The sequence below is a fragment of the Muntiacus reevesi genome, chromosome 6 (assembly GCF_963930625.1).
Source record: "Muntiacus reevesi chromosome 6, mMunRee1.1, whole genome shotgun sequence".
Lineage (NCBI taxonomy): Eukaryota > Metazoa > Chordata > Mammalia > Artiodactyla > Cervidae > Muntiacus > Muntiacus reevesi.
Window position 1 is genome coordinate 13,672,522 of NC_089254.1, and position 71,060 is coordinate 13,743,581.

The 71,060-nt window shown below is 46.4% G+C and overlaps 2 protein-coding genes across 2 annotated transcripts; one reads left to right on the forward strand and one right to left on the reverse strand.

Annotated features, from left to right (window-relative positions):
• The first annotated feature begins 26,854 nt into the window (after positions 1-26,854).
• DLX6 (distal-less homeobox 6) lies at positions 26,855-31,475 on the forward strand. The gene is made up of 3 exons (XM_065939268.1): positions 26,855-27,353; positions 28,604-28,797; positions 30,589-31,475. Exons 1-3 carry the CDS (start codon positions 26,936-26,938, stop codon positions 30,838-30,840), a joined length of 864 nt encoding a protein of 287 aa, XP_065795340.1. The 5' UTR covers positions 26,855-26,935; the 3' UTR covers positions 30,841-31,475.
• A 9,718-nt stretch (positions 31,476-41,193) lies between these two features.
• DLX5 (distal-less homeobox 5) lies at positions 41,194-45,521 on the reverse strand. Its single transcript, XM_065939239.1, has 3 exons — positions 45,019-45,521; positions 42,902-43,086; positions 41,194-41,905 (listed from the first exon to the last, which is right to left on the reverse strand). Exons 1-3 carry the CDS (start codon positions 45,371-45,373, stop codon positions 41,576-41,578), a joined length of 870 nt encoding a protein of 289 aa, XP_065795311.1. The 5' UTR covers positions 45,374-45,521; the 3' UTR covers positions 41,194-41,575.
• Positions 45,522-71,060: the final 25,539 nt, after the last annotated feature.

Here is a 71,060-nt window from a genome sequence, read left to right on the forward strand (position 1 = left end):
TTTTTTAATTAGAATATTCTAAAAAAAAAAAAAAGAATATTCTGAGAGTTTAGTCTCAGGAAAAAAGTGCAAGTAGATTCCTAAACCGATTACCAAAAAAATAAGAAAGTTGAAATAAGTCAACAGACAAATAACTTTCTCCTTCACTCTTCTCCACCACAGTTTAGTTTGGCTTGAGAAACATTGGTGCATGCCCGGCAATGTAACGGCACATGAGACACAGACAAATGTGGCCATCCCTGACTTTCTGCTAGAGGAACAACACACCTGGGATTCTTTCTAAGTCGTGTCTTTCACCACTGCAGTAGTATTTAGAAAGCTTATTGCATGCGTGCGTGCTCAATTGCTTCAGTTGTGTCTGACACTTCATGACCCTATGGACTATAGCCCACCAGGCTCCTCTGTCCATTGGGTTCTCCAGGCAACAATACTGGGGTGGGTTGCCATGTCCTCATCCAGGGGATCTTCCCGACCCAGGGATTGAACCTGCATTTCCATGTCTCCCGCATTGGCAGGCAGATTCTTTACTACCAACGCCACCTGGGAAGCCCAGAAAACTTATTACATAAAGCTTATAGATAATATAATTCCATAAAAAGAAAATATTTCCTATTCTTAATAGTTTTTTTCCAGCTTTATTGAGGTGTAACTTACCAATAAAATTATAAGATATTTGTATATTGTGATGATTTGATATATGTATAGGTGGCTCAGCTGGTAAAGAATCTGCCTGCAATACAGGGGATCTGGGTTCAATCCCTGGGTCAGGAAGATCCCCTGGAGAAGGCTATCCACTCTAGTATTCTTACCTGGAAAATTCCATGGGCAGAGGAGCCTGGCAGGCTACAGTCCTTGTGGTCACAAAGAGTCAGACATGAATGAGCGACTAACATTTTCACACATATCTTATGCAAGCATTCCTCCATCTAGCTAATTAACACATTCTATCACCTCATATATACATCTTTTTTTTCTTTTGGTGAGAACATTGAAGTTCTTTAAATATCTCTGCTGCTGCTGCTGCTAAGTCGCTTCAGTCGTGTCTGACTCTGTGCGACCCCATAGACGGCAGCCCACCAGGCTTCCCCATCCCTGGGAGTCTCCAAGCAAGAACACTGGAGTGGGTTGCCATTTCCTTCTCCAAGGCATGAAAGTGAAAAATGAAAGTGAAGTCGCTCAGTCATGTCCAACTCCCAGCAACCCCATGGACTGCAGCCTACCAGGCTCCTCTGTCCATGGGATTTTCCAGGCAAGGGTACTGAAGTGAGTTGCCATTACCTTCTCCTTTAAATATCTCTAAGAGGTAGCAAATTTTAACTATACAACACAATGTTATCAATTATAGTCAGTATGTTACACATTAGATCCCCAGACCTTTTTACCAACCCCTCCCTATTTCCACCACCCTCATCATAACTTAATTAACTTTTTCCTATTTGAGGGTGTCTCCTCCTTAATTTACAGCTTCCATAAGTAGAGGAAATATCTTTTTATTTTGCTCCAACTACCAGAATTGGTGGATGTTTCAAATATGCTCAAAATAAATGTGAACTAAATGTATACGTAATTTAAAAAAAAGTTTATTACAGCAAGACTATAGTTATAATGCTTAGCTTATATATAAAAGGCAATACAGCTATCACCAAAAAAAAAAAAAATCACCAATATCAGGAGATAATTCTAATCCTTTTGATCTACCTGGATGGATCATCTGCAGACATATGGCCAGATTTCCTCAATACTGTAATTGTTCAATATAATCACTTTTTCGCACTCTCAAATTTTCCTTTCCTTTCATCCAATTTCAGCAAATTCCTTTCTGAACTTTAAGTAAGACAAGAGGCCTTGCCTGCTCTGTGTTAACTCTGGGCCATTTCTGGTAAACTTGGGATTGCGGGGTTGCACAACTCCTCCTCCTCCTCCTGTCCATCTTCCATACCTTACTAGCCTTGTTGCCCTCTGTCTTACTTTCCTCTGAAGTTTTTTCCCACTTTTTGAGTATGAATTTAAAAGTCCCCCTTTTCCATGCTCTAAGAAGAGCACAAAAGAATGAAAGATAGGGCTAGAAGGATGAACAAAGAGGGAAATACAAGAATGATGAGGCTCCTCAGGCTTTATTTAACCTCAGTTTCTTTTTTTGTGGATGGCCAGAAATGGATGGACATTTTAGAAAGACTAACAGGAAAAAATTGCTAGGAGGAGACAGAATGTTGGAGAGATGCTAGGAGAAGAGATGTTGTTAAGGAAGTAACCTATCTTGACTTCTCCTCTTCCTCTCATCTCTTTCCACAAGTCACTTGCTAGTGGGACTCCTGGTGGGATTGAACCCTTTGAAAGCTCTGGGCAGACAGAAAGGATGAATGGCATGAAGTAAAAAATTCCACTCTTAAAAAAAAAAATCCAATGTCCCTAGGGCCTCTAGATTCATTGCTCAAGTGTTTTCCAGTGCACCCCACCCACTCTCCCAGGCCAACACACACCACCAGGCCATCCCACACCTGAACTTCTGGTTGAGCCAGAAGAGCACTGGACATTTAGAAGCAGGGCCAGAAGCTCAGCACAGCGCTGGGCTCAGCCACCACCTCTACAGTGCTGGGAATCCACCATCCCCAAAACAACGTCCAGAAAGCTCCAGGGGAGGAGCAGCCAGGAATGTCAGAAGCAATTTGGGTTGGCACCAGGGAAGCCTCACCCACTTTCCCACAGGGCTCCTGTCTTGGCTACGTCAGAGAGCGCAAAAGTGTCCTGACCCTCCTCCCAACTTCCAGTTAAACCAGAAACTGGACATTCAGGGGAAGGGCCAGGAATGTGAACAACCAACTACAGGGCCATCACTGCCACAGTTTCCATCATGGCTCACAGGCACAGCCCAGGCCATACACGCGTGTCTGCTGAACAGAAACATTCAGAGAGTCTGCTTAAAAAGGAAATATTCTGTTACAGACTTCGAGCAATAATGGCTGTCCTTTGTTGAGCCCTTACGGGGTGTGAACTAGACTCTCCGTGCTGTAGGTCATTTAATCCTAACAAGCACTGAAAGTCTCTCCATTTTACATACAAGGAAACTGGGGTTGAAGAGAGTAAAGCAACTTGATTCAAGCTGCTGAAGAGACAGATCCCACAATTCCACCCCACATAGACCTGACTCCAAAGCCCATGTTTTTGATCACTGTGTATAGAAAACCAAAATTCTACACCTCTGAGAGTACTCTTCCTGGATAGGCCTTTAAGGCATTTTGACCTTGTTTTGTTAGAGGAATAGAATTCAGTAGCCAGACAGCACATAGCTGCCTCTATCTGTCAGTGCCTAAGGCCAGAAAAAGATTCTAGTAAGTCAGATAAACAAGCATCAGAGATAACCCACTCACAAAACAACACTTGAGGGACTGTGTGGGAGCGAGTGTGAGTTCTGGGTTCAGTCTGGCTCATAGTTAATTTATCTCAAAGTTAGAGTCATTCCCTTGTCTTTCAAGGGCAGCCAATACATGAAAATAGAGCTACCATGAACTTCAGTCACAGCTCTAAATAAACAGGGAGCATGTTAATATATGACACGAACTCTTCACTTTCCAAGTCATGTTTATGAAAGATACTGACGAACTGACACCAAGGAGAAGTATAGCAGTGCACTTAGGAAAGTTCTGGAAACTTCCTGAAGAAAACAGTAGATGCAAACACGAAGACAAAGTGAACACTGCCTTTACGTCCGAGGGCCCCTAGCTCCTAAAGTAAGAGCACCCTTATGATTTTACAGCAGTTTCAAGAATAAATGTAATTGGTAACTTAACAAAATTACAAAATAAACATGTTGAGACAGCTTTTTCCCCGTCCACAGAGACCTTGAGAATTTTCAAGATGATGACTTTGCAGATACTAGGACTATTTATGAAAGATTCTAGTCAGCCCATACTGCTATTATTATTCCTGACTCCAAGTACCCACAGATTCCCAGGAGGTTCCTGTTTATATATGTGGTTATCAGGGGAGCACCCCCTTCTAGTGAAGAAAGGATGAAAGCAGGAAGAAATCAGTTAACATCCTGACTCTGTCAAGACCTCCCGACCCATTGTCACAACTGCTTTTCCTTCCGTGAACTAAGAGCTAATAGTAGGTATGCACTTTCTCACCCCTTTCTATCCCACAGGCTCCTTCTAGGAAAAAGGATGCCCTTCTAGAACAATGGTCATATGAAACAGGCAGAATGAAGAAAATCAACACCATGCCTACTCCAATCTCTCTCAAAAACACAGATACCTAAGATAGGGCCATACCACATAGGGCCAGGCCTACAAGGCAAGCCAGCTCCCCATGTGATATCATTTAGAGAGAATCAAAAAGTTCCAGGGTATATATAACAAACTATTTTCATTTATTCATTCGATCAGCCAATACTGATCAAGCACCTGTGTGGACAGTGTCTGGAAGGTAGAGACACAACAGTCATAGGGATGCCAGATTTAGTGAACAAAAATCCCATATTTTACCTGGCAACTTCAAATGGTCAGCGAGAGATAATGCCTGACCACAACGCATTTACAATCTAGGGTCCTCTGTGGCATGTGTGATGTGAAAGTTGCTCAGTTGTGTACAACTCTTTGCAACTCCATGGACTACACAATCCACGGAATTCTCTAGGCCAGAATACTGCAGTGGGTAGCCTTTCCCTTCTCCAGGGGATCTTCCCAACTCAGGGATTGAACCCAGGTTTCTCGCATTGCAGGCGGATTCTTCACCAGCTGAGCCACAAGGGAAGCCCTATGTATTCCCTAAAAAATTTCAAACCCATTAACTCTTTAATGCACAAGCTGATTTTTCTGATTAGCTTCAACGTACATAAATGGATGGAATAATATACAGAAGAGGTTTGTTTTTAAGGGAAAAGAAGAGTTAGAAAGGTTCAAGGCAAGGCACACATTAGTAGAATGTCACAGAGGAAGTAACAATGATTGACCAGAGATACTGCAATGAGTCTGTGTCTCCAGTTGGGTGGCAGGGGGTCATGTGAAAGGATCCTAGTGAAGAAATTATTGCTGAGAACTCAGCTTGTTTCACCTGCATTCCAAGTTAGTGACAAGTTAGCTGAAAACGTTGTCAAGGTTGGTAAACATTTCAATTAGACCTGAGCAGAGAGCATCGAGTGGGATCCCATGCCAACTTATGGTTTGGGGTGGAAACCATACAAAATGTGGTGGTTTTATAGGGTTTGAACCTGAAAGCAAGCAAAATGTGGTGGTTTGAGCAGTGTTTTTCTTGGAGTTTTTTTAGGTACTCAGGCATAAAAATTCACAGTTGAGCTTGGGAGGTCCAATCTGAAACAATAAAAAGTTTTCACACTATCCTTTCAGCAACCACAAGAAATAGCCTTCCAAGAGAAGTTGTTGACTCTTATTTTAATATCTTTTAAATATGGTTGGTAGATGAACCAGCTAGGCCATATTTATGTAGCAAAAACTGACTTTGATATTTGAAGGAAGGAAAGAGGTTGTCTTTTTCATATTATCTACATAGGAACTAGAAAGTAGGGGGTTTTATGCATGCCATTGTGTTAATCATAAAGTCAGTGAATGATTAGTTTTCTTGGCAAAAGTTTCTTGGTCAGCCTGCTGTGAGCAACTCCATCGCTTGAATCTGGAGTGAAACCGGGAGGAGTAAAATATTTGTTTGTTTTATATGTCAGTTATTAAAGTCACTGCAAATTCTTCACGGAAGTATGTGAAGCATAAATAAGTAGGAAGTGGCACAGAAGAAGGGGCAGAAATGGAAGGATCCACATGCATGGCAAACCTTACCATTTCCCTTACTTGTTATTTAAAACTCCACGGCATCTTTAAAACTCAATGTCATTTTATGTCTCATGCAAAAAACAAATTTCTGTCTCTCCATTTTCCCTCCTTTCCCTGATCTCCTTTGTCTGAGCAGGTAACTGAAATGCCTCGTGGGAATGTGTGAGTGTGGGGTTAGGGCTGCCCTGGCCTTTGAGGAGGGCGGATGGCATAGGAGTACCTTGCCAGAGTGCCGGAAAACAAGCTGCATGACCTTTCCCAAGCTTTTCTGGCAGCATCTGTGAGGCTCATTCTCTGGACCTGCAACCAAATAAAAACATTCACTCTGTTCTTCAGTTTGGAGAGCCTAATATCCCTTCATCATCATCTCTTGTTTTCACATTGGTGTGGAATTTCTCTTTTTATTTTTAAATTGTGTACTCCTTTATTTTATTTTTGAAGGAGCTAGAAGAAAGATTATAAACAACAGTTGAGGTTTACCTGAGCGGAACAGCAGGAATCATCATTATTATCATTTAACCCATATATTCATTGTTATTCCAGGAAAATCTAGTTAATTTGGACCTTGTGTCTTTAAAACATCTGATAATTCCAAGATGGCGAATCAGCTTAACTGTTCCTTTGGTGGAAGAGAGTTTACAAATCTAATTAAATAAGCTTTGCAGGGGGTGATTAATCTTAAGAAAACAAACTGCTTTCAAACACTCCAGTAATAACTGTTTCTGACAATTAATGAAATGATTACAAAGAATTCTGACCTACTCATTGAAGCAGACCCAGTTATGAGTGCTCAGCTGCAGAGTATTAGTCCCTGGACTGTGTAAATATTTTCTATATTGTAGATGACAATATTCTGTGTTCTCATATATCATAGTTTATACTGCTCTTCCATCAGATTAGCTTTCCATAGTGAGGGTTTCCCTGGATTTATTTTCAAGAGTTATTGCAAAGATATCAATAAAATAAGCCTGGATGGTCTTTTAAAGATGTTTATGATCCCTCCAATCTCTATTAATGACTTTTTCTTATATATATGTCCTCTAAACTAAGGAAATAATTGGATTCATTGGGAGCCCACTTGGCCAGGGCATCATGATTGTTAAAACCTCATTGTTAACACTCATACAGATAAATCATATCACTATTCAAGGAACATGTCATATGGTCAAATGCGTAAGGATTCAACAGGTAACCCAACTTGTCCAGGAGTTCTTCAGTTAAAATGGGAAACTTATGAAGATATTTTGTCCTGAAAATGCTGACAACTCACTACAGAGTCTCAGGTAAATTCTTCATAAAGTTACTTCTGGGAATAAAAGATATGTTCCTTTGAGCACTGTCCTTGAGGGAGACTAAGTAAAAAACTAAATATAGAAGAATTCACCCAATTATAACTCATTTACAAATAAGAAAAACAGGAAGAAAAGGTTGAATATTTATTCATTAAGCATATATATATATGGCATATTTACTGCCCATCAGGCTCAGTTGTGAGCTCTAAGAAAGAAAGATAAATATTATATTGTACTTGCACAGCATATAATCTAATTAGGGAGACAGATAAAGCAATGACAATAAAATCTACAAAACAGAGGCATAAAGACAGACACCTAATTTCAAACATTGGAAAAGACTCCTGGTATTATTGGTCCCCAGATTGTGTAAATATTTTCTATACCATAGGTTACAATATTACAGTATTACAAATAATTTGATAATATACAGTATTACAAATAATACCTATGGTGGAGAGGTGAGAAGTTAGCCAGGGTGAGCTTTCCCGAATAAGGGGGTGCCATATGCAGAAACAGAAACCAAAAAGCCTTGAGAAGCTTTATATTACTGTCAATGTTAAGCATTAACTAGTATTCTTCAAATACTTTTCACAAAGCACCTTGTTAAGCATTTTATAGGCATTTCACCTTATTCTGTCATTACCGGATAAGTCGGTTCTATTGCTTTTCTAATTACATAGAAAGGAAGCTGAGGCTGAAGATTATCCAGCAGTGGGACCCCAGAGCCCTCCGTGGTCACCCTAGGCTCTAAAGCCTCCTCAGATACGGCAGGCTACAAGGTCTCTCCTCTACAGGCAGTGGAGAGCCACCAGAAATTTTAGGTGGATCTCCTGAAAGTAAGTCTAACCTTTTTTTTTATAAGAAAAAGATCCCCATTCTTTGCCAAGTGTTGTGGGTTTTTTAAATCTGTTGAATCAATACCTTGATTACATCTAGCTGAATTTGATTTCTACCTTGTTTAGAAAAAGATCAGTGACTTTGAAAGGTCCTTTTGTGCAAGTGAATCATAACCCCAGAATCAGGAAGGAAGTAGCAGTGATGCTGCCTCCAACAAGCAGGAATGGCTACTGCCACGTGTTACTCTGACATGCCACACGGAAACCCGTGTGAGTTGTCTCACAGCGTATACGGTAGGCGCCATCATTTGTACCTATTCTTGTGGGGGTAGGGTCAGATTTCTAAATCCAAACACTTTAAATCTGAATACTTCTTCTTTGCTTTTAATTGATGGTTTTAAAGGGCAAGATTTGCTTAGAACCATGTTAAAGATAGAAGAGTAGAGCCATAGTGACCTAAAATGATCTAATTTTCTAGAAAATTACTGCTTTCTACAAGCTGCATAAACTTTAATTTAAAAGACAAGGAGGTCTATTCTCTCCTTTTACACCCATGTGACATGCTGGGCTCTTAGGATTTGGGAAAAAGGAAAAGAGCAGATTGAAGCGATTAGAATTTTTAGCAAAATAAATATAATTAAGAAATAATGCGTATTTCCATCTTAAGGACTGACAAGTAACCAAGATTTGTTGACTTTCCAGAAAGAAAGTATTTTCAACTTCAAAATACGTGTAAACTAAGCTTACAAAGTGAACCAGAGGCAGGTTAAGTCACAAGTAAAATGCACAAATCAGCTCATATGAACATGACAATATGTTTTTCAGCTAAAATCACCAAAACAGCATTCCTGGGATGCTTGATGCAAGCATCTTTATGTACCTGCATCCAATAAAATATCTCTAAATCTTGTCAAGAAATAGTATGGTAGCTTCCACAACAAATTTTCTAGTACCTGATTTTAGTGGTTGCGGAATGGATTTAAAGGAATGGATCAGGGAAAAGGGAGGCCACCAAGGTGAGAACAGACAATGAGTCTGAAAATAACCTCAACAATTCACAGGACACAATCCATGGCCACTAAAGAGCTCTCTGCCTAAACAGTCACTCCTGGGGCTCTTTTTCCTTCATCCACTTTCTCTCCTTGCCCTCTTCCTTCCTGAGCTCTCCCTTCCCATTTCAGTCCTCCTTTCAAGCTGTGCTCCCAAGCCAGTTGTCTAAAATCACTTTCAAAGGACACATTTGAGGCAAAGCAGTCTAAAGTACTCTGTCCTACTTATAAAAGCATTTGGGTAGCCTCAGTGTCAGTGGGATTTGGGCCATCATGGAGGCTGACCCATTGAGGTTAAATGAAAATCAACTACAAGAGGAATGATTGGAAGGAGAAAGGGCTTGTTTTTGTTTAAAACAAACAAACAAACAAATTCAGATATCTGCATGTGTTCCTCCCATTCAACAAGTTCTAAAGACAACTGGGTGGCAGCTATAACTTCATAAGCAACCTCCTGCAAGATAATGTTGAAGATATGACAGAAAATTGAGAAATAAGAAGGATATGTATATGGCACAAACATTCATGATTATGTACACATCACTTGTGTTGAGTGTGTAGCTCAACTCTACTAAGTAACTGATTAACTCTATTTATATATATGAGAAGTGGTTTGAAAAGCACTGTAAAATTTATCTGAGTGTATATATGCAAGCAGAGTGAAGTACTGTATTGTGTGTATAAATATCAGGTAACATAAAATAAAATATCCCTGTAGATGTTTGTTTAGGGACGCATTTGGATTGAGCGAGCATTATAACAAGAATTTCTTTAAAAGCCACAAAAACATCACACCTTTTAGTTTTAATAAAGTCTAGTTTTTGGCAGTTCTTTTATCACATCTGTCATCTCCTAAGCTTTGCTTAGCCAAAGCACTCAGACTTGAATTTTGAAATTGTCAGTATAGGCCTTCTAATCTTTAAATCTTGAATTATCTAAGCAGATTAACTGCCATTATTCTATGCCTACAGGACTCAAGGGTAAAGAAAGCAAAGGAAATACAACTTTTTTTTTTTTTTTTCCAGGCAATTAAGCTCCTGTGGAGGTGGCGTTGGGAGCATGTATCTGAAACATGGTCTTAGGTATTTTTGTAAATAACCAGGTAGACAAGATGAGCACATTAACTCCAGTATCAGGATCTAGAAGACAAAAAATGACTCCATCTAAGAAGTTTAATAATCCAGCTTTTAAATAAAAGTTATTCATAGTTCATAGTTACATTTCCCAGTTTGCCAAAATGCTTGACCTGAAGCAGAGAGATATCTTGAAACAATTGGGGGGGGGGGGGATGGGAACTAAGGGAGGGGAGCTCCTTTTCACAGCAGCATCTATCTGTGTGGTGACCTGATTTCTGCTGTGATCTCCCTTCAGAGATCAAAGCAGGATTAATGTGATTCTTTAGTGTTTGCATTTCACATCTCAAAGCTCTGGAGACGTAAGCAATAAGAACAAATGCAGCCTGAGAACACGAGAGAAACCGAGTTTGAATGGGGACGGTTAACAGCGGCAGAGGCTAGCTATGAAAAGTTACTTGGGGTTTGAAAGGCAATACAGACTTTAGAGTATTTTGTATTTTTAAGCACATTTGCTTTCTTTCTTCTCTTTTTCTGGGGCAAGGCTTTTGGCTAGTGGACGAGGCCAGCACTGGATCCCATGTTAGTAAATCTCCACAATGACCTTCTAGCTCATTTGGAATGTTTTGCAGCTGTTAGTCACATGAAACAGAAAGGGGACCCTGCCGCGTGTTTTCACACGAAAACACTTTCACCTTACAACCGGCATTTCCGCAGAGGATTTAAAAGAGAGGAAGATCTTTTAAATTTTCAAAATGTTGAGCTCTTGTGTTTCCACCGTCCGTGTGGCATTTCTGGATGGTGGAACTTCTCAAGAGCGTTTCCACCGTTTCGGGATGCTTGTGTTTTTTGTTGAGAAAAAAGGCAAGTCCCCTCTTCCCGGAGTCTCAGAAGATGAAGGGAAAAAATCGCTTTCGCTTTGTAATGTACACATCACTTGGAGGGGGAGAAAAAGCTCCCCTCCTCCAAACTTGACTGTGATTCTTAGCCGCATTACCTATAAGAGGGCGCGCCAGGGAGGAGTCCCTCTGCAATTTCACAGGGACTCGGGGTGAACCGGCTTGCGGAGGTGAGGGCGGGGGTTGAAGCAGAGGCTCTGTCAGCCAGGGATGTGACCCCCACGGTCTCCACTCCTGGTTCACACACTTCCACCCCAAACTCAACTTTTCCGCAACTCTGCGCGCCCTGACGCACAGACAAAGACACGCAACGAGAAGTTCCCCACACCGACAGCCCATTCGCCCAGCTGAGCCCTGCTTTTTCCTTCGGGCTCCGTCGCGTTCAGTCTTCCCAGAACCTCTAGGTCAGCACTCGGTGACCATTTCAGCCCTTGCACCACCCCCTCCCCCTTTGCCCTCCCGCCCCCGGCTGGAGGTCACTCTCCAAACCGGCCCACGCTTCGTGGCCAAAGCCCCGGACGTGGCTCCAGGCAAAGACGCCGCAGGATGGACCGCGAGAGGGGTCTCGACATCACCCGACACTGGGGAACTGGAGGTCCTTCCCGCGCGCACCCCGCCCTGGCACCCACAGAGGTTCCACCTCCTTCTGCGTAACGTCCTGGCGGAGCCGCAGGGACTGTGGAGCTCTGCCCTTTCCCTGGCAAGGGGTGCGGGGTGGGGAACTGGGGGGTAGGGGGTGGGGGTCCCCTCGGCCGGAGCCCAGCCGCCCCGCCCCAGCGCCCACGCCGTCGCCCGCGCGTCCTGGCGGCGCCGGACTCCCGCTGCCCGCCCCGAGCTGGTACCTGGAGGGGAATTCACCGAGGAACCTTGGGAATTGTCTCCACTGGAAAAGCAGCCGGCCAGTGGAGCTTTCTGTCTGGAACACAATTCCCAGGGCCAAGGATGAGGGAAAAGGAATGTCTTTCAGTGCCTAAACACTCCACATTCACCTCGTTGTTTTAACCACACCAGGAGCCAAGTGGACTTTCTTAGGCCGTTTCTTTGCTTTCTGTAGCGTCATCTGACGGTGTTGTTAATTGTTTTCTCATCATCGTGCTAATTTGTTAATGAGGACATTTTCAGCTGGAACAAGGTTTGTTCCGGAATCCGTAACTACGAATCAAGAATGCCTGTGGGGAGTAACTCGAAAATTCAACCGGAAAAGTTCGGAACATCAGTATCAACTCACTCTCTACCCGTCTCTTTTTCTGATTTTACACTATGATTCTCTCTGCACTCCTGGCTTGGCCAACGGTTACCTATCACTCCGAAACAATCTTGTAGCTAAAAGCAGAGTAGTTGGAGACCCACAACTCAGTTAAAAAGTGTTAAGTTTTAAAATATTGCCTGGTAGGGTTTTTTTTTTTTTTTTCCAAGTTTAAAGTAAAAACTCTTATATACAATTCATTGCTGTATTTGAAAAGCCTTTATATTACGGAGAATTTTTTAACTGCAGGTATCTGACTTTGGGGGAAAAATGAGAGTTAGAATTCAATAAAAAGTTATTCAATTGTTAAAACATAGTGGGAGCTCTACAAGCTTTATAGTTTCTGTCAGGGCATTGCTAATGTTTTTATATATATTCTAGTGGTTTGGACTTAAGTTTTCAGTTTTTAAATGTTATGTTTTGGGAGTGATCCCTCAAGCTCATATTAATATATGATCTTTTTAATCTAGTGAAGAACCTAAATTTTAAGGAAGGGAAGCACAGGCTTCAGTCTATCTCTGTTTCATATTCTTTAAAGAATATGTATGCACTAATTCTTTAGACTTGTATTTGTCAACTTAAAAACAAAATGTTTAAGATAGATTTGGAAAATTAACTTGAAAGAAAGAGGGTGACTTTTATCTATTGGGCAGGAGGGAGGGTGTTTAAATTAGGGTAATTAAATTACAGTGTCCTAAAGTATATAACACAGGGAGAGGGCTTTTAAAAATGACTCCATCTAACAACACATATATACAAACTAATAAGAAGTCCATAACCCCTATTGCCAGCCAGCATTGCCTGTAAATTATCTTCAGTTGGAACTCTGCTAAGAGTTTATCCTCCATTGTAGTTTGGAATTGTGTGAAGGTATATATGTACAGGATCTATGTATATATAATTCTTATACTTTATATATATTTAGACATACATTCTTTTTAAATGTTTATGTGGTTAGTCACTTTAAGAGCATCAAAATAAATGGTACGTTGGCTTACACTATCTCCCAGGTATTCCCAAACACTGATGAACAAAAATCTGTATATCGGAAATGAAGAGCTACCCATTTAAAGAAAAGAATGGAAAGGGGAACTCGATTTATTCTCATTTGTTTATCGCTAGACGTTCCCCCCTCTCTGCAAATTCATTTGAATAGCTTTCAAGCCGGAAAATGGAAATGTGGCTCCTGCCCTCTATTTCAGCGGCGGCAGCAGCGTCCTGGCAACAGCGCAATTTTCTATCATCAAGGATAAATGGCATCGAACAGAACATTCTGATAAAAAAAAAAAAAAAGAAAGAAAGAAAGAAAAGGAAAGAAGAAAAAAAAAGCCTCAGCCCAAGGAGCCCATGATTGCTGGCCTTCCTGTCTGTCATCCCTTCACAAAATCCTCTCCGCAAACCTGAGCGGCATGCTGTCAGAGCTAATAACGTCTTCTGAAGGGGTTTGGGGGGTGGGTGGGGGGAGGACATAGTCTTCTCTGCACAATGTTCCCATTTATTAAATCGAGTGCTTATTTTTAAATTGCAAATATCTTTGTTTGGTTCACTGCAAATTAAAGCCAAGATGTAGGAAGTTACATGATGCAACAATTATTCGTGTCATATCAGAGAATCAAACCCCTATCTCCCCTTCTCCTGGTTAAGGTCGGATGAGGGGGAAGGGGGAACCTGGGGGAATCCAGGGCAGGAGGTTTTTTGGTGGAAAAATACAAATCCGTTCGCCCTGCAGGTAAGCTGAGAGTAATTGAAAGCCAGAGGAGCGATACCTGTTTTTACCAGGGAGAGTGAGCTGACGGCGACACAGAGAGCGCGTGTGGGCGCGGTCCTTGCCGCGACGCCGCACGCGGGTCAGCCCGAGCTCCCAGCAGAGCCACGAAACTGTCCCGCGGGAGGCTTTGAACTTAATGGTGGTTATTTCTCTCCTACTGCGATGTCTTTCCAGAAAAGTCATTCTGCTCTAAGGAGATAGATCTCTGGGGTCCCTGTCCTGGAGAGGTCTAGAGGACACCCTGGAGGAGTTCCCCGAGTCGTGCACTTCGCCAGCAAAGTGGAGGCTTAGAGCCGAAGAGGGGCACCCCACACATCCAGGCGCGCTTGCAGATGCTGGCCTTGGTTCTTCTTAGCGGCCTGACGCCTGGGAGTGGACGGTCGGGCTTGACTGGTGACCGGCTCTAGCGCCTGCCCAGTTCCAGGGCCATCCACACTTCTGCGCTTTGGACTGAAACCCCCACGGCTCAGGAGCGGGAGAGTTGGGGGGAGGGGGTCAAAGGAATGGGGAGTAGCGGTGTTGACCCTCTCTACCTCTTAGAGCGATTGCTAGAGAAATTTTTTTTAAAACTCTCATTGGGAGGTAGAAGTGAGGGAACGGATCTAAGATGAAGAGAGAATCCATTTAATATGCTTTAGAGCAAGGCAAAAGAAAAAAAGAATGGAGAGATACGTAAAGGTGTTGGAGGAGCCTAAAATGCGGAGATCGAAGAAGTAGTCCGAAGTTAGGATTAGCAGGGACGAGATGGGTGCTGGGGGAGACGAGGTGGGGGGTGGGGGAGCGACAAGTAATCAGCTTGGTTTGTAAAGAACTCTGCGGCTGAGAACGGTGGGAGGAGGGGAATGATGGGGAAACCTTTGTTTAATGAGGAAACCTAATTATTGCGCATCTGGAAGTCTTGGTCCCAACTACAAGCTGTAGGCGGGTACCCCCCCAGGGGAAGCAGTGCGCATGCGCCAGTCGTTGGCTTTGCATGATAAGGTGCACACGTGAGCCGGCCGTGGCGGAGCCCCCGCCAGCGGCCAATGGGATCCTGCTCTTCCTGCGGGTCCGGGTCACACCGACACCGCGGTCCCCCCACAATAGGCCTTTAAAGCCCACTTTAAAAATAAAAGGAGTGTTTTAGTATTGATTCTCGCCGTGGCACACTAGATTTCTGTGGAAAATAGACATTTTTATGACTCCACATACATTTACTACAAGCAAGGGTTAAAGTATTCAGAATTTAAGGGAAAAAAAAGAAGAGAAGAGTCTGTTCAAAGAGCACTAGCGGGAAGTCAAGGAATCCTGGGGACTGCTGCCTTCAGAGCCCTGAGATCTGTGTCAGTGTTTTATCCGTCCAGCCTGATCTGTCGCTTTAAAATCACTCCTAGCTCATTGATCAAACGGGCCTCAGAAGCAGAAATATTACACGTACAAGCCTAGTTTGAGAAAACCACCCCACACTGGCCTCTTTCTCCACTCCCATCCTTAGACCCCATTGTTGCTAGACCTCTAGAACACCTGTGGCTCCAAACCTCCCCCTTTCTCAGGCTTTTCTCAGAAGTGGTCTGTGTGGTGAGATCCGTGGGTAAGCCCGTCCACATCTGTGAAATGGGGCTAATTAGGGCAGAAGGAACTAGAAAGGTAGAAACAGGACACGAATCTCCAGCCTGTCTGGGCCTCTCCCACCTCCACCCAAGCTCTGAGGCTGGAAAGGATGAGGTTGATTCTCTGGGCTGCAGAAGGGGTGGGCCAGCTGGGAAACATTACCTAGCGTGCCCCGTCTGTGCACCCAGCACCGCTGCCTGCCCTCACTGCAGCACTGTCCTGACAGTTCCCAACCACCCTGGCCTCTTCCCGCCTTACAGCCTTGCCAGAATTACTGCCCACAAATGGGCCTTCAACATCCCAAGAGTGCTTCTGTCCATGACAGGAAAACTGCTTGTTCATATCACTGAAATAAAACAGGTGGGGATTATTATTTGCAGTTCCTCTCCCCTTTTGTGTAATTCTCAAGTCTCCAGTGTAGGATTAAGCTTCAAATGCATTTGGTCAGGTGCATACTTTTTAGTCCCTGTTTCAAACAATCACATGCTTAAAACCATCCCAGCAGTGCCTCTGTTTGTCTCTTCTTCCGCCTTTCTCACCCTCTAGGCCCTTCCACTATAACACAGGCTCTTTTTTGTTCTGGAGGGTGTGAACCAGAATTCCATCCCAGCCCTCCAAGAGGTGCAGACCACTAAAGAGTGACTAAAAGGTCTTATCTGCTCATCTAAGATCAGTAGTATCTAATCAATAAGCATTAAGTTGACATACTGTTAAGCATTTAGCTGCCAACACCCATGTCTATTTGGGAAGGAGACACCCACTGAACCTTCAGAAGTGCTGGTTGATACCCTCTGAATAGAGAAAAAAAAAAAAAAAAGCTATCACAATTGTGCTTTGCAGAAATTAAGCTTTCTCCTAAACTGGCCCAATAAAAAGAGGCTTCAAAATGAGATAGCCATGTTGTGTAAAATACTCAAAACACTAGTTTTGAGGGTTTCTCTTAAGCTGACTTAACTTTGTGCTTTAGGAAAATAATGGTGTATTTGAAAGAAAGCATAAACCTGGAGGGGAAACGTCCATTATCCATTCAATAATTTTCACTGCCCACAGTTGAAGCAAAATCCCTATCTTGGGAGTGGCTGTGAAAAGTGAAGGAGGTTTTGGGTAAAACTGAACCAACATACTTCTCAAATTCATGTCCCAGAACTTTGATGAGAACTCACTGTCATCTTTGAGAGAAGACCAGCAGACTGGGAGTCAGATGGGAAACACTGAGTGCAGACAGGACAGGGACCTGAACCCAGACTCGGCCTCAGCCTCAGCCTCTGGAGCTGCTGTTTTCTGGGATCCCATCAGATTTAACCCAGACTGTCCCACGGTGTCTCCCCTGTGTGCTGACCTTAGGGTACTTTCTGGCTCCTGCCCATCCCAGCAGGTGTCAGCAGGCTTGTTGGTAGAGCAGCTGAGTTGGGAGCGTGTCCTTTCCCATGTGGGGCTGTTCCCCTGTTAAGTGGGGACTTGTCAAGTTATAGGGAAATAGCAAAGGCAAAGGCAGGTACAAGGGAAGATACTGAGGACAACTACAAAAATGCAATTGATAGCGCGAAGGCTTCTGCAAACCAATGCTACCTCCTCCTCTCGGAGGAGAGCTATGCCCCCAAGTGAGCTGGGGCAGAGAAACCTTCTCCTTCCTGTTTTGGGTCTCGTGGTGGTTAGAGGGATGGGGGAGATTCCTTTTTGTCTAGTGTAGGTCAGCCAGGAAGCAGGGCAGGGACTCCCAGTCCTGCTGCAAGTTTTCCAGGAACCCTGTCTCAACATCTGTCTCTACCTGCTCTCCCGATTTAACTCTGCTGCCTGGGACCCTCTGACCACGCCTTAGGTGTTACTCTAAGGACATTAAAGATGCTGCAGGAAGCTTCCCTCTGTCTTCCCAAGACTAGGCAGCTAACCCAAGCCAGTCTACAGGAGAACAGGGCAAGCATGCCTATCCAGGGCTGGCATTTTCAAGCAACCTGGATCACAGGCTGCGTCTTGAATATGAATTAGCCTTCTGCGCTGGTGTGACTCCGTTTTGAAACGCAACTTGTCAAAGTGTGGTTTTAATTAAACGTCTTCCGGTCCTGAACGATTACATGTTTTGTAAAATATATCCTAGCATGAAATTTACTTCCACCATCTGAAATTAGGTACCTTGTAAATGTTTTCATAAAAAAGAAATAGGAAGGGTGTGTGTGAGAGAATGGAGCAGTTCATACTCCGCTGCGTGTCTTTAAAGCGGCCTGCCAGCCGGCCCGGGCGCCGGACAGGTCCCAGGCCGCCCCGCCAGTGGGCCGGCACAGAGGAGGGACCGCGCGCCCAGGACACGCGAGTAACCCGAGCCCGCCCCGGCAGGCGCGGCCCAGCGGCTTTGGCAGTTGGAGACAATTCAGCAGTCAGACAAGTTAATCCCGCACTGATTTGTTTCGGATCCATCTGCAGGACGCCGGATGCCGCCTTCAGCTGCTGCTGCAGGCACCTGCCTCCCTCTCCACCCGCGGCCGCTGCGCCCGTCCGGTGATGAAGAGACGGGAGGGTGCAGAAGGGCCCCACAGCACCGCTGCAGACAGCGCTTCATCTCGAACGTGCAAGTCCTCCTTTAAGAAGTCCTGGCTAATATTTAGAACCAGCAGTGTTGATCGATAGCCGTCCTAAAGAACTGTCCATAACTGCTCCAAACCAATCTCAAAGCCTCCTTGGACGGAGAACGACCCCCCTCCCCCAAGGCTGTCTATCACCTACCTGGCGGCGTTTAACATCCAGGTAGCCCTCAGAGGAGAAGGACCCTGTTTTCCCGCCTAGGGACGGGGAAGGAGCTTGCGCACGTTGCGTCTTTCTATTCCGCACAGAATTAAGAGCTGGGCCCTTGAGGGATTCCCCTTTCTTAACTACTCTCTGCGGATCCGGCCAATTCTGGCGGGATTTGCTGGGCTCGAGTAGAACTTGGCGCCCACGGGGTGGGGTGTGATGGGAGGAAAAGGCGGTGGTGGTGGGTGGAGGGGGACGCATCTCCTTTCTTTCATATAATTGGGGCCGGCGAAACCAGAGGTGGGTAGCGCGGTAGGGAGTGTTATTTACCGCCCTCCACCTGAAATAAGCAAGACCAATAAGGCGCCACGCTTTTCGCCCTGTTTACTCCATCCAATTCAGTGATTGGCAACACAGGCCCCGAAGGCAAAGGCAATAATTGCTCCCCGCTCTCCTTACTAGGGAAAAGTGTGTAGGCATTTGAAGTGTACTAAAAATAAACGAAGGAGCGAGAAAATGAAAAGGGGACAGAGTGACAATTGGCGGCAATTAAAGCGTCTGCGCATGTTGCTGGAGGAGCTGGGACCCACAGCGGTTTTTGTTTTCCCAGGCCTGATGATGTGACTAACTCAGGGAATTTTTGTCCCTGGCTGTGTGTGTGGGTTTGTGTACGCGCGCGCGTGCGCGTGTGCGTTTTCAGCAGCCAAGGAGGCCACTGCAAGGGCCGGGTGCGTGGGTAGCGGGCGGGCAGCCTGGGACCGTTTCTGGGCCCTGAAAACCCGTTTGGCCTTGGGAAAGAACCAGGTCCAGCTCCCGCTGCCTTGCAGCCGGTCTCAAGCCACAGCCTCTGTCTAGCATTCGGCCGCCACCTCTTCCAGGAACTTTGGGACAAGCTTTCAACTCTAAGGTGTCTAACCTTAAACGGTAAAAACATAATAATACTAACGCGTATTTCACCACCACCAGAGATGCAAAGGATAGGAGGTGAGGAGGGAGGGTAAGGGGGGCGGTTAGCCAAATCAAAGCTTGGGAGACATTTTGACAGCGCGCTTGAAACATTACTCTTAATTTTTGGAAGGCTTTCAAAAAGAGAAAGAGGGTGGGGTGGAGAGAACCACAGCTTTCTCCTGTCTGTCACTGGAGCGTCCAAACAGAGAGGGCTCCAACCTCCCCAGACGCGAGAACACACAGTGGGAAATTGCTTCAAGATACATACAGTTAGGGCTTTCTTTCCCCAAATTCTATCTGAGCCGTGAACTTTGGGAGGGAAGGGGGAGTCCTGGGTGTCAAAAAGCTTCATTGCCTCGAACCAGGAGATCAGAAGGGTAATCGTCGCAGGCCCTGCACTCTGTCTGGGCCTGGCTCTGGCCGCCCAGCCTCGCGCCCAAAAGGGGGCCCCCGGTGGATCCGCGCCCTGATCCCTACCTCCGCCTCCTCCCCCCACCCTTGTCTAGGGCCCCGGAAGGGGGTGGGGGCGACACTGTGCAGCCACCGTCAAGTTCAACTCGGGCTGGCTTCAATGAAAGCTGGCAAATCCGGCGAGTCTCGCAGAAATTTTCTTCGACCCTAATTCAATTTTAAAGCGGATTTTTACTATTAAAAACGCTGCCGAGCAACACATTGAATTAATCTGACTGTACGGTTTTAATTACAGTGAGGCTTTCTCTACAAATCTGTACAAGACAGTGGCTGGCTTGGGGAGGATCTCTGCCTCCTGAATTCCATTATCCGGCCCCACGCCCCACGTTCCCCGCAGACTGCGGCGCGTGGGAGCCAGCTGCGGGCGCGAGCCGTCCTGTCGACCTCTGCTTCTGGGCGCCCTCCGGCTCCTGTCCTTCCCCGGCCCTTCTCTCACCCGGGCCTGAAGGACAGCCCTGGATGCCCGCCTGTTTGTTGGCTGCACTGATATCCTGAAAGGCTAGACAGGCTTTTAAACTCTTGGGCCCAAGACCTTTGAGCCGCCAGAGCCTCCTTCTTAAAATGACTCGTTGTTCCAGGGAAGGTGACTGCTTCTGTAACTTTTTAAAGTGTCCTCCAGCTTCAGCTTGGCAACGTGATGCCCTAGATGTTTGAAGGAAAAGCAGGCTAAGGGGCAAGAGGCAGAGGGGAGAAAGGGGTAGAGATAAGGAGTGGCTGGGCCACTAGCTTTGCTGTTCTGCCATCCCCTAACCCTCCCCAAACAGGGCTGTTTTGATCAGCCTTAGTTTTATTTGCTGAACGACTAACATTGTAGGACAGTGGTCCCTAATGAACAGGATGGGGAAGAAAGCCTGATGAGAGGTACTCTCAAAATGAAGCAGATTCACACCCGTTCTCTCTCCTGGTCCTGCGCTTGTTTTCCTTCTCTAACTCCCTTTCTTTCTATAGCTTCTGCTTTTCCACTCTTTCTGCTTCCCCCTTCACAAAGCCTGTGGGAAGAAAGATGATGAACCCAAATATGAACCCAAACGTGTGTCCAAATGGACACAACTCAGCATGTAAAGAAGCAAAGGCATGGAGCTCTGAGGGAAGGGGCTCACTTGATGCAGAGGGAGGGAGTATTTTTGCTCTCTGTACAAAATCAGTGAAAACTACTGATTTCACTGTACTATTTCACTCCCCTGGGTGAGATGAGGAGGTAGGCTTTCTTTCTCTGAGATTTATGTAAAAAGGATTTTAAACAAAAGAGAAAAGGCAGAGTTAGGGGAGTGAATTTGTTTTAATAACCCTCACTTCTAAGGGCTCTCTAACTAGTTGTCCTCTAAGGAAAGTTTTGCTAAAAATCTAATAAGTTACCTTTCCTTTTATTGGATGTTAGAAAATAAAGGGAGTAAGAGGTATAGGCATGAGCATGAAACTCACTAGAGCATTGACAACTCAAGGGTAGTCAGGTACAGAACAACTCTCTAATAAAAATGGTTTTTCTTTCTTTTTCTGTTGTAACTAGTGAATCATCCAAGAACTCACATGATAGCAAGAAGTTCCCATCCCAGGTTTTCTGAGAAGTTGTCCCAAGCCTGCTTCTCCCTTAATGTTGAGGCGTCTACTGTGACTTTGTTATTGTTACTGCTGATGAAGGGAGCAGGAATTAAAACAGGGTGCTTCGAGGCATTTAGGAAGACGCTTGGTCAGCTGTATTAACTCCTTATTATGCCTAAAAATAGTCTGCCATTTCCTGTTGATGCTTGTTCCCTGCCACTCAGGGCGGCATTTATCCTCCAATGGTCAGGGGTCCTGGTTTCCAAAGACTGCCTTGATTGAAGCTGGCTTCTAACATCTCTGTTTTCCCACTTCCCCAGCTGCAATTCTCGGCAAGGCAAATATGAGGGGCTCTGCTTTGGTTTATCAACAGATTACAAACAGCAGCTAACAGCACAAACAGCATCTAGTTCTAATCTATCAGTAAGTGCTTAAACATTGTTGAGTTCTTTTCTTCTTGGACTTAAAGAAGAGTATTTGTTATGAGAGATGTGGGGTCCTAGGCTTGATAAAAGAGAGGAAGAAAGGGGGGGAGGAGGGAGAAAGACCGCATACAATCTTCAAATTGAGGAAGACAGAAGTAAGTATTGTTTTCCCCCCTGGATCCATACTAGGCCCAGCCTATTGACTCTCTGTTAAGAAAACTTTGAGTGATCACATAGCCTGGAAATGTGGTCAGGGAGAGGCAGAAGGTGTTGAATTTGAAAACCTGGAGTCGGATTTGAAACCTGGAATTGAATTTGAAAACCAGATTCAAAAAGATCTGGAAGAGAAACCTCCAAGTTGAGACATCCTTAGTTGATAGTCTCCAAACTGGACAGTCTAGAAAAGTCTGTGAAGCCCCCGGTAGGTGTCACCGGTCCTTGCCATCCGTGCTGTGGTCTTCTAGCTAACTCTTCTCAGGCCCGGGACTGGATAGATGAGAGAGATGTTGTCCCCAGACTTCAGTGAGCCTCTTTTTGCGGAAGGGGTAAATAGGAACCACTTTTTAGTTTCTTTTGGGGGAGGCCTGGGAGGTGAGGGTGCTAAGATGACATTATAGTTTTATCCCTAGAGAAAACAATGCCACAATAATCAGTGCTTTCTTGACTAGTCTGATACTTTTGACTCCTCCTGAAGATACCATCACTGGCCTGGGCCAAGAAGTTTGGAAAAGGGCAGCTCTCATGTTCCCCCCTCAAACTTTCCCAGCTGTATGTGTTGGGAGAGGGGGGAAGGTGCCTGGGTTTCCAGGATATGAAGCACTCTTTTCCTACACATGTACACAAACAGAATTTTACATTGAATGGGGAAAAGACTAGCAAGAATTTTTTTTTTTTTCATACCAATGTCTCCCCTTGAGAAGGGGGTTCTTTCCATGGCCATGTAAATCAATACCGAGTTATTTCTTTGAATTCAAAGGCTATTTATCCAGGTCTAATTTCTTTAGAATTAACGTGATAACTGAGCCCAACTTAGCAACCAAAACCAGTCAGGCCCTGCCTGGCTTGAATGTACTTCTACAGCCTGAGGAGGCTGCAAACCCTCCACTGGTACCCAATCTACTCCCAGACCAATGTACTGCTGCAAACACTGGTCCATAGATAGAACAGCAGGGGGCTTTCCCACCCAAAGAGCACCCTCCTCCCCCAGTGGCCTTGGGCACGCTGACCCCCACACAGGGTCCTGCACTGGCAATCAGCTAGTATTCCTCTCTAAATAACACTGACAGCCGGAATATAAGCCTCAACACCTCGATGTCTTAAAAAGCAAAAGGCAAGAACTTTTCAGTGAATGTGACCCTCACCTCCTATAGGCCCTAGAAGAGCCTGAGGTCTCCAGATCACCAGTTTTACTTCTATTTTGAATGATAAAGACTTCTTAGGCCTCACCTGCACTCCTCCTCCCACCACTCCCCCAGGGTTGGCTCGGGTTCCCCAGCCGGCAAGACAAAGACGTCTGAGCCAGGACCCGGTTGGCGGCCAGCAGGGCGCAGGAGCCTGGAGCCCCTGAAGTGGGCGCCTTCGCTTGGAAGCCTGAGGAATCTGGGAGTTCTTGACTCTCCAGGATGGGCTGGAGGTGCCGGCTGGTCGGGAACAAACCAGGGGTGACAAGCCTTAGCTCACTACTGCCGCTCAAGACCCTGGGCGAAGGATTTAGCCTGGTTTATTTGGAGAGAAGAGACAGTGGGCAGCCACTGAGCCCCGAACTCCCCGCACGGAGACGGATGGCAGAGACCACACGTGGCAGCCCCTCCGCGCGGGCCACCTTGGCACGCTGTGTGGGGCCACAGGAGCACTTCCCAGGACCAGCTGGAAAGCCCAGTGCTCAAGTCTGCAGTTCGGATTCTACCCCGCAAGCGCGCATAGAGACCCCTATCAACCATGCCGGGTTGGTCCCCTCATCGCTGGTTCCGCTCCCCAGCCCGGGGCTGTCTGAGCCCACTCTGGGCCGCTCAGCAGGTCTTTACGCAAAAACTGCCGCCTCGGGGCAGTTGCACACTTGCTCCTCTGGGACACAGGGTTGAGATTTTATCCTCTAATGGGGGAGGGATAAGAGCCCTGTAGCTACTACTCAGACGTTTCCAGCCCTCCCAGTGCTTTCTCGGGTATTAAGCAAACAGGAAAAAAAGAAAAAGAAGAAATCCTTTGCCAATAGAGGCTACTATGCTCCGGATCTGGTGCCCAGTGAGGGGACCTTGACGGGCCGGCCACAACCCAGGCGGCCCCGGGTGCCGCCCGAGTCGCGGGAAGCCGGCGAGGAAGGCAGAGCACCTGCGACCAGAAAGAAACGCACATGCACGGGGGCGGGGCCGGCAGGGGGGCCTTCACCGCGTTAACAGCAAGCTGCAGGGTATAGAGCAGTAAAACCGCCGCGTCTACCTGCTGGCTTCGAGGACCTTACAAACAAGCTCGGCGCGCAGCCCGGGTGCGCCGTGCACACCCCAGGGGAGGGACGAGAAGACCTTCTCTTTCTCGGACTTTCCCTTCTCCACCGCAATCCCCCACAGATGCACACGCTACACACATCTCCCCCTCACCCAGCCCACCTTTCATTTTTCCTTGAAGCTTTTTTGTTGTTGTTTTAATTCATTGCCGATTTGTAAACGCGTGGATCGGGTTACGGGTTCGCGTGTTAAAGCGAACCTCTTGTTAAAACGAGGGGAACCAGGCAGGCCACTTAAAAATGAATTCAGAGTTACTGAACCGGCTCCCAGGACTCCAAAAGTTAAACGCGGCAGGCTAGGACAGGGAGGGGGAGAGGCGACTAAACGCTGCTGCCCGGAGAACCTCGGAAAACTCTCGGGCAGCCAGTTTCAGGTCATCTGATAAGATGGAGGAAGGAAGGAAGGAAGGAAAGAAAGAAAAAGAAAAAGACAAACTAGCCTAGCCCTGCCTTGAGACCCGGGGCTGGGAGCTGGGAAAATCAATTAGCATAAGCCGCGAGCGGTCTGCGCAGTGAGTTGGAGCTGCGGGTCTGCAGTCACCTTTTCTGAAGTTACCGAATGAACGGCACCACTAAATTCTCCATTTCTCAGGTCCCTTGAGTCATCCATCCTATGGAGTTCAAGCGAGTAGGGTGCAAAGAAGGCTCGCGCAGTTTTCCCAAAGGCAGACCTACAATGTCCCCACCACCTCTAGACACGTTGGCCCGGAGTTGTTAGATTGTATGTTTCTTGGTGTGGCCAAAGGCTTGGGGCTTGGATCTATTCTCAGACTAAAAGTTGGCGCCGAGCCCATAGGGGTCTGCATGCCTTGCCCACCCAGCCCCGGTCCACTGGCAGTGCCGACTCCCGGAGTCTCCCCGAGGTCCCAGGACCCTGACCCAGGCACGACCCAGCCTGCCCTCCTCGGCGCCGGATCCCCAGTCCAGCTCTCCTACCTGGTGGCCGGGCCTGAGCGGCACGCTGGGGCTCCTCTGACTGCTCAGTCTGGAGACTAGAGGGAGAGAGCTAGATCCGCAGCCCTGGGCTGCTGCGAACTTAATGTCTTTCCCCAGTCCATCTTTGAAAGAGAAGTGGTTCTACCACCTGGATGTGCGGATATAAATCCCCTTGCAAATAATAAATGGATTAATAATAACAAGGTATGAAGTTCTTTTTATAGAAAAAAAGGAGAGAATTGAAACTAAATGCGGCAGTTAGACAACCATTTTGATAAGAGGATAATTGAGGCGACACTGGTGTATAATTAGAGGATAATTTATGCTATATCCACTTTTATTCCACCTCCCAAAATAAACCCAGTCCATAATCATTACAGGCAAATTGTTCTGAATTTTATAGCAGCAATTTGAACAAAGTACTGCAGTTAATCATGGGAGATTTTTGTGTATTCCTGATTAGAACTCTAATTGCCTCCTTCCAGAAAGTAAAAATAACTGTAAAACGACTCTATTTTTATCATTAACAATGTTGACAATAAAATAAAATCAATTGGAATTGTAATCGAGAGACAAATTTAGGACGAAGGCACTTTTACTTGGGTAGTTTATATTGTAATCAAGATTTGCCAAACCACTAACCGCATGTATCATTTGCATATATTTGAAAGCATTACAGTAGCTTCTGTTTTCAATAGGAAAAAATGCATTACTGTCAGTCCTCCAACGATGTGCTTTCAGAAGAAGCTGCTGCGTTCTGGGGGCGGGGGGAGAAGATTTCTCCCCCTTTTTTGTTCACTATATAGGAAATACAGCCTGAAACAGCAAGAACCTCGCCAGAACAGGGTTTAATTTTTCTTCTTCTTTACCCCCTCATCCCACCCCACCCATGGGGTCGGTACCAGGTGTGGGGGTTTTCTTCCCTTTGTGGTTTCAATAAAGTACGTCTAGAAAAATCCACGGTGACAGGGCGCTCCCGCGGGACTGCAGTGGGACTGGGGGCGGGGGGGGTGGGGAGGTCAAGGGAGGGACCCCTGCTTTAAATGCAGAGGGCACTGCTTCGGAGCACAGGCAGCCTGCTAGGGTGCGGAGGGACTGCGAGACAGCAGCCCTCTGCCAGGCAGTTCCAAGGCTGCGGTATTGGGAACGGAGGCTCCGGGTTTGGGGGTGCGAGCTGCGGCGGGAGGCGTCGGCGGCCGGCCGGGCAGAGGCAACTCCCTCCTCGGAGGCAACTCCCTCCTCGGAGGCCCCGTGCTCGGAGCCGCGCGGCCCCCGGCTGCAGCTCGGGGCAGGGATTGGAGTTGCCGAAGGTAGGCGAAGAACTCGGCGAGCGGCGCGCACACCAGTGGAAGCCGTGCGCCTGTGACGTCAGGGGGCGACTGACCAATGGGGAGGCGCTGCCCTTTGGAGACAAACCATTCGACTCGTGGCGTCTGCATCAAGTCTGAAAGCAGACGCGCAACTTTCGCAGAATCCACCTTAAAATCTCTGCCTTAAACTGCACCAGCCCCCAAAAAGCCAAGGGGGGAAACGAAGGGGGGGAGAGCAGAGTCCCCCCTCCCCCCTCTCCTCTCCCATCCCTCCCCCTTCCTCCTCCCTTTGAGTTAACAAGGCCCCGCTCACTATATCTCTTTATATTAAAAATATATATATTAGAGAAGAGCGAGGGAGAGGGAGAACCACCTCCACCCCCTCTCTTTTAAAAAAAAATTTTTTTTTAATTTTTTTTTTTTTTTTTTTTTTTGCAAGGATCCCAAGAGCTAAGGTGGCTGCAGAGGGGAGAGCGGCGCGAGCCAAGTGGGGGAGGGTGGAGGAAACCCGGGAGAAGGCTTTCTCCAGCCCCCAAAGTTTTGATGATGACCATGACTACGATGGCTGACGGCTTGGAAGGCCAGGACTCGTCCAAATCCGCCTTCATGGAGTTCGGGCAGCAGCAGCAGCAGCAGCAGCAGCAGCAGCCGCCGCCGCCGCAGCAGCCGCCGCCGCCGCCGCCGCCGCCGCACTCCCAGCAGAGCTCCCCGGCCATGGCAGGCGCGCACTACCCTCTGCACTGCCTGCACTCGGCGGCGGCGGCGGCGGCGGCGGCCGGCTCGCACCACCACCACCACCAGCACCACCACCACGGCTCGCCCTACGCGTCGGGCGGCGGCGGCTCCTACAACCACCGCTCGCTCGCCGCCTACCCCTACGTGAGCCATCCGCAGCACAGCCCTTACCTCCAGTCCTACCACAGCGGCAGCGCGGCCGCCCAGACGCGAGGGGACGACACAGGTGAGAGGCCGCTGGGGCAGCTCGCTTCTCCCGCCTCCCGGCTGCCCCCCACCCCGCCCGCCCCGCTCACTTCCTCCATGCCCGGGCCTCCGCCGGCCCCCTCCCCCAGGCGGCCCGGCGCGCCCCCGGCCGGGCCTGGTGCGCGCCCGCTTGCCTGGCGCCTGCCTGCCGGCCTCGCCCGGCCGGGCCCCTCCGCGCCGCCCCGGACCCTAGGCTTCCCTGCGGCTCGACCCGCCTTGCTCGCTCGTCTCCGGCGCGTCGCTCGGGCCGCGCCTCCGAGTCGGCGCAGGCTTCGCCGGACCAGTTGGCCCGCACTGCGCTCGGCAGCCCGCAGGGGCTGTGCGCCCTTTTGCCTCTCTCGTCCCCTCCGGGTTTTGACCCACGATTGGCAGGACCGGGGACATTTCTGGGCTAGAACTGGGGAGCGTGTTTGGCTCCACCACCTAATCGGGGCAGCCGGTGGCCTACTTTGCGTGGGGCGCCGGGTGCGCTTCGGTGACCCGGGGGGAAGCTGGCACGGCCTCCGGCTCTGGTTAAGCTGCTGAGAATTGGGCTCTCTCCCGCGGACTTTGAGGTGTCTCCCACCCCCACCCCTTCCGGGGCCCCCTCCCTCGGGTTTTTGATAGCTGCTGGCTACTCCTTTGTTCGTGGAAGTGAAGCCCGGGGCTCAGCACTCATGGGAGACAAAGTTGCCGCGTGAGGCTCAACCCGCTGCGGTGCTGATCTGAGCCTCGGGTGGTGTTTTGTTTGGGTTTTGGTCCCTCTCCGCAGACTCATTTTCGAACACACCGAGGTATCTTGATGCACCGGGCTTCGAGCTAGTGACATCAAGCCAACTGGCCGCAAAATCACCAGGGCGGCTCAAGTACACCTGAAGGCACTGTAAAGCCAGACCGAGGGGGCCCTGCTCCTCGGCGGCGAGAGCAGCCGCCCCGCGGCGCCGCGCACCCCGGGGAGCGGCCGGCGCCGCCTCCGCTGCGGCGGAGCTAGGCTGTTTGCCTCTCGGCCCAGGGCGCTCCCTGCACCCAACCACCGCACACGATTAGAGCCAGAGTCAGGGTCTGAAAGTAGCTTTTGCAGCCGCCGGGAGTACCCGGGCCCTGGGAACCCAGAGAGGTCAGGGTGGCTTGGGGACGCTTCAAGAAAACTGTTCATGGATTTGAAGAGTCTGGGCACAGGCCAGGCCAAGCTCGGGGAGACTGCAGCAGTAGCCTCACGGGTGATCATTCCTCTGTATCCTTTGCTTGCAGATCAACAAAAAACCACAGTGATTGAAAACGGGGAAATCAGGTTCAATGGAAAAGGGAAAAAGATTCGGAAGCCTCGGACCATTTATTCCAGCCTGCAGCTCCAGGCTTTAAACCATCGCTTTCAGCAGACTCAGTACCTGGCCCTTCCCGAGAGAGCTGAACTGGCAGCTTCCTTAGGACTGACACAAACACAGGTAATTCCAGAGAAGCCCTGAAATGCTGACCCTCACTTGCAGATCGGGCAGGGAGCTCATCAGGAGGAATTCTTGGCCTAGTCAACCAAAGATGGAAGGAGCTTAATGACAAATGCCTTTGCTCCAGTTATGCGCTTTTCTGGGACAACACAGTTTGGAATAAATGACCTGGTATTGAATACTGGATTGGATTTGCACATCCTCCCCCCGACCCTCAGCGACCCCACCCCAGTCTAGTGTCCTTCGGTGATCAAACTCATTATTTAATCGAGTCCTATTCCAGTAGAACAACACAAAAGAGAGCAAACAAGTAGCAGAAAGAGAAAAAGATGTTCAGACCAGGAGGGCTGTATAAGACCCGTGTTTCTTTAGGATCCTTTTGTGGGCTCTGGTACTTAATGAGGATTTCAACTCATTCACATTGAAAGAGTTATGAAGTGAAAAGGATGGGTTAGCCAGACATGCACAGGTTCCAATAGGATTTGGTAAAGTGACCAAGGTGAAAACTGTTCATCCTAGGATGGATGAGGTGAGTCTGTCTGAAAATTGTCCTCAGTTCAGTTGGTTAAATCATCCTGGTTGACTGGCTGGTGCAGGCTAAGGTACCTCCCTGGATCACAGAATTTGGGCATAATGGCAGAGCCGGAGATGAAGAGGAACGAAGCCTTGGTTAAGTACAGTTGCTGAAGTTCTCCGGTCTTACTAATTTGAAAGACGTGTGGGGCATTTTAGACTTCACAGGAAGAGGTTTTAGGTAGGTATATTAGGATCCTTGTCATAGAGCCAGGCTGCAGACACCTGAGGTTTTTGTCCCTGTTGATTAACTTGGCTGCATGGGGTGGTAGGCCTCATCTGAAATGGATGCTCTTCAGCAAGGGGACATCAGGTTTCTGAGACTGTGTGCTGAGACCGAGACTGAACGTCTCAGCACAGATGCTCCTTAAGCTCTTTCTTTTCAATTCAGCCTGCTTTCTCTCGCCATGTTGCCACTGGAAATATTTGGGATTTGAGATGAAGGGATTCCTGCTATTCAGTAACTTGTACTCCTTTTGGAAAAGCAGACTCCTAAGGCTAAGTAATTTTAAAGGTAAACGAAGCTGTACCATAGAAGGTCCTTCTTCACATAACGTAGGTCTGGGATGTTAGCTTGCATATGCTCCCGTCCTAGACTCCTGGTTCACATTTAATACTCAGGAGCCCTTTGACTTTTAGTGCCTGCCCTAACAATCATGACCGCAATTTGAACAACATACCAAGTAGGGAATGAATGGGGCACAGTCCCTCATCGCTGCAGGATTATGTCAGAAGAAAGGTGCTCCATGTACAGTGGGTGGCATATGCAATGTACGCCTATGTATGTATAGTCAATGCATTTGGGTTTTAATCTGTTCTTAGTCATTTGCTCAGGGCACATCCAGACTATTAGAGGAAGTGCATCCAGTTAGCATTAATCTGAAAAATTCACTGTGTAAAAATCCTCCTTTAGAGTTTGAACCTGGCTGTCTCCTTGGCCTTTATTCTAGTTTTATTCTTACTTATGCTGTTGTTTCAAACCTAGGCTTCCATCTAACTGAGGAGTTACAATGACTTTAGGTATCCGGACGAGATACCAAGTAATCGGCGGGGGTAGGGTGGGGTGGGGTGGAGTGGCGGGGAGAGGGGAGCGGCTAGAAAGAGGTGGAGGAAGGCGGGGTCTTGAGCGCTTGGCGTTTGCGGGATGTCTTTTTTTTCACTCTAGGCACCGGTTCGGTGTTTTTCGGGCCTAACGATCGCTGCTACGTTTCTTTCTAGGTGAAGATATGGTTTCAGAACAAACGCTCCAAGTTTAAGAAGCTGCTGAAGCAGGGCAGTAACCCGCACGAGAGCGACCCTCTCCCGGGCTCCGCGGCGCTGTCGCCGCGCTCGCCGGCGCTGCCTCCGGTGTGGGACGTTTCCGCCTCGGCCAAGGGCGTCACCATGCCGCCCAACAGCTACATGCCAGGCTACTCGCACTGGTACTCCTCGCCACACCAGGACACGATGCAGAGACCGCAGATGATGTGAGTTATCCGAGGGCAAAAGATACCCTAGGGAGACGTCTGAACAAGGCAAGGAGGATCCGGGACCTGCTTGCATCTGCCAAACCGAGCCGAAGGAGCAGGCTCGGGAGAACTCTTTATGTGTGGCCAGACTGTCTGGGCGCTTGTTCCCTTCTCTCTTCTCTCCCATCCCCTCGGTCTCTCTCTCACACTCCTCCTTTTTTTTTTTTTTTGCCTCCCTTCCCACTTTTCTTTTTTAAATTCCTTTCCCCATCTACCTTTTCCCTTGAGCAGCCTCAGTAATTGATTTTGAATCTTAGAGAGAGAAGGAGAAAGAGAGAGAGAGAGACTGGTTTCTAGGCCAGTGCTCCTGAAGCCTCTCACTGTAAGGATATTTTCCCTCACCCCTTGGGATCCAGGCTCTGAGCCTCTGTTTCTCTTTGGGAGTATCCATCAAAACGACTTTTTAAAGCAGACATTTTCCCCCACCAGAAGAATCTGTGCAAACATGGCAGCGTTTTTACTTGTTTAATGAGCTTGAGACATTACATGATGAAAAAGAAGCAGTTTGGACTCCTGCATTTTTATTTACAATCCCAGACTGACAAAAAAAAAAAAAAAAAGAAAGAAAGAAAAGAAAAGACAGAAAAGAAAAAGAAACCCTGACTTAACAGCCCTTCTCTAAAGAAAAAGGAAAATTCGGCTGTAAGATTAGAACATTGCCGGGAAAGGAATGCTGCATGTTTTATCAAAATGCAATGAGCAAGAATGATGATTTAAACAAAACAAAACCACTTTCCCTCCACCCCTACCCCCAAACCCTGAACTGGAATCAGGAAAGACAGAGGAAACAACCAAAATCACCATTCTATTGCTTTGATATCTTTACTAGGTGAATTGGTGGCATTCACTAAGCTAATAGGGACATTTATATCAAGAAACATTTCTGTATATATTGTTGAATTTTAGTTGTACATATACTTTGTATGTTTTTGTCTTCTTTCATATATGGAGTAAAAGCCACAAAACGCTGAGAGTGTCCTGTATATTTCTCTTTGTGTGTGTCTCTGTCTTACCACCCCCTTCTTCCTCTGCACCCCCCTCCCCAGTATATTTTCTATCACTCTTATAAGAATTCCTATTTCCTAATATGGGAAACCCTATATATAAACATCAAGTGCCTGCAAAGATATCAGTTTGCAGCACTAACCTTTGTCTGCAGTACTTTAACATTAACTATAGATGTTTTCTCAACTTCCTTTATATATTCTATTTTATTGTAGTTTCTACACATTTACCTATTTTTAAGAATCATTAGAATGATCTAACCCCAGGTTAACCTCTAGACACCCAGTAGTTTCCAGTGCTGAAACTGAGTATTCTCCTTTCCCTTTCCTCAGCCAAAATAATACAGCTGTATTTGTCTTTGTTTGGAAGCAGCTTTTTTTTTAAACAAACAAAAAAAGGAAAGAATCAGAGGGAAAAAAACAGAAACTAAATGCACAATTATGACTACTTCACGTTTACAACCCTTTACAAGCTAACTAGATAGGAAAACACACAATCCTGGATGAAATACATCCTTCCTTCTGATCTTGTAGAAAGCACAGAAATAATGAAAATGAAAAGTCCTTTCGTCATGCAAGCAGGAAGCCCCATACTGCGAGAATTAATGGCTACAGACCTGGGCATCCTTCAAATTATGAACCTTGAAACCACTGAGCCATTTATCAGAAGTCAATAGAGATACTCAGAGTGCTCCATATAATGACAGCGACATACAGTCGTGCAAAAGGACAGTCACTATAATTAGACACAAAGCAAAGACTACTTACCAATATACCCGTTCCTTTTTTTGTTGAGCAACTTCCACGCTCAGTCAGTCTTCAGAATGGTTTAAAACCGATCAGTCTTGTCATTTTCTAGCATTCGTATTGTTACATTAGGAAAAATGTTTTCTTTTCTTTTTTCCCCCTTCCTACTGTGAAACTTTGGGTTCGTAGCTCCCCAGGATCAATTCTGAACAAAGCCTCCAGCTGCAGTGCCATCCAATTTGAAGCAGACATTGGGGACAATTTAAGGTTTTTATCCACAAGAAGGTTTTTTTCCATTCTCTTAAATGCAGCCATAATTAGAGTAATTTTTCATGTAGCCCGCTGATTACAGCGTTTTTACCGTCAAAGATAATTACCTGTAATTTTCTTCCACTTTTAATACTAAAAAGCCATCTTTATTTAGATTCAGGAACAGGAAAGGCGAAACAAAAGAGGGAAATTATTCTGTTATTCATACACAAATTGCAGAGACGTAGGACCTAAAATTGAAAATTAACCAAAATTATAATGCTGAAAAGAATGGAAGAGGATGCAGAAGTACAGCTGGTAGTGGGGCTTTGCTGAATTATTCAAATTACGTTAGCGAGAAAGCTACCATACATCGAAACCAACACTGATTTTTGTTTAAAAAAAAAAAATCACCAGACACATGCCAAACCACTGAGAGTGCATGGAATTCTGAAACCCAGAAAATGCATTTTAACACATTGAAGATGTTACCATGATGCTCCAGTGTGGATCTTTCTATCTCTTAATACACGTTTAATGAAACAGGAAGTTCTATCAAGGGATCCTCCCAGGAACTGGCATTGGAGATGGGCTTCCTCTGGTCCTCTGAACTGCAAGGGTTAATCATTTTCACTTTTTAGAAGGTATTGACCCCATAGTAAACTGATTCCCCAGAGGGGGATAGGTAGGAGGGGCGTGGGTGAAGTCTCAGTGCCTACTACGCCTCCCCACGTTGGAACTTCCAAGAGTTCGAGTTCTAGAGCCTCGTTCTGACAATATTTTTTAAGTTGAAAAAAAAAAAAAAGGAACAATAGTTGCGAAGAGTGAGAGAGAAGGGGGGAAATTTCTTCTCAGTGCCAATAAGCATCTCATTTATTTTCTGACATAATTTAGCACAAACGTTCCTCCGGAGAAAGGCCTTTCTGTTTCTGTGCTGAGGTGAGGGAAACAAAAATTTCTCAGGCTCCTACCCGTAAAGTCTCCAGCTGCTTCCAGCATCTACAGGGTCAGGAAACAGCGTCATCTACAGATAGAACTGCACCGCATCTGCGACAGTCTCCCTTGGCAAGTCGCTAAATCAAACGGGTTCCCTGGCTCCGCAGCTCGACTCTGCGTCTCGGCCAATCGTGCCCCTCCAATCCCAAGGTTTCGGCATCGGGGCCTCTCAGGCCACAGCTCTCCGGGTCAGCATCCCACGCCTTCCCCCCTCCCCCGCCCCCAGCTTGAGGCAAAGACACTGGAAAGTAGCCCTCAAGTGGTTTTGGAGGCCAGTTATTCCGGAAACTTTCTCCCCAATACAGGAAGGCGTCAAAGGGGCTATAGAGTCAGAAAGATTCAGACTACACCTGCCTTTACTAATGTCCGCATACCTGTGATGCTAAAGGGGCATTTGTCCCTCTGTTTGCACACTCAACGCCCCCAAACTTAAAACCATCACCACGGTGTAAGACCTCCATGGATTTGTCTAGGACTCGTTTTGAGTAACAATGTTTCAAAGTCTATTTCAGCCTGGAACCTCTAGCAGACTTCCCTTCATACCTTACAGAAACCTGGTGCACGTCCTAGCTTCCAGTCACAAGCTGCACCAAATATCAACAGCACAGAAAGCAAGAGAGACAGATTGACTTCTTAAGGATCCCATTCTCACCCAAATCATTGTACTCACCAGAACCACAACCCTTTTACTGTTAAAGTGGAACCAAAGGTCAGAAATGAAAACCATCTCTAGAGCAAAGTTGCAGTCCATAACAAATCACAACAGCAATACATACAGCTTTGTGTGAGAATAGAAATATGAGCTGTGTCTTGTAGTACGCAAGAAATAAAAACTTACCCCCAGTGAATCCCTCTTAAGCAATGATCAGGGTCTAGAAATCTATACTGAACAGAAGCAGAGGAGAATATTTTTCTGAGTCTCAGGGCAGAAGCTCTTTCTCTATATTCTTGGTTGAGTGAGCACATCCAGGTGTGAAATTGTTTGCACACCCCAGCACCTCTTATATTGCCAGCAAAATTAGCTGTTATTACTGTCACTGTTTAGTGATGGTTAGCGTGATACAAAAAAAAAAAAAAAAAAAACTGCTGTAATCAAGACCTGGCGCATCTTTGCAAATTACAGATAATTGTAAACGTCCAGATTATGATAATAGCATCCTAATCCAGCCTGCAATATAATTATTACAGAGTGTTACATCTGAAACTGTCCAGTAGGGCTAATTCAGCCATTATTTAGACCCTATTTTTGTACTGCAAATGGGTTGCTGAGTTGAAAATGTACGATTGTAATTTCACAGGGCACTCAATGAGTAATGGTATAGGAAGAGGAAAATACAAAAGTGAAATGTGAACAGTAGCGATCAAATCAAACCCTGAAGGACAAAAGACTGTTTGATTCATATGGAAAAAGAAGAGCGGGAATTAAGAAAATAGCAAATCAGTGGTCTGAAGCATTACGTGTCCAAATCTTCAATATGTGGAGGGCTGATGTGTTTGCAAGGGCTTCTACATCTGCTGCTGCCTAGTGTCTGAAATAATTCTTTTTCTTTCTTTCTTTTTAAACCTGTCTTTCCCCCCTCTCTCTCCTAAAGCATTATCGTCCTTTAAAAAAAGGTGCCCCTCCCCCAACCAAAGAACATTTGTCAGTTTCATCATTGTTTCCACCAAGGCAGCCTCAGAAAGTGCCTGTCATTTGTTTATGAACATTTTCTTAAATGAATTTTCAATCTCTCCTGTCATCAGAGCAAAATGCCCTGGGTGTTTGTAAGTGTTCCTGAGCTTCATCTCCATTCTCTTTCACTGAAAACAAGTCACTGAGAGTCCTAAAGGATATCAGCAGAAAATGTATTAATTGCTGCTAATTAAATAAAGCCGGATGGGAAGCCCTCTCCTCTACTCACCTTGGCTGGCTATTGGCTTTAATCCTATCATTAACTTTTATTAATTAACCCACCCCTTCTCATGTCAACCAGTCCAGATGCTTCTTTTGCTACCAGTCACTGATGTACTTCTGTATTCCAGAAAGTCTGGTGTTTTTGATAAAGAACTGTCCCTGCCCCCAGATATGGTTGCTAAAGAGCAAGGTCAGTCTCCTTAAACTGTGGAGGGACAGAGGAGAGAGAGATTTGGAGAATTATAGCAAGAGAGTCTGGAGAGACACTGGAACACTGTGCTGGTTCCATAGTGAAAGCAGACTCGGGGTTCCAGCTGCTGCCTTCAGGAAGGTAAACCCTGCCCAGGCGGAAATTTCTGGATTCCAGCTCTGGTTCCTAGTGGGGAGGTCCTGGTCAGGGAGGCCGAAATCTGGTACACTACCAGTAGCTCATTTTTCCCACCATGAGAATTGAGAATTTCCTGGGCATCTTTTCCAGCCTCTAGGACAATGTGTGATGATTCTCCTCCCACCACCTAGCAAACCCTGGAGCTCCCCAGCCAGGGCCACCCTGCAGGGGTGGCAAGCAGGCTTCCTTAGCTCCTGTGAATTTAAGGGCAATAATGAAATGTCCCCTGTTTAGTGACCCCTGCTTACAGATGAAAGTTGAGTCCATATCCTGCCTCTTGCCCCGCCCTCTTCTCCCACCTTGCAAATGGCAAACGGCAGAAATAGTCCTTGAATGACAACGAGCTTCCAGGGGCAGATTTCTGTCTTCTCGCCTTTGCAATGAAAAAAAAAAAAAACTTTAAATCGTAGCTTGGACTGTTTACCGCCTTTCACCTTCACCTGCTTCTTAAAAAAAATACACTAGACTGTGCGTGGTGGTTTGACAGAGAATTCTTACTGAAACTTTGTGTGTGTGTGTGTGTAATGATGTTATGAAGTCACTATTTTCCCCTTCCTGTGGCGAAAGGTCGTAATATGTGGTATTTCACGATTTTATATAAATCTTGGTTTAGGATGTGGAACAGACTCAAAAATACGTGCGCTTTTGGCAGAGACTCCTTCGGGTCCCCATAAAGCAGAAGTAAATACCGAAGTCCCAGCGAACAAAAGAGCAAAAACACTTAATTGCTGCAAATCGGGACTCTCTTCTCTTTTAAAGAGAGATTCATGTACATTCCCTCGGTTCCTATCTTTACGGTTAGAGCTCGACCTATAAAACAGGTTATTACATTACAGCCGACAAGCCTGGATGATTGAAAGGGAAGTCTCCCCCCCCACCCCCGCCCCTCCGCAGTCGACACTCCGTGTACTTTCTGCCCTGTACCACCGGGGAACCGAAAGCTTGTCAGATGCAAAAGAAAACGGATGGGGCGGGGGTGGGAGATCGGACTGCGTAGAAAAATATTTAGCCAATCCCACATGTGCTACCGCTATTGGGGCTGTTTTCGAGGCCCAGAGTTCGCTGTGACTCTGAAAAAACCACGTACAGTGTGCAACACTCGCAGGCAACCTGGGAGAGCGCGGAGGGCGGGAGCAAGCCGCAGCGCCCCCTCCCCAACCTCCCCCGAGGCTGAAGCCTCCGCCCAGCTGCTGTGGGAGGGGGTGCTTCTGGGCGGAGGAGAGGGGTGACCGCAGGCGGATCCGCCGGCGTGGCGCGCTTCCCAGAGGTGCCGGAGGGCGTCTGCCCTCAGGGCGTGCCTCCGGGGAGGGCTGGAGCGCTCCGGGTTGGAGACGTCCCAGTGGCCAGGGGGAGGCGCGCCATCCCGGGGTTGCGGGATGGGGCGGGGAGGGGGTGGTGGTTGGGTCGCCCTAAAGGTCCCTCTCTTCGAATAAAAGAAGCGCTGGGGAGGGGGCAGGAGACGGGCAAGGGGCAGGGTTCCAGGAGACGTCCCTCGCGCTCGGGGCTGGAGAGCTCCGGAGACCGAACGGTGTCGAGGCCAGAGGAAGCTGCAGGGCGCGCTGCGAGGAGGCGAGCGCCGCCCGGCCTTGGCGCGCTGTGGGCGACTCCCAGGACGGCGCGGCCAGGACGCCGCGAGCCGTGGGGCGTCCGGTGGGATCAAAGAAGCCAAAGGAGGCCAGCCGGCGCGTCTGGGATTGTGGGAGAAGGGGCGGGAGAGAGAGGATGGGCATGGGCGGGGAGAGCCTGGCCTGGCCTGGCCTGCGCCTCTGTCGTCGGAAGGGGGTGTGTGCGTGTGTTGGTGTGCAGGTCAACACGCTGCTGCCCGAGGCCGAGACCTGGGTGGATCCGAGTGTGGGTGGACGGGCTCTCGGGTGGGTGCCCCACCGGGAGGGCGAGCGAGCGAGCGAGATCAAGGGCAACGAGGCCTGCGGGTTCCTGTGTGTGTGTCTTAGGCCCTGCGGCTCAGCACTGGAGCCGCCTGGCACCCACAGGAATGCGGCTTCTCTCAGCTCCCCCGGCCGCCCCCTGTTCCACAAGGAGGTGGCCGCCAGGAAAAAGGGGGGGGGAAGAGGGCAGAAATCCGCCCAGTCCAACACGAGCCTCAAACAAAGGCCAATTTATCTCATCTTTTACAGGAGGGCCCGGGAGGAGGACGGGGCACCAAAGAGTCATACAGCCGTGCCAGCAGCATGCCCTCGGCCTCCCGGGCTTTGTGAGGAGGTCTGAAGATGGGGACAGGGGCTTGGGAGTACGGGGGCGCGGTGAAGAAGCCCACGCGAAAGAAAGTGAAATATGGGGGTGAGCTTGACATCTCGGGAGCAGTAGATTGACAGCTAGGCAAGTGGAGACCGGAAGGGGCAGGCAGAGGTCAGGAGAGTGGGGTCGGGCATTTGGGAACCATATCGGCGGGGAGTGGTACCCGTTTACAGTAGATATAGGAATAAACAATGGAGGGAAGGCGGGAGGGTGGGAGGAAAGGGAACATCACATAGATATTTTTAGTCTTTGCTGAGGATCTGTTATTTTTATATCCTTGGGCGCAGGACTGCAGGGAGTTAAATTCCCCAGGGAGAATCCCCGCGGTGCCAGGGAAAACCCGCTGCAGACTGGTTTGCCAGAATATTTTTGTCCACGACTCCTAGACCAAGTTAAAAAAAAAAAAAAAAAAAAAACCGCGCGAGAGAAGAGGCCATTGCGAGTGGAAGAAGTGAGGTTAGCACAAGGGAAGGAATCCTGAAACCAAGTCTGTCCGCTCAGCGCTCCGCCCGCCCGCATCGCAACGAGGCTCCGATGTCCTTAACGACAAGCAGTGTCAGGGCTGGGGGTGGCGGGGTGGTCAGTAAAGAAGAGCTTCCCTCTTCTTTCCGGGAAGAGTCCGAACTCACCCTTGCCTCTGCTTGACCACAACGGACGAGGGGGGGCGGTGGTGGTAGTGAAGGGATCCCCTTTTCAAGGCCAGGAAAGGAGAAGGGGAGATGACGGGGGACGCCTGGAAAAATATCTGCCCTCTCCACGTGTAGAAAAGTAAAGAGTGTGCTCCGGGCACATGCTTGCCCACTCCGGCCACCAGCGGGTCCACCCCCTCCAACCTTCCCGAGCACGCACCCCGGGGTGGCGAGGGGCGCCCGCGCTGGGGAAGCTGGCACTCGACAGCCGCGCCCGGGCGCGGGATCCCAGCCGGATCCGCCAGATAGAAAACGCTGGCTTTCGGTGTAATGGAAACTCCGGAAAGTCTTACAAGCCAAGAATGAAAAGCAGGAAACAGAGCCCTCTACCTTTCCCCTCATCCTCCTATTCTCTGCCAACGCAGAAAACAAAGTGGGTTCCGCACGGCTTTCCCCCAAGCGCGTGACCACCCGGACCTTCTTCCGAGAAAGACGAGCTGGAGGGTATCGAAGGCGGAGGCAACTTCAAAAAGGGGACCGCTTCGGGGGTGGGCGAGGAGGGGGTGGTCCACAGCCCTGGCCACGGCCCACGAGCCGCCTTGGAGCCAGGCAGGGTGTCCCTTCAAGACACGCAAACCTTCGAACCCCCCTCTAGGCCTTTCCAAACTGGCAGGTTAGAAAGGAAAGGGGAAGAGAAGGAAGGAGACGAGCAGAGGAAAGAGAGAAAGAGGCGAAAGAACACACAGGTAAATTCCCCTCCGGGCACACAGCGTGCCTTTTCAGGTCTAGTCTCCCAGCCCTGGAAAAACCTTCTCAGAAATCCTCAGATGACAGGATGTAATTTTTTACGTTCTAATCTCCACTCCCCACCCCCAAGAAGACTCTTTTGTCAAATTTATTACTGCTGACTTCCTAGCTGTAAAATATAACTCATGCAGCTTGTAATTTCCAACAAATGATTTCCCTTGGTGTCCCAAGGAAACAGAATCAGGCGGACTAAGGGACAGTCAGAAAAAGACACCTAGAGTTCTGGCCTGAGAGCGCAACTCTAGACCCGAGCCGTGGCTCTCTGTGGTCACACTGCTGACGTCTCTGTGCAGAGGTGCGGGGAGAAGGACGGGACAGAGGCCAGGGTTGCTGCACGTCCAGCCTCTCCGCCCCGGAGAAGCCTTCACAAAAGAGAAATCCCTGCAAACAGATTCAACTTCCCACCGATTGGAAGCTGCTTTGCCACTGTTTTATGTAAAAGCAAAGCGGGGAGTGCTCCTTCCTGAAAAAACCAGTGGTAAAGAGGATGAAGGAAATAAACTTATGTTTGGAGTATTATCTATCTCACACGAAGGAAAATCAACCTGGTGCCACAATGCTTTCCTCCTTTCGTCCACCTCACAATTCCCTTTCCTGGCCGAAAGAAACCGCCCCCCCCAACCCCCGCCCCCCATCACCACCTCCCGGCCCCTCCCCACATGCCCTGCTTGGCCGACTGATTTAGGTCCATCACTGTTTGCAAGTCCCGTGATCCTTTCCTCTTGTGAAAGAGCTCAGATAAATTTATAATCATACATTAGGGAGTCCAAGGCACTACCATTTGCCACACTGCAAAGATTTCAGTTTAAAAAAAAAATGTAATAGGAGGGGAATTTTTCTTTTTTTCATTTTCTCATCTCTGGAAGCTCCCTTTGAAGGGAGTGTAATTTGTCTAATTGCTCTGGCAATACACAGAGGCTGATGGAGGTGGGGGGGGGGCAGTCTCCTCCATAATTGCTTTGAGCTTAGAATTCAGAGTGGTTATTGAGGGATTTCTGCTTCTTTCTTACTCACACACACAGAAGGAGGGCTGTATTTAGATGTCAGCATTACTTTCTACCTGAAACAATTTGGGGTTAAACTTAAAATTATCTAAACGCTTTTGTGGTTAGGCCAAAAATCACCTTAATATATATTATATGGCAGTACTCTAAACAGGCCACATATGTATATAGACATATAAAGTAGCATCCAACATACACACATCTACAGTTCTGTATCCATGCATCCCCACTTTCTGTTTTCCTTTTTGCCTTGTTGGATCTCTACAGTTTGTCTTCCTTTAATAGCCTGCACAAAACATCACTAGCCCATTGTAAGGGGGGCATATGGAGTATCTTTCAGAAACATTTTGCTTTCATGGTCGAAATAATTTTATTTATCCAGAATATACAGCTTAATTCTTCTATCTACACTTATTTACATGGTTAAAATAACATTGAAAAAAGTCTTTTGAAAAGTTGAGGTCATAGATTTCAAGGCACCATTGATAGTGTCCACAGTTGCGCAAAAATGTTCGTCTGTAAAAAAAGGGGGGACGGGTCCTTTGAAATGCAATAACTTACATGCAAAAAAAAAAAAAAAAAAGCTTTACACATGAATTTTTTTGTTTGTTTCCGTTTTTCCAAACTTTCCCATATGAATTCCTTTTTTTAAAAAAAGGTTGATTTTCTAAAACAGCAAAAACACAGTAGTCCCAAAAAAGAGAGCAAGAGAAAGCGGCTGGTCTAATAGAGTGTCCCGGAGGCCAGCGCCAGCGGGTGCTGTAAGGAGCCGGGCGGCGGCAGGTGGGAATTGATTGAGCTGGCTGCGCTCGGGTACCAGGAAGCCGAGTTCTCCAGGTAGCTGGACGCGGGGGACTGGTTGGAGGTCGGAGGGTGGGCATGAGGGTGGTGGCTGAGCGAGCGGGACGAGCCCTGGGGCTCCCACACCGCTGGAGACTGCGGCGAGTTACACGCCATAGGGTCGCTGGAGCTGGGGCTATGCTCCGGGGGCATCTCCCCGTTTTTCATGATCTTCTTGATCTTGGATCTTTTGTTCTGAAACCAGATTTTCACCTGGGTGGGGGTGGGGGGGAACAAAGGCACACGTTACCGGGACGCTCAGGTGCTTGCCCCCGCGCCTCCCCCAGGGCGGCGACCTGGGGCTTAATTCGGCCCCCAGGAGGCCGCACCCTGGTGTCCCCCAGCAGCTGGCGGCCTATGGTCAAGGGGCTGGACCCGGGGGCACAGCCTGGATCATGGGTCCCAGAAGGGCCGCCGCTGGGGCAGGACCCCCAGGCTTCGGTCTTTGGTTGGGGCCGGGGGAGGGGGAGCGAGCGTCCGCGCCGGCGAGCGCGCACGTGTAACCCAGCGCGGGACGCACGCAATGCGGCGCCACGAACGTCTCCAAAACAACCGCTTGAGCGCGCTGCGCCAGGGGCGCGTCCTCGCGAGGTAGGAGGGGGACCAAGGAGTGGTCTCCCGGTTGCCCGACCGCCTCCTTTTCCTCTCACTCCTGCTCGTCTTCGAGGACATTCTTTATTCTTCCGTAGGCCACCGTGGGGTTGCGGTGGGAGTGAAGGGGACCCTCCAGGGCAGACTTCCCCGAGCCACAGCGCCCCCCACCTCGGACCGGCCGCAGGCGCTGGGCGTGACCCGCTGCTTCCGGCCCCCAGCGCGCGGCCTGAGACCCCCGCGCGGGGACGGGGCCCTGCTCACCCCAGCTGCTCTGCATTGTGCGGAGCACTAGACAATTTCTTAAAGCTGCGAGGGTGTCCTCGAGACAACCCTCCCCTTGTTCCCAATCTAGGGAACTGGCCCCTCAGCCCCCGTAGCCTCGAAGGGCGGGGTGCTGCTTCTGGGGATGAACGACGTCTCGCTGCCGTCCCCACCACGCACGGCGACGGCACCCGGCCTGACTTCTAGAGGGGAGGGCGCGGGGTCAGTGTCTGTCTGTCTGTGAGTTTCTCGCGGGCCCTGATGAGTCGGCTCCAGCCCGCCGGGACCGAACCGCGAGGTCCGCCGGGCTTGCAGCCCAGGCGGGGCTCTGGCCCAGGCCGCGGCCGGATTTACCTGTGTTTGCGTCAGTCCCAGCGAGGCGGCCAGTTCGGCGCGTTCGGGCAGGGCGAGGTACTGAGTCTTCTGAAACCTTCTCTGTAACGCGGCCAGCTGAAAGCTGGAATAAATAGTCCTGGGTTTACGAACTTTCTTTGGTTTGCCGTTCACCATCCTCACCTCGGGCTCGGCCACTTCTTTCTCTAAATAATCAAAACAGACCCGGTTAGAACTCGTTGGCAGACAATGACCCTTTTGCAGAAGTTGCGAATACTGTCCTCGAAATTCTTAGCACGCAGCTTTCACTCTCTTTCCCCCATCTCACCACCTTTACTTCACGGGAGGACACCCCCCCCCCCCCATCATGGAAAAGTCCAGGTAGCCTGATTAATTCCCTTCTCTGTTTATTCAGGTTCTCCTGGGTTTTTGCAGAGCGTCTGGCACAGCAAAACTCCCCTCTCGGCGTCCGGGATTTAGCGCTTGCAGCGGTTCTTGCTTCACCCGGATTCGTTTTCAATCCCACCTTGTGTTCACCGACGGCTCTTGGGTGAGTTCTGGGCCCGTCTCTCCCGGGGATTCAAGCGAGGAAGCCCGGGCCGCGGTCCCCCTTATGTCAGCGTCTGTTCGGGCGCCCGCAGAGGCCAGACGCATGGGCAGGGAAGACGCTAACCGAGGTCTCCAAAGTTCAAAGACCCACAAGCAAACTGCTCCTTCAATTCAGAGGCAAGCGGTCCGAGCCGCCGCAGACAGAGGGTCGATTATGCAGCCCCCATAATCTCCCTGCAGATCTGCGAGGGCACAGATGTGTCTGGTTTCTTTTACAAATAGACTTAATAAGTTCTTGGCCAAAAGGAAAAAAAAAAATCTTTCATGTATGCACGAAGCACAGAGCTACTGAAAGGAACGAAGACACCCCACTTCTCCTCCTCCCGCCCCCATCCACCCACCCACCCACTCCGGCAATCTTGTAAAGTTTATCAAGAGTTACAATTTGAAAAAGAATCTGCGGTGGGGTGTTTTCGTAGGAAAGGGGCGGCAGATCTGGACGAATTTAGCAGACTTGGTAGTATAGACTGGGGCGGGGGGGGGGGGAGCGGAAAGACTCTCCGAACGCGTGTTTTCCAAACGTGCCCTGGGGCCACAAGTCCCCTTTCACAAAAGTACCTTCTTATCAAAAGTGCCCATCTCTGAAAGGGGCGGAGACCCTCTCCTTGGGGTGTGTGTGTGTGTGTGTGTGTGTGTGTGTGTGTGTGTGTGCGAGCGCCGAGCTCCTGGGAGAGGAAGGGTGGAGGATGAGGACTGTGGTCTCCATTCTGCCACAGCAGGGGATGCTAATATTAGCAGGATTATTAATGTGCTGGTGGGAAGAGATCAAACCTGACCAGCAAAACCTCTCCAAGGAGACCTCATACCTCTCTTACCGCCCAAACTCACTAACCCTCAAACTCTCCAACTAAGTTTCAAGGCAGATGAAAAAGGAGACGCCTTGAAAAAGGAGATGGGAAGGAGAAACAAATTTTAGGCACCCAATGGAGAAAAAAAAAAATTGCTCCAATAACGTGACCCTTCAGCAAACCTCCTCCACCTTTAAATGGCTTTTTGTTTTTGGAAATGCCTTGGATAAACCGCAGGGCTTTCGGCGCGCTCTTCCTCGGGCGGGCTAGGGCTCGCGGGCCCCCACCCTGCCCCGCGTGCTCCGGGCACCCACACCACGCTGGCTCGCAGCTACTCCCAGACTGTTCCCTACGGAGTCTTTGAGACAGCCGTGCATCCCGACTCCCACCGACCGAGCTCGCTTACCGCCCCCACCCCCCGCCCCCAATCCAACAAATAGCCTTCTCCCTACCCCCTTTCCAGTTTAGCTGGCTTGCTCTCCGGGCAAGCTGGGAATCCAGCGACTGAGCGGTCGCCTGAAGGGACCGACAAGAAGAGACGCTAGTCCGAACACTCCCCGCAGGCTGCTGCTACTAAGAATCTCTAAAGTGCTGGAGAGGGAAATCTCTCTCGTTTGTAAAGTCCCGGCCCCCACTCCCTTCCGCCGGGTGCTCCCCCATTGCAGTGGATAGCGCGGCTCCCCCAAGTCCCACCGCATCTGCCTCCTCCCGAATCCTGACTCCCACCCCCACTCCCGGTACCTGGCTGGCTGGTGGCGCTCGGAACGCGGTTGTAGGCGCCGCCGTACTGGTGGTAGGGGCTGGCGTAGCTGTAATCGGCGTAAGCTTTGGCAGGGTAGCTGCCGGCGGAGCCGTTCACGCCGTGGTACTGGTACTGGTAAGGGTTGAGCGCCTTGCCGTAGGAAGCCGAGGTAGGAGAGCAGTAGCCGTGCGGGGCTCCCCCCGGGGCGCTGTAGTAGTCGGAATCGGTAGCCGACGACTCGGGCAAAGTTGGCGATTCCTGAGACGGGTGGTGCATGGCTGCGGCCGTCTGGAACGGGGCTTGGAAGTCGCCGGATCGGATGCTGGGGACCCTTCTGTCAAACACTCCTGTCATCGCTCGCTGGCGGCGGCGGCCCGAATTGGCTGTGGGGCTGCTCCGGTCTAAGCTGACATGGCTGTAGGAGCGAGGGAGGAGGAGGAAGAGGAGGAGGAGGAGAGGCGGCGGCGGCGGCGAGGAGGAGGCTGGGAGTCGCGGAGGCTCTGTCTCCGGCTGGCTGACTGCTGGCTGAAGCGCAGCACAGCCTTGGTTAAATCCTTAATTGCGCGCTTACGCACAGCGGGGTGGATCGGGTTCCATTGGCCAGGGCCTCCGGAGCAGCAGCAACACCCTAACTCGTCCAACTAGTTTTAGTACAACAAAGCATTGCTTAAAAAAAAAAAAAAAAAGGAGAAAAAAAACGAAGGGGTGGGGGAAGACTGAGAGAGAGAGACAGTTGTTGCTTGTTGGGGGAAGGAGGGGTGTCTCAGGCAATCTGTTTTCAGTGAATTCTGGAGACGACGCAGAAGCCCCAGCACCCAGCTCTGTACTGTCTGGAGACAATGTGTTCCAATGAGCAGCCTCAGAAAGTGCACATGTTTTGGGATGAGGCCGACCAGTCTCTCCTTGCTTCTCAGCTGCACCAGGGGCGAATGTGGAATGGAACACTTAAGAGTGAAGTGGGGGGGAGGAGGGGGGAGTGGGGATGTGGGACAAAGGCAAGAAGAAATGGATGAGAGCAATATTTTTAGTGGGGTACTGGGAGCTAAGTTGTAATTTACATGTGTTGAAAATTTGCGATTTGGGGAAAGACAGACAAATCTGGAGCAAGCACTTCCTTTGCCGGAGATGAGTTTTATTTCTGAGAGGGTGAGACAAGGGTACTCAAGAGTGCACAATAAATGGCAGAAAGAGTTCCTGCAACCCCCGGTGCCTGCAGTGACTTTAAAAATCACTGTCTTAAGCACAAATACCTTAATGACTCCCAAATTGCTGGTGCCCCAAAGGAGCAGGCAGCCCCACATTTTGTCCAATATTCTATTCTATTCTGATGCCACTGAAATAGAGGATCTATAATTCTGTGTTCAGTGGCCAAAGACTCCTGCAAAAGTGAACGGCCTACTTAGCGCCCTGTCCTCAGGGACTTAATGGGAACGCCCAGAACACTGGGAAGTAAAGATAAAAGCTCTTCAGGGACGTTGGGTGAAGCTCATCGATTTCCCTCTCCCAGCTCCACGGAGGTAGAACCAAGGGCCTACTTTTTCCTTCCCCAGGTCTGGGTTCCTGTATCCTCAGTCCCTTTATTTCCTGCATCGAAAACATCTTAGGTCGTATGCAAAGAGAGAAAAGGCTCAAGAATCAGACCGTTGGTGTTTGGGTTGCAGAGTTTGCTTTTCATGACATGTCATTCTTGCTCTAGCAGTGATCTAGGTGGGAGATTAGAAATTTAATGTTAGTTCACCGCTCCCGACTGCCTCTTCCCTCGAATAGGCCACTACAGGAGCTGGATCCTGATTTGGGCCCTCCCAGCATCTTCCTCCAGGGGTCGGGGGAGCCTGGGAGCTTCACTCCACTTCCAAGGTGGATGGCCTCTTATTGGTGCTTCCTCCCTGTCCCCCACCCCCAGTTGGAGAAGAAAACATCTCCATTGATTGTTTCTAGGCCTAGTTTAACTGGGGAACTATTTTGGCTCAAAACATGCTAGCAGGAGAGCCCAGTGGTGGGGGTGGGGGTGGAACCCGGTGCCCGGATGCCAGCCGGATGCCAGCCTGGCTCTGCAACTCCAAAGCTGAGGAGCAACCACACATGCACGAACTCCCTGCCTCTGCCGTCTGGGCATCGTAAAACCACAGCTGTGGTCGCTGGGCCCTCTGGGGGCAACTTCAGCTGAGGGGGGGCCCGTGGAAGGCGAGGTGTGTGTCACCAGGTCCACAGTGCCCCCTTGCCCTGGCCCAGCCCGAGTCCCCGCACCCTGGACTTCTCTGAGACAGATGCCCCGTGAAGAGAGGCAAGGCTGGCCGCCCAGCCTCACCCCATGCTGTGGGTGTCAGCCCCCTGTCCACCCCCTGGCTTTAGGCTGGGGAGGCCACAGGGCTTTGGAGGAATATGAGCAACAGCAGCGGGCTTGCAGTCCTGGTCTGTGCTCCGGAGAAGGTGTCGGCGCCCACTGAGTCACCTTACACACATCCTGCCTTCTAATTACACGAGTCGCTTCCCCAGAGCAATGCCAGGGACGGTTCAAAGCGCCTCCTGGCAAAGGCGAGTGACTCGGGGAGCAGGCCCCTTCCACAGCGCCCCCCTCCCCTCTACTGCCGCAGCCTTGCCCTGGTACTTTTATTTATTACAGATTGAAAAGTTATTATGTGGAGGGAAATAAGGGCAATTGGGTTATGCTAAATCAAGTGCTCCTAGCAGTGTCCTTAGACATTGCTGAGAAGGCAGATTTCCACTTGGATGGATTGGAAGCTGCAGAATTTGGGCAAAATTTGGAAGTTCAAAATCCAGTTGACAACACAATGTTACAATATCAAGTTACCCTAAACCTTGCTAAATTTCACCTCAGACCAAAAAAAAAAAAAAAGACATTCTCTCCCACAGTTTTTACACAAGACAAAAAGGAGTTGGGGGGGGGGGGCGGGAAGGGAAGGATTTAATTCTTTGTTTCAATTCCTAAAGTGTTGGCCTTCATGCCAGACAGGAAGACACTTTTGCAAAGGCCTCTGCCGGCCTCCAAATCCGGGTTGTGTCTCTGAGAGTCCAGAGCATTGACTTGCTTGCTTTGTCCTGTTCTTTGCTAGGTTGACCCCACTCCCTGATACCCTTCTTTTCCTTAAAGGAGGCAGGAGGGAGTAGGAGCGCTAAGAGGGGCCACGATATGGTCCCATTTCATTTCCCATGTTGTCTTTGTGACTCTGTACCGCTGGCCCCCCAAACCTGGTTGCCGCTTCAGACCCACCCTCCCGGCACACTGGCTTTGGGTATCCTGGCTGACACTTTCTCTGGTACTGTGGTGGTTCTGACACAAAGGCCCAGAGGTTGGAGATCAGCGGGCTGGACGCTGTCACCTCTTTCTAAACCCACTGACCGGCCCAGCCTTGGAGAAACAGCCCCGCGGCTTCCAGCTTCTCCAGAAAATGCTCTCCCCGCGGTGGCACGTAGGAAGAATGTGAGTAATTTCATCTCCTAGTAGCCGAAATTTGCAAAGGGCGGGAGGGGGTGGAGGGGAAGCGGACCCTAAGAGAAGAGCAAGTCTTTACCACGAGCGCCACCCAGTGTCCGCGAGGAGCAGCGAGCAAATGGCAAAGGCTTCCCAGACTCAGCGTTCCAGGCTAGACAACGCTGGTTTCTCCTGGGGTTCCCATCGGCTACCACGTGGCTTTCCTTCGATCCACTTCAGCGGATCTTTCTCTCCACTCCTACGGCCCTTCGTACCTTTCCTGTTACTCCTTATACATCCAAACTCTTCCTCTTCCCCTCGCCCCCAACCAGATCACTTTTTTCCTGGGTTTCAGCATGAAACCCAGAAATTTGGGGGAGTATCATGACTTCCCTGGTGGTTCAGCCCTAAAGAATCCGCCTGCAGTGCGGAAGACGCGGGTTCGATCCCTTGGATGGGAAGATTCCCTGGCGAAGGGAACGGCAATCCTCTCCACTCTTCTGGTCTGGGAAATCCTATGGACAGAGGAGCCTGGCGGAGGACAGTCTATGGGGTCTCAAAGAGTCGGACACGACTGAGCGGCTAAACAGTGACAATAACATGCTCTGGGATGCCTAGAAACAGGTGAGGCTGAGCCTTGTTTTGGAGACAGTTCTGAAGAAGCAGGGGCCCCTCTAACTGGATGGAGCGCTTGATGCTGAGGGTGATTCACTACTTCCATGACCTGGAAAGATGGTGCCACTGTGAGTTTGCAGGGAGAAGACCTTGGAAAGGCCTAGGAGAAGGTCATTTTAATAGCAGGGTTAACTTAGCTTTCTCCCTCTGGCCCCTCTGGAAGTCTGCTTACTTGTAGGTGTACCAAAAGTAGAACATCCTTTCCTTTGGGCTTAAAGCTCAGACCAGTTACTGCACCTGAAAATATTTATAACTTAAGATCTTTTTAATATGTAAACTATTTAATTAAGACATTGTACTCAACAGTTGGATGCACAGAATTCAGGTAGATAAAGGACCCTCATAGCATGATGTGCATGTGTGCATGTTCAGTCACTTCAGTTGTGTCTGACTGTGGCAAGCCCATGGGCTATATATAGCCTGCCAGGCTCCACTGTCTGTGGAATTCTCCAGGCAAAAATATTGGAGTGGGTTGCCAGGCCCTCCTCCAGGGATCTTCCCAACCCAGGGATTGAACCTGGGTCTCCTGCACTTTTTGCATTGCAGGCCGCTGAGCCACTGGGGAAGCCCGCATAGCATGATACTAGCATTATATGTGAAAACTTGATATAAACAAGGCTTCTTTATTTTAGAATCTTTTTAGAATTATTTTTGAATCAATGCGCTACCTGTCTTTTAAAAGTCCTTTTCTTGGGTTGAGGTTTATTTCAGTTTTTATTTGCAGTGCTTGGTCTGTTACTTTTCTTCATCTGTCCAGTGAAAATTGCTCTGAGAGCAGTTCACTGTTTCTATGTCTTTAACGATCACGATACATCTAGAGCACTTTTCATCCCAGGAATCTCAGACAGAAACACAGCTGGTTACATATATCTTATATTTTGTAGAGATAGATTTGAGTAATCATTTTATTTACAGTGGAGCATCACTGTTCTTTGAGGTAGGGCACAGAGATCATTTAATAACTTAAGGTAAGGGACTTAACTTTCTTGGTGGTTCAGTGGCTGAGACTCCATGCTCCCAGTGGAGGGGGCTGGGGTTCAGTCCTGGTCAGGGAGCTAGATCCTACATGCTGCAACTGAGACCTGATGCAGCCAAATAAATAAATAACAATAAATTTAAAAAATAACTGTAGAGCCCCCAAATATTAAATTTGATGTTTGTCTAGAAAAGACACATTTCCATGAATTTGAGGTGATGAAAAGATAGGAGTGATGATTTAAAAAGTGGTGAAGGCTTTTAAAAAGTATTGAAGGTTGTTGGCCGTTGGTTTTGGCAACTGAGCTGAATGGCTTTTGGGTCTCTTTATAGAGAGCCAGGCACACTGGCTTGAAACTGACTTTCAGAGGTGGTTCCTTTTCTGAGTTAACAAAACTGTCTAATTCCCCACCTAGGTTTAAGGTTGTTCCCATCCACTCATGAGGCTGAACTAACTAGGCCGAAGCCAAAATGCTTGGCCTATCTGAAAGGACAGTGAGCTTACCCAGGGAAAGAGGTGAGGGAATGGGGGTGTGATGGAGTGATGGGAAGGAGAGGTAAAAAGATTCCTCCCATCCTGAAATTAATTACGGTGCCCCCCTGCCCTCAAGAAAAGTGTGTTTGGAGTTAAAGGGTATCTCCAACAAAGTCATTTCAAAGGATTCACTAGCAGGCAATTATAAATATTCTGAATAAATTAAAAATCCCCAGAGGGGAAAACTATTTTCCACTTAATTCCAACCTAATAGGATATTTTTTGTTTTTTCCCCAAATGATAGTGCAGATCATAGACTTCTGCACATTTTGTTTTTATAATTAAGACATTAAAATGTGTTTATTCATTTAACTTAAACATAACTGTTTAGGAAAAGGCCTTAAGTATCCACTCAAACCTATTCTCTATGAGATGAATTTAATATACCACAGCTGAAAACACTTCAAGCTCATCTAAGTAGGAAGTAAATGGGATTATATTATTATATGTCTTTACAAACTGAAATTGAGTTATATTCTTCCTTCTAAACTCAGATTTCATCTTCTTGAAAAGGTTTGGCTGTGATACTATTTACAAAACCTTTATTCTTCTTAAAGATATATAAATATTCCCATTTAAAAATTACCCTTTGTGGAGTTAAAAGAAAAGTAATTGGCAGACAGGGATTCGGAGCAATGATCCAACTCTGGCAAGGAAATAGCAAGAGTGGAGCTTAAGTCATTTTTAATAACGTTCTAATTCCAAGATCAATTTAGAATTTTAAAGTTCATTGATCCTAAGCCACTGTATTTTTATGATCTGACAACACTGTATGCAAAGATGTAAAAAAAAAAAAATCACTTCTAAAGTCAAATCCATTCAGACTATTCCAACACTGAGCTGGGTAAAACTTGGCACACAAATATATGCATGCGGGCAGGTCATAGAAATTTATAGACATCTTTGCACTCTGCCTTATTTGTATCATTTTTATAGATTAAAACAAACAGCAAGAGAAGTCAAAACCTTTATGTACAGCTGTGTTTACTACCTCATACCTTCTAAAAAGAGGAAGATTCTTAAACAGGCAACCTCAGCTTGCGAGAAGAGGTTTCCCTGCTGTGTTCCACAGCATCATCAGTGGAAGGCACAGTGCCCACCTGGACTTGCATCCCTCTGTGATCCTGCAGAAGAAAATTAAGGCACCAGAAAGGAAAAGTCAATAGCTTTCCAAGTGAAGTGTAGCTGACGCAGCAGCGGAATCTTTTCTTAACCCCCCCCCCCCAAAAAAAAAACCCAAAAACTGTAGACAGAAAAGATACATTACCCTACTTGTACCCAGGATCTTAGTAAAGTCAATTTATATAGTCCTTGGGCAGTTAAGCTGATCTTTGCTTCTGCAACACTTAGTTTGATTTCTCTTTCTCAACATACTCTTTTATAAATTTATTTTTATTTGTAGGATAGTTGCTTCACAATAGTGGTTTGGTTTCTGCCACACATCATCATGAATTAGCCATAGGTATACCTATGTCCCCTCCCTCTTGAATCTCCCTCCTACCTCCCACTCTTTCCCACCCCTCTAGGTTGTTACATAGCCCCAGTTTGAGTTCCCTGAGTCTACAGCAAATTTCCGTTGGCATAGCAGACTCTTAGATGGTGCATTTAGCAAAGTTGTATAAACACATACATTCCCATAATTTATTGCTGCATCCTGGTTTAAAATGTTTTCTCAGTTTTACCCCCAATAGATGTATGTGTTTCGATTGGTTACTTTGGAAATCAGGGAACACTTTGGTTGCTATTTCTGCTTTTCAACAGCCCTCACTTTGCAGGCAACATGCTATCTGCCTGCATGCACTATTTTGTTTTCTTTTTAAAAAACATCATTTATTTACTTATTTGCACTATTGTTAGTTTAAAATTGGGTTGGAGGAGTGGGTGAAATGAGTGAAGGAGACCAGAAGGTAAAATATTCAAGTTATAAAATAAATAAGTCACGGGGACATGATGTCCAGAATGGTGGCTATAGTTAATAGTTTTGTGTTGCATGTTTGAAAGTTGCTAAGAGAGGAGATTGTAAGTGTTCTCATAACAAGGAAAAAATGTAACTGTATGGTGATTGATGTTAATTGGACTTATTGTGGTGATCATTTTGCTATATATACAAATATCAAATCATTATGTTTTACACCTGAAACTGATATATGTATCAATTATACCTCAATAGAACAATAAAATGGGGTTTAGGGCTATCTTGGAATTTTACTTACAAGTTCCAGGAATCCTTGGAACTATAGAGGGGAAAAAGGCTTCATTTTTTGAAGCTCTGGATTTCAGCTCCCCACAGAATATATACAGATATTGCATTAAATCCTCTCCTTGAAAAAAAAGTAAAAATGGAAATCAACAAATTAGTGAATAACTGATACAGGCTTTGAAAGCATTCAGAATACACTATGGATGCGCTATTCTTTCCCTACACTTTTCCCTTACTTCCTTTGTTATTTGAGTCTGTCGCTGCTTCAGGGGTGTACTGTTTTATAGCTTTTTCACACTTGCTGTTTAAGAGTTTCAGACACTTTCAGGATCATGTTATAGAGTAACTGTGCTCGGTCACTGGTACTTAACCTACGCAGTAAACTTGGAGAGAATAAGGAGAATTTTTCAGCATTGAGAAAAAGAAGTGAACTAAAGAGCTCATCTTTGCTACAGTGATAATGTTTTTTATAGAATTATTCCTGAAGCCAGTCAGTTGGGTGTAAAACTTGTGAGAGGATATTTAGTAGTTAAAATCGTGTGGTAATTTCCCTTATCTTGCAAGAACAATGAAAAAGATTGGAAGAGAAATAGAAGAATGGAAGACAAGAGGGTAGAAACTGTCAGGCATAAATGACTACTCTGCTCTTCCGGAATTAGAACAGTCATTGGGGATGGCATTTAGGAAAAACATGAGTCCACCCCAGGACTGTTTTTCGGGGGAGCACTTCCCAGAGAGGTTGCAATGAATGGGGTAGAAGGTGCTAATGACAGTTCTAGTCTTTGTGACTTTCTTTTACTGGGTCATTAAATTCAACGTGGCCCTAAATATAACAGTTTAGAAAAATGTTCTCTACGTTTTCTAGTATGTTATTGGGTTTCATTCCTCTTCATAGTCTGATGGTGAACATTTGGCTTGTCCTTTTGCAAATTTTATAGGCCTTTAAATGGTTTTTTCCCAAAGGGATTTCATGTATAATTCACTTCTCTTTTCACGGTAGCGTTGAGAAGTAGCTATGTTAGACTGTTACGGGTGGTCTTCAACTTTTATATATTTGCCTTTCCTTTAACTTGGGCTTGCTCATATTCCATGTTGGCACTCTCACCCAAGCCTTTATTGGTGGGTTTGAGTCATGATGTGGTGACGTTGCCTGCCAGCCACTACTGTTGGGACCCAAGTGTCGGGCCTTGGTGTAAGCAGTGCCAAGTGAATGTCCCTTTCCTGCCTCGGAATATCCAGGCATGGGATTTTTGGCTCATGCGGGGCAGCCGTCTCTCCCCGCCTGGCCTAATCCCTCTTTCCCTCTTGCTGCCAACCTTGCAACCTTCCCGCTTTCCATGTGCTCAGCCTTGGGCTTGCCTAACCCCGTGCCTCCTGGAGGTTAGTGGGCACCTGAGAAGGGTGGTGCTTGGCTCAGCCCTCTGCCTCTGCAAGACAAGCTGCCACCTCCCTTGCACGCCGGGTGGGCCAGAGGGAGGCAGCGCTGGTGGGAACCGTCAGGGGCTTTCTGTTTGTTTAGCTCTTTAGAAATGAATGAGCTTCCTGGGTGACACAGACGGTAAAGAATCTGCCTGCAATGCAGAGACCTGGGTTCAATACCCGGGTCAGGAAGATCCCCTGGAGAAGGGAAAGGCTATCTACTCCAGTATTCCTTCCTGGAGAAGTCCATGTACAGAGGATCCTGGTAGGCTGTAGTTCCCTGGAGAAGGAAAGGCTATCTACTCTAGTATTCTTGCCTGGAGAATTCCATGGACATAGAAGCCTGGCGGGCTGTGGCCCATGGGGTCACAAAGACTGAGCGATGCACATGACTGAGTTACTAACACTTCTTTTCTGGGAACTGAATGTCCGCTTTCAACTACATCTACTTTCAATAAAAGGTATTCCTTGAATACCTATTTGACAGACTAGTAAACTGAGGCCCAAAGAGTCTCCTTTAATAATAATAATACCTTGAATTTTCTTAGAGTTTTGAGCTTAAAGAATCTCAGCAAATTCTCTATATTTTAGTATTTACCCCCACAGTATTCCTGAGAGATAAGTAGAGCACTGAGAAATCTGACTTCCTAACTTATTGGACGTACGCTGTATGAAGCCCTGCTGTTACCTAAGGTTAATCAGAAATTCCCATGGTTAAAGTGCTATCCATGTTTGTTTTTCTGTTTCTGACTCCATTCCATATGATGGTTTCTAGGTACATCCATCTTCTCTACAAACGACCCAACTTTATTCCTTTTAATGGCTAATATTCCACTGTGTATAAGTACCACATATTTGCATATATGTGGAATCTAGAAAAATGCTACAGATGAACTTATTGCAGATGCAGAGAACAGACATGTGGGCATGATTGGGGGAGAGGAGGGTGGGGCAAATCGGGAGATTGGGCTTGACACATATATATATTACCATGTGTAAAATTGATAGCTAGTGGGAACCTGCTGTATATCACAGGGAGCTCAGCTCAGTGCTGAGGACCTCGGGGGTGAGATGGGGGTGGCGTGGGAGGGAGGTCCAAGAGGGAGGGGACGCATGTGTACGTAAAGCTGATTTACTTTGTTGTAAGGCAGAAACTAACATAATGTTGTAAGCAACTATACCCCAATAAAAAATGCTGTCTGTATACACACACCAAAAACTTGTCAAAAGCAAATTTGGTACTCTTTTAATATATAAAATAACAGTATTCAGTAGGCATTTAATATGTGCTAATTATTTTGTGTTTATTTTTTCACTTCTTCTTTATGGCAGTGTGCAAGGGGGCGCCTCATAATCCCATTCACATGGGGGAATGTGAGGCAGAGGTGAAGAATCTTAGTTATGCCGCTGTAGCTGGCAAGTTTATTACATGGGGAATCTCAAAAACTGGAAATCCTCCACCCTCCAATAAGAGCAAAGAATTGTGGCTTTAGACTCCAGGATAACATTTTTGTTGTTCCTTTTCTTTTTCTTAGTATTTTCAGACACATTCTACAAATCTTTCAATTATAATAGTTTGTTTTATCCTTTTTCTTGGCCACACCGCAGGACATGTGTGATCTTAGTTCTCTAACTAGGGGTCAGATCCACGCCCCTTGGAGTGGAAGCACAGCGTCTTAGCCACTGGATCACCAGGGGAGTCCCTGTAATGGTTGGTTTACATCAACAATTCTTATGAACAATGTTGTTCTCATCAACAACTTAATGAACCTCATTTTTTTTTTTAAAAGATACAATTGGTGGATATTAATTTAGGAAGTTGAATTGAGTTGAATTGAGATATGATGTAGATCAGGGCGTTCGGCAGTCCTCAGTATTGGAACCAGGAAAATTCAGGGGAAAGTTGCTCAAATCGGAAAGCTTAATTTCCTAACTGATGTGATGAGCAGTTGGTCCCTTGGAACTAACTAGGGACAGTCCCTGTAAAACTGAGTGGGAGACCTGATTCTACCATTTGCCTCCGTTCTTCACCCCCCCACACACACCCCTTCCCTCTTCACATCCACGCATGTATCTCACGCATCTATCTGTAGAATATTCTAACAAAATCTGTTTCTTATCAAAATTATGTGTGTATGCTCAGTTGCTCAGTCATGTCTGACTCTGTGTGATCCCATGAACTGTAGCCCGCCAGGCTCCTCTGTTCATGGAATTCTCTAGGCAAGAATACTGGAGTGGGTGGCCATTTTCTCCTCCAGGGGATCTTCCTGACCCAGGGACCATAGGCAGGTGAATTCTTTACAGTTATGTGTAGGGTGACCATGTATGGTATCATTCACACTGGGACACTTTTTTTTTTTAAGCAGTGTTATGTTAGTTTCAGGTGTACAAACACAGACATTTTTTAAAATTAAAAGATGATAATAATTACCCTAGGACAAAAGCTGGAATGTTCCTGGCCAAACCTTAATTTTAGAATCTATTTCTGAGACTCTGCAAAGTATTTTAGTAGGCCACCTTGGGAAGTCCTATCCAGTAGCCTGACATTATGGGAGTTTTCATGGTAGGGAGAGCAGAGGTTTTCTAGATGCCTTGGCGTCGGGCTACTGGGCCTGTACCCGAGAGGTTGGGGAGGGTCGGGCCCGTCACTAGAGGTTGTGAAGGTTGTGCACTGCACAAGGGTGCCACGATGAAAGGAGAATGGGAACCGAGTCCAGCCTGTATGCTATCTGCCCAGCCATGTATCTAAGCGAGGGGCTGTGTCTGCCCCAGGAGAGGTGCATCTGTCTGTAGACACACAAAGACACCACATAGACTGGGAGAATCCCTGAGTGCAGCAAAATTCCATCTTTTGTCTAATTTTCCCAAAGTATTGACTCTCTATCCCTTTTTTCATTTTGATTATTATCTTTATAGTCCTGGCAGAAATCACGCCTCTGTATTTTAAAAATCACTTAATCTGAGTCTCCCGCATAATAGAAAACTGCAGAGACCTGAAACCTGAGGCTCTCAAATGCACAAAAATATACTGAGAGGTTTTGTTTTCTTTTAAGCTTGGACCGTCCTAAAGCTTTTCAAAATCTGGTATATAGAGAGGATAAATGCTTATGCCTAAACTGACCATGCATTCAAGGGCTGTATTTCTTTTCTTCTGTGAGGCGTGCCATATACAGCAAAGATATCTCCCTTACTGCCGAGGTTTCTTCAAAGAGTGAAACTTGGAGGACTATTACCTTTCACAAAACTTTTAAAATGTACTCATTGGCCTTGCAAAAGAAATGACTATCTGGTGCAATTATGTTGGACCATAGACCCAAAGAACAATGAATGTTTCAAACACAAATTGCTTTTGAGAGTCATAGTTCTATTCTCGGCTTGAAGACATTCATGTAGGAAATTAACAGAGAATTTTAATAAAAAACTCTCTGGATAAAGGAAATTAGATGAGCAATGCCAGTTTGTCTTTTAAGTTGCTTGAGCACATCTGTCATAACAGACCTTGCCCCAGATTGTGGAACCCTTTCCTTCCAGAATCTCTTAATGGTAGTAGAACTTACAGTGCCATAATTTCCTTTCATTTCTGACAGTGTTATCCTATCTTTACAGACTTACACTGACAGCGTTTCATCTTAACATCATTAGATCATCTCACCTGACTTTTGCATGTGGCACACGTCATTACATTGCAGTGATGGCGCTGTGCAATTACCAGTGCAGTGAATAGGATATTAGCATGATTACTGGCGAAAAAAGTTAGCACATACAGAGATAGCGTTCTGCATTTGAAAGCATATTATGGCTATTTAGTTAGTCTGCCCAGTGCTCCTGGGATCCGGTGAAACTTACTATTCTTTTACACCAAGTAGGCTAATGAAAGGAGACAATATTATAGGACCAGGCACTGGCTAAACTTTCCTTAACTTCTTCGACTTTTTTAAACTTAAAAAAGTTGGATATAAAGATTTGTAGTAACCAGTCATTGCCTTTAAAGGCCAGACATGTGAGAAAATTATATTTCCCCTCGAAATTCTGCTTTACCTCTTTTCCATTTACGTGATTATCATGGCAGTTAATAACAGGTTTTGTGAATGTTGATTGATATGTAATCTGGAATTATTGAAAGCATCCATATTGAGAAAATAGAATTGATCTAATCTGAGAAAAATCCCTTAATATTTTAATTGAAGTATAGTTGATTTGCAATGTGTTAATTTCTGCTGTACCATGAAACGATTCAGTTATACATGTATATATACATTCCTATTATATATAAATTCTTATTTTATATATAACATATGTATATGTAATGTTCTTTTCCATTATGGTTTACTACAGGGTATTTTATTATAGTACCCTGCGCTTTATAGTAAGACCTTTTTTTTTTTAAATTGTTTTATTGTATTTATTGGACACACAGCATGTGGGATCTTAGTTCCCCAACCAGGGATAGAACCCTTGCTCCCTCCATTGGGACCTCAGAATTTAACCACTGGACCACGAGGGAATCCCCCTATAGTAAGACCTTTTTTTAAAAATCCATCTTCTGTATAATAGTTTGCATCTACTAACCCCAAACTCTCAATTGATCTCACCCTCATCTTCCCTCCTGCTTGTCAGCCATAAGTCTGTTTCTGTTTCATAGATATGTTTGTTTGTGTCATATTTTAGATTCCACATATACATAATATAATTATATGGCTTTTCTCTCTCTCTTTCTGACTTACTTCACTCAGTATGATAATCTCTAGGTCCATTCATGTTGCTGCAAATGGCATTACTTCATTCTTTTTTATGGCTGAGTGGTATTCCGTGTGTGTGTGTGTGTATGTGTGTGTACCGTATCCTCTTTATCCATTCATCTGTCAGGGCACATTTAGGCTGCCTCCATGTCTTGTCTCTTGTGAGTAGTGCTGCAATGAACATTGGAACATGTATCTTTTAGAATTAAGAGCTTTATCTGGATATGTGCTCAGGGGTGTGATTGCTGGATCATTTGGCAACTCTGTTTTTAGCTTTTTGAGGAACCTCCATAATGTTTTCAGTTCTGGCTGCACCAGTTGACATTCCCACCAGAAGTGTAGGAGGGTTCCCTTTTCTCTGTACCCTCTCCAGCATTTGTTATTTGTAGACTTTTTAATGATGACCATCTCAGGTGTGAGGTGATACCTCATTGTAGTTTTGCTTTGCATTTCTCTGATAATTAGCAATGATGAGCATCTTTTCATGTGCCTGTTGACCATCTGTATGTCCTCTTTGGAGAAATGTCTATTTAAGTCTCGACACATTTTTTGATTGGGTTGTTTGGTTTTTTTGATACTGAATTGTATGAACTGTTTTAATATTTTGGAGATTAAGCCCTTGTTGGTCACATCTTTTGCAAAAATTTTCTCCCACTCTCTAGGCTATTTTTCATTTGTTTATGGTTTCCTTTGCGGTACCAAAGCTTGTGAGTTTAATTAGGCCCCGCTTGTTTATTTTTGCTTTTTTAGTCTTGAGAGACCAACCCAAGAAAAAATTGGCATGATTTATGTCAGAGAACATTTTGCCTATGTTCTCGGAGCTTTATGGCGCTGTGTCTTATCTTTTAGTCTTTAAGCCATTTTGAGTCTGTTTTTGTGAATGGTGTGAGGGTGTGTTCTGGCTTCACTGATTCACATGCAACTGTCCACCTTTCCCAACATCACTGGCTGAAGAGACTGTCTTTTCCCCATTCTGTCTTCTCGCTTCCTTTGTCACAGAATAACTGACTACAGGTGGGTTTATTTCTGGGCCTTCTGTTCTGTTCCATTGATCCATGAGTCTGTTTTTTTGCTGTTTTGATTACCATGCCATTTTGATTACTGTAGCTTTGTAGCTGCAGTAGATTGGCCTGAAGTCTGGGAGGATTGCCTCCTGCTTTGTTCTTTTTTCTTCAGGCCTAATTTTTTTATAAAAAGCTTGCTTTCTTTCTGGCTGTGCTGGGTCTGCACTGCTATGCACAGGCTTTCTCTGGCTGTGGTGCGCAGGCTTCTCACTGCAGTGACTTCTGTTGTTGCTGAGCATGGATTCTAGGCACATGGGCTTCAGTAGTTGGGGCATTTAGACTCAGTAGTTGTGGTGCATAGATTTAGTTTCCCTGTGGCATGGGGGATCTTCCCGGCCAGGGATCGAGCCCTGTGTCCCCTGCATTAGCAGCCAAATTCTTAACCACTGGACTACCAGGAAAACCCAGGCCTTAGTTTTTAACCACTAACCAGGAAATCATGTGATCAAAGGATGACATTGAAACCATTTTAGAGCTATAGAAATTTTGATAATTGAAAAGCCTCAATATTTCCATCATATTTTTTCTAAAATATCTCACAAGTATAATAATGCCTTAACCAATTTGGGAGACTCAGTATTGTCTGGGTGGGAGAGGATGGGCTGATTGCCTTTTATTTAATCCCATAATTCACCATGGTTTCCAATTTTAAGGTGATAAAAGAAATTGATTGTATGAATTGATCAAAAGTTTTATAAGCTTTCTGAGCCTCAGTTTTGGAATTTGAATAATTATAAAAGTATTTATTGTAAAGATTATCACGATGGTAAAATGAGATGACAAATATAAATCTCTTGACTCCGAATCTGGACATAGTAGATAACTCAATTAAGAGGAATGATTAGTATAACTTGAGAGAGCTTGACTGGCCTGGGAACTAGGGCAGAAACTATAGTGGCTGGGGAGCAGGACTTCTCAGGGGACATTTCTTCACTCTTGGCCCTTCTTCTGCTAGGTTCACATTGCCAGGATAGGCAGTATTCCAGGATCTCAGAGTTTATTATTTTACTTGGCCACCCTCTGCAATGATTCAGCAGTGAATGGGAGCAGTGTCAGTGGATGAACTTGTGTAGATGGATCAGAACCAGTTTGTCTAACTGACTAGTATTATTTTACCAAATCTTCCCCCACCCTCCTGTAAAAGGAAGACACCAAATGTTGTAGTTGCTCAGTTGCTCAGTCGTGTCCGACTCTTTGTGACCTGACGGACTGCAGTAGGCCAGGCTTCCCTGTCCTTCACCGTCTCCCAGAGTTTGCTCAGGCTGCATGTCCATTGAGTCAGTGATGCCATCCAACCATCTCGTCCTCTGTCACCCCCTTCTCCTCTTGACCTCAGTCTTTCCCGATATCAGGGTCTTTTCCAATGAACCAGTTTGTCTAACTTTGACTAGTATCTTACCAAATCTACCCCCACCCTCCTATAAAAGGAAGAAACTAAATGAAAAGAATACAAATTTTCACTTTAATTAAAAAAAGTCATAACTCCTGGGCCTATATGTATGTCCCTATGACTTACTAATAGTCATATCTATTTTGTGACAAAACTGGTATTTTTAATCAAATGAGCTTTTGAAGTCAGAAATATTATATCTTTTTTATTTTATGCACAACTTCAAGTCTTTTCTTATACTATTGAATTTACTCTTTTGACTCCTGCGTTATCCCAAGTCCTCCTTGTCTCAAGCCCCACTATTATAGTACCCTCTAATTTTAGTCTTTCCATGTTCCAATCCATCAGCCTCAACTCTATTCTGTCTCACCAATGATAGCTGTTCCCTGTGAGATCAAGCCTGAACTGAGATCAAGCCTAAACTGAACACTGGCGTGAAAAGCGCCCACAGTCTGGTTCTGACCCCATCCATCCAGTATTTTTCCATCTTGAGCTGCCTCAAACAACCCCATGTCTTCAGTCAAGCTCCTGCTCTCCTTGTTCCCAATCATAGCGTATACTTTCCCACTATCTTTGATTCTCCTGATCCCAGCTGGGGTTCAGTGTAGAAAGCAGAAGTCGTTCGAGATGTTCTAGGCAGTGAGGGATTTCAGGCAGTTGGGTACTTTAAAAAGTGTCAAAAGGTCTGGAGGAAGTCTAGGCTGGGCCTCCAAAAACACCTCCTGAAGCATAATAGAGGCTGCTAACAGATTTAATTCAAGAAGCTCTACAGCAGTCCAGGGAGATCAAAAGCTGCCATCACTGCCGTTGCACTTGCCTCTTAACCGAGGAAACTGGAGGGAAAAAACCCCAAAGACTATTTTCCATTCCATGTAACTAGCGTAAAGAGCCAAAGGGTTGTGAAAATGGTCTTTCCTTCATGTCTGCTTTCTACATGGAAAAAAATGCATGCCTTTGCAACCTGAATCTTTGCTGCAAAGGAGTCTTCCTGTACACGAGGGAAACTAGAAAAACGGTGAGTAGAGTTGTTTTTCTTTCACTGAGAGGATAATTGCTTTACAGTGTTGGGTTGGTTTCTGCCGTACGTCAACATGAATCAGCCGTATGTCCCCTCCCACTTGAACCTCCCTTCCACCTCCCACCCCATCCCACCCTCCGGGTCGTCACGGAACACCAGGGCTGATGAGCTCCCTGGGTTGTCCAGCAAATTCCCACTGGCCGTCTGTTTTACATACGGTAGTGTGTGTGTCTCCGTGCTGCTCTCTTAATTTGCCCCACCGTCTCCTTCCCCTGCCGTGTCTGTAAGTCTGTTCTCTATGTCTCTGCATCTCTATTGCTGTCCTGCAGATGAGTTCAGTAGATGGAGTTTGAGAGAGCTAGTTGATGGTTTAACTCCAGTCCTTGCTTACTTCTCCTACATGTAAAATATATGAGATACCTAGAGAGCATGAAACTAAGGTCTGCCCTCTTCCTTCTCTACCTTGAGTTACTTATTTGAAGGCTCAGTTCAGATGTCTCCTCCTCCAGGAAATAGCATGCAACGTCAATGGTAGATCTTTTTACGTCATAATCCTCCTTAACCCACATTGCAGAGATAGTAAATGAGTGGTTCACATGGCCGCACTCTGCCTCTGCACACCCTCACCATCATCCCACTTGAATAGTCAGATTAAAGCACGAATTTACTCAGCCTGGAACTGGCCTCAGAATCCTTTATATCACAGTACTCAAGTCAGCCTCAGTCTACTGAGAAGTTATAATGGCATGGTTCCTGCCCTCGACTGGGTCTTCCCTTACTCTTTAGACTTTTAAATCACCCCTCTCTTTGACTTCCCCTCCCATGGAGTCTGTCAGCGTCCTGTTCCCGAGATAGCTCCTTCAGTGCTGAGATTTTCAGCAGAGGAGCCTCTTAATGCCCATGAGCTTGGGTTCTGATTCTCTGTTTCCAGCCTCTCTTTTGAATTCCAGTTATGGATCTTCAATGGACGTTTCAATTGATTCTGTAATTACCTCCAACCCAGGCAGATTGGGGGCTTCCCGGTGGCTCAGAGGGTAAAGAATCTGCCTGCAATGCAGGAGACCCGGGTTTGATGCCTAGGTCAGGAAGATCCCCTGGAGAAGGGAATAGCAACCCACTCCAGCATTTTTGTCTGGGAAATCCCATGGACAGAGGAGCCTGGTGGGGCTACAGTTCATGGGGTCACAGAGTCAGACACGACTGAGCGGCTGAACACACACAGGCAGATAGACTTCATCATCATGGTTCTGATTGTCCTCTTTCTTTGATGAATCCACAATTCTTCTAGTCACAAAGGTGGAAAACTTTGCAGTCGACCTTGAGGACTCCTTCTCTTTTATTTCTGTTAACAGGGACAATATTTGGGATGGGGAGGACATTAAATAGATATATACAGCTCAGCCTGGGATAATATGGCCTCTCATGGGTACAGTACTCTAAGGCCTTTGAAAGGATGCCTGCACTTACGGTCTCACAGCTAAATTATTGAGAAAGTTGGGATAAGAAGAAAAAGCTGGGTACAGGGCGCATTAGTCAGCCTTTAAAAAGTATGAAAATCTGACACATGTTGCAACATAGATGAAACTTGAAGACATTATTCTGAATGAAATAAGCTAGACACAAAATGGCACTTTTATTAAGTACCTAGGAAAACAAATAGAGACAGAATGTATCCCAGTGATTAGCTGGGATTGGGTGAAGAGGAGGATGGGAAGGTTTTTCTTTCTTTTTTTTTTTTTTTAAACTGTGTTGGGTCTTCACTGTGGCATTCAGGCTTCTCTGGTTGTGACGCATAGGCTTTGTTGCCCCATGACTTGTGGGGTCTTGGTTCCCCAACCCGGGATTCAACCTGCATCCCCTTCATTGGATTCTTTACCACTGGACCACCAGGGAAGTCCTCCTGGGAAATTATTGTTTAATGAGTATAGAGTTTTAGTATAGGATGATGAAAAAGCTCTGGACATGAATAGTCATGGTGTGTATGAATAGATTTAATGCCAATGAACTGTACATTTTGAAATAGTTAAAGTGATAAATTTTGTTAGTTTATTTTACTAAAGGAAAAAATGTAATATTAAAAGAAATACACAGTGAGATACCACGTCACATGCACTAAGATAGCGATCATAAAAAAATTTTTTAATGGAAAAAAATTGAAAACTGTCCCCGTGAGACCTTCAAACTGGCCAGGACTTGGCGCAGGTCTCTAAACTCTGTCCTAGATCCCTGGAGACTTTGTTTTCCTTCTGGAATTGAGAGTCTTACTCTGTGTTCTGATGCAAGTCCTCAGGCCAGAGCCTCTTTCTCGTTTGGGAACTTTCCCATCTCCTGTCCACTGCGTCAACCCCCCGTCACCTCTTAGGGTCCAATTCACATCCCATTGTATGCATGAAACCCTCCCAGATCACTACCCTCATCTTTCTGTCCTTTGAGCTACACTTGACCTTACGTTTGTGTAATTACTGAGCCCTTTTCATAAACTGTGTCACATTATTAAAATATTTAAAATAGTTCTTCATGTATCTAGGGGTTGATATCATCAGCATCTATTATCTTGTGCCGAATGTTCACTGTGCAGCTCAGCTATATACACTTTCAAAAACAGGAGTCAAATTTTGTGTCTCTTTTGTTTTCTTACAATAACTGTTAAAGTGGGCTGCGTATATTGTTGCTCAACAATTGTGGGTCAGTCGTTTGACGGTGTGTTGTTCCTGCTTACATAATCATGAGGGAGGTTTTCTGAGAAAAATGCCTGAATCCAGGGTTTCTCAACATTTTTCATCATTGCTCTGCAACTACAAGGACATTTATGGGCATCTTTTTCTAATCCCCTTTCCATGAAGTTTTAATGCCTGAAATTAACAGTATGTTTCTTTATGGACTACCTGTTTGTGTACATGCTAAGTCACGTCAGTCGTGTTAGACTGTTTGTGACTCTGTGAACTGTAGCCTGCCAGGCTCCTCTGTCCATGGCATCTGCCAGGTAAGAATATTGGAGTGGGTTTCTGTGTTCTCAGGGGAATCTTCCCAATACAGGGGTTGAACCCGTGTCTCCTCTATCTCCTGCATTAGCAGGCGGATTCTTTACCACTGAGCCACCAGGAAAACCCAGGAACATGTGAGTTAGACCAAAGAGAAGAGCTGTTAATGTTCTGCAAGAAGTCAGTGGGGGAGATGCTTAGGTGGTTATTCAGGCATTTCGGCTCCTTCAAGCATAACTTCATGGAGAAGTTCTTCTAGTCCGGCTTGTTATTACCTAAAAAGCCCAGCTCTTTTTTCCCTCTGTGGTTTTCACCTTCATTCTAGTTGTCTACATTCACAAGTGAGGACAGAGCCTGAGAATGTGCTTTCTAACAAGTTCTGATTTCTTGAAATCTCCTAGTTGTTCAGTTACTCATTGGGGAAGGGGTGGGGGCAGAGTAAGCTACTGTTTTGACACAAGGAAGCATACAGTGTTGCCTCTGAAGGTGCATGGGGCACCTTAGAAAGGATGGAACGCAGCAGACAAGATGAAGGGCGGCTGCGAGCACATGGAGGGTCTGGTTGGAATTAGAGCAAGGAGCCGCCCTCCTTTAGGTCCCAGAGCCTGGCCAACTCTCAGCCTGCTCACACCTGAGCACCTTGGTCTGGGTGTCTTTGGGGTGGCAGCCAGCTGTACACCCTAAAACTGTAACACCTGAAAGGATAAAGAGTTGTGAACGTAGAAATGAACACATTTAAAATACAGTTTAAAGGCTTTGAAGCAGTTTATGAGACCTGCCTTGTGCAGCTACGAGCTCCCTCTCTCCGGTTACTGCCTGTGCGGGGTTTGGTTTGGAAAAGCTGAGCCAAACTCTTGATTTCACATTCCTTCTCTTTGCTCGGATGTGGTGTGCAACTGGCACGGGTCCCACGTTGGAGTGTGGGAGCATCCGGACAGAGAGCATTTCCAAAGAGAACTCCAGACAAGTCATCCCGCAGAACACACATCTCCTGGGACCTTTTGCCCAGAGTTTTAACTGAATTCCCCTCCCCCACCAATAATCTGAGCGTGCCATCTGAAATACTAAATTTTAGTTCAGATTAAAGTATCCCAGAACTTCACTACCAATAACAAGTGGTTAATTTGCAAACACATTTTAACATAGCTAAACACAAAGTTTTGTTTTTGTAGTTACTAGTGATCAAAAAGTTCTGTTTTCTTAAGCTTAAACCTGGGATTTCCGCCAACTGTCTGATTTTCTATTGTTACCACATTTTGACCTCAAATGGAAATAACCATCTACATTACAAATATTATTGCATCCTATGAGGGAAAATTTGCATGGCTTCTGATAGAATAAAGGAATATTAGTTGCTTTTTGTTGTTGTTGTTGCTCAGAAGTAGCCTATAATGAATTAACATGATTCCAAACAGAAAAAACATGTAAACTTTCTTTGTGGTTAAACGTTTAACTTTATAAAGTATAGATTCCATGATATCGTGTTTTTCAGACTGCATAAGCTTTCTAGCTTGTTGCTAATAAAAGAATTGATGAGAATAACTGAATGATTATGAGCTTAATTTGAGATTTATAAATCTGTGATTTATATATGTGTGATTTGTATATACTTCATGACAGACAGAACAATTCTATTTTTCTCCAGTATCAAAAGTTTTTTAAAAAAGTTATCCATATTGCTGCAATATCTTATATTACTTTGCCAATATAAATACCTGTTTCTATTTATATCTCCATTTTTACTTCGAAAAGAAATGTGTGTTTCATTCTCTGAAGTTAAACCAGTATATAAAAATCAGCATAAGAACTCATCACAGTGCAAATAGTGTTTTAGAGGAGTATCAATAAATATCCATAGGGTATTTAAAATAGAGATTAATGTACTTTGTCACACTTTCTTGGTACAGATTAGAGAGACAAACTTTTCTGATCATTTAATTCAAGTTGCAAAGATGCTGCTCAAGGAATTATTCAGCCTGACTCAGCCCTTGTAGTGAGCTAGATTAGATGGTTGGAATAGAAAGAACATCTTTAGTTCATTGCTCTGCCCTCAGAAAACTGACTTCTGGCACACTGCTGAACCGGTACATCATGTCTGGGACCTGGAGGGTCTTTGCTCTCAGAATCTTCTAAATTCTCTACATTGCCCTGGAACTGAAACATCTACTGTGCTGAAACCAGTGCCAGATGAGCTGGGACACGGTGTGAGATGGATCTCTCTAATTTTGTGCTCTTAGGAGTCCAGCTGAGGAAGTGACCGAGTAGTTCTCCAGAGATGCAGATGCATGGGGCGAAAATGGTAATTCATCCTACAAGGCCTGGAGACTTAGCTGTGCATGCCTCCCAGAGTTCCTAAAAAAGAATCAGGTTTGGACATTTCAAAAAAAATTTTTTTAGACTTTCCTATTAAAAAAACCAAAGACACCCTCATGAATTTGAAGAACAATTATGCATCTTTAATCCCTTAGCTCAGTTGAATGGTACTTTGTGATATCCCACCATTAGCTCCTTTATGAAAGTACTATCAGAGATGGAAATGGGAACCGGCACTGCATGCTTCTGCTACTCCCAAGAAAACAGGGGCAGGAAAAGAACCTGGGTGCTTCAGAGGGCAGCCTTATGAATCCTTGCTTCCACTTGCATGTGCCTCTGGCTTCCCACCACCTTAATTTAAATAATATCTTTGAGAAGTAAGGAAAAAAAGAACTCAAGAGTTTGGGTTAAATACAATTCAATTACCATAGGGGATGGCCATTAAATATTTCATAAGGTATTTTATGTAGCATCTACTTACAGAAAGATATATAGTACTACTTAAAAGCTTTTATTTGGCAGACAAAACATTGCTATAAGATGTGATGCCCAGAACAAAAGCTATAGCCTAAACATAACTGAAATATCCCAAATATCTTTAATGGCTTGGTAATGAGGAAGTGTGTAAAGCATGAAAGAGTGTGGCTTTGCACTTCCAAATTGTCCATTGTATTAAAAGTCACATTATGAAATGGTGGGATGCATGAGACAAGTGCTCGGGCCTGGTGGGCTGGGAGGACCCAGAGGAATCGGGTGGAGAGGGAGGTGGGAGGGGGGATCAGGATGGGGAACACATGTAACTCCATGGCTGATTCATGTCAATATATGACAAAACCCACTGCAATGTTGTGAAGTAATTAGCCTCCAACTAATAAAAATAAATGAAAAAAAAAAAAAAAAAAGAAATGGTGTCACAGCTTTCAGAGATTCTGCTTATGGCACTAGATCTGTGACATGCGTAACTAAAGGAAACACTCCAAATCAGATTGTACGTGGTTAAAAATTTTTTAAAAATCACTTGAAAAAGAACTAATGCACCAAGTTAATATGGCTGCGTATGCTGCTTAAGAAGCGACAGGCCAGCCCTCCGCACAGCCCTGCAGAGTGCCCAGTGCTAGAGAAGAGAGTTGTGTTAAAAATAAGAAAGCAGCAGCTGCAGCCAGCTTATTTTAGAAATCACAGTATGCCCTTAGACAGGTAGCTTGACTTTATCTCCTGGGCAGAGACTGGATATGGGAGAGATCTGGGTTGTGGAACATTTTGGCTGGAAATATTAAGGACTTTAAAATTTTCTCTTGTGTCGAGAACTGTTTTAAACCCTCTGGACTTCTTCACCTTGAGGTAGGCTAACAACAGTGACATCTAGTGGTCACATTGATCTCTCTTTCTCTCTTTTCTTCTCCCCACGCCACCCCAAGAAGCAGTGTTCTCAGAGTCAGGTGTTTAAAGTTGAATCTCTCTGTTAATTATCCACACTCAGATGGGTTTTCTGGGTCTCCAAGTTGCTTCAGATACACGTGTTGATGGATTAATGCTGAAATGTTTTAGTGTACCTCTTTGCCTTGTGTGAAAGTCACCAGACTGCGCGGCAGAGAGGAATAACTGGGCCCGGTAATTTAGGAGGACGGGTTTGACAGCCCAAGCACTGGGTGATGGACAGAGCAGGCGCAGGTGCTCCGCTGGCTCCCGCACTGTCCCCCCCATCCCGTCCACACAGGAGGCCGCCGCACACCATCCGTCCCGCATCGCCCCGCGGCTCAGGCCCTCAGGTGCCGTCACGCTGGGTTCACACGTGCCTGCCTGCCTTCTAGACAGAATGGGCCACTGTGTTTCTCTTTCAGCCAGCAGGGTGGTGCACTTGGTCTGTTTCTCCCAGTTCCCCAGCTCGTTTCTCTGCTCCAGCCAGATGTGTTCGCTCGCTGGCATCTACACCTGTCATATTAATTTCTCCTTTACTGCCCGTGGTCTTCCTTCCTTTCTTTACCGCTTCCTGTTTTTCAAGACTCAGTGTACGCCCATCTTTTCTGTGAAGCCACATCTTTATTACATCTACACCGATCTCTCCATTCTCTGAATTACTATTTTATTTATACTTAGTACCACACTGTTTAGCATTAAGCTGCCCTTCTAGTATTTCATGTTTCTTTATCTTGTCTTATTTGCTAGAGTTTAAACCCTGCAAAAGCCATGATTGATGTCTAATGTGTTTTTTTGGATTTTTCTTAGGTTTTTTTGTTTGTTTTCTTCTGTGGGGAGAGGAGTACCGTATTACTTTATTTGAAGGATTGGTACAAATAAAAGAACTTAAGTAGATGATTTGGTACACTGTCAGCTTTTTAATGATATAAAATAAGGACAGTATGGCGGTGGCTGAGTCGCTAAGTCATGTCTGACTCTTGGGATTTCCCAAGCGAGAATACTGGAGTAGGTTTCCAGTTCCTTCTCCAGGGGACCTTCCTGACCCAGGGACTGAACCCAGATCTACCCACAGGCAGTCTGCTGCATTGCAGGTGAATTCTTTATCCCCCCAAGCCACCAGGGAAGACCAAGGAAAACATGCCCTCTTCTAAACCGTTTCTTAAACTTTCCTCATGTTTCAATGGCAAAGGTCTATTTCCTTTTGTCCAACCAGCTGATAGACTATAGTTTTTATTGATAGCCTGTAGAATAATGTTAAGCTGTTACACAAATCAGTAAAATGAGCCTTAGATCAACTTGAGTTTTTGTAGAAGTTTATTACTAGGAGATTCTCAAGGAAACATAAACATGAGATAAATTATTCTACAAACATTTGACCCTACACCAACAGAGCAGAACGACATAGAATAGTGTGGAAATCTTTCTCAGGACTTGAAAATCTCTATTTTCTTTTAGGAAGATCATCCAGTCTAAAAATGTGATCCTGTATCTCCATCTCAAGTTCTGTTCACTGTTTGACATCTTGTTGCTTTTCAAGTACTTTATTATGCTATCATGTGGCCTACCTAAGGAGCACTTGACTGTCAAGTTAAAATTAGGAATTTTTTATTTATCATTTTATTATTCATTTTTAATTTACTTTTTAAATAAAAAGAACTTCCCTGCCAGAATTTGGATAAGTAATATTTAAGATTAGGTTACACATGCACTAAGCCCTGGACAGATTAATATCATATTGGTTAAGATTCAATGGGAAGATTGCACTCTTTCCTGGGCACTACATTTAAAAGAGGCAGACAAATTGGAGAGGGTTCAGAGGGGAAGAACAACAATGATCAAAGGTTTGGAAAATCAGCCCTGTGAGGAAAGGTGAAAAGAAT

Coding starts and splice junctions, on each gene's coding strand:
- DLX6 (XM_065939268.1), top strand. CDS start 26,936: ATGATGACCATGACTACGATGGCTGACGGCTTGGAAGGCCAGGACTCG. Junction 27,354..28,603: donor GACGCGAGGGGACGACACAG/GTGAGAGGCCGC, acceptor CTTTGCTTGCAG/ATCAACAAAAAACCACAGTG. Junction 28,798..30,588: donor TAGGACTGACACAAACACAG/GTAATTCCAGAG, acceptor GTTTCTTTCTAG/GTGAAGATATGGTTTCAGAA.
- DLX5 (XM_065939239.1), bottom strand. CDS start 45,373: ATGACAGGAGTGTTTGACAGAAGGGTCCCCAGCATCCGATCCGGCGAC. Junction 43,087..45,018: donor GAGCGCCACCAGCCAGCCAG/GTACCGGGAGTG, acceptor TTGATTATTTAG/AGAAAGAAGTGGCCGAGCCC. Junction 41,906..42,901: donor TGGGACTGACGCAAACACAG/GTAAATCCGGCC, acceptor ACCCCCACCCAG/GTGAAAATCTGGTTTCAGAA.